Genomic DNA, 72,089 nt, shown 5'->3' with positions numbered 1-72,089 from the left:
AGAGCATATGTACGCCCTGTCGCTTTGACTATATGGTTGCTCCATGATAAAGTATTGTTAAATGTTATGCCTAGATTAACTGCATTCACTTATATATAATTTTTGGAGTGAAAGTGTTTAAAGTTGCTTTTTACCAATTACCAAGCACTTCGATTTTTTAGGATTTATACCCAAGCCATTTTCCTTTGCCCATTTTTCAATTAGCCACAACATTTTATTACTTATACGGACACAGTCATGTATTTCAGTTACGGGTCTACTAACATATATTTGGACATCATCAGCATATAAATGTACTTCACACTCAGACAGGATACTAGGGAGATCATTGACATATATAGAAAACAATAAAGAGCCTAGCACAGATCCCTGTGGCACTCCCCTGGATAAGTTCCGGAGAGAAGAAACTTGCGTTCCAGAGACGACTGCTCGAAACCTATTCGTTAAGTACGACCTAATAAGCTTCGTCGCATTAGTTGAGAAATTAAACATATTCCTAAGCTTGGTACAGAGAATGTTATGATTCACAGAATCAAAAACCTTGCTGTGGTCAAGGAGCGTCAAAAACGTTACGCAGTTACTGTCCAGTTCTTGTCTTATATCCTCTACAATATTAGTGATTGCAGTAATACAACTCCTTTTCTTACGGAATCCTGATTGTTTTTCGTCAAGTAGAGAATAATTAGCTAAGTATAGTTGAATCTGTGAGGACATAAGGTTTTCAAAGACTTTTGATACAAAAGATAATATTGAAATAGGTCTATAGTCATGGTTTGGCTTAGGAATTGGGAAAATTTTGGCGTTTTTCCATATTAACGGAAATGAAGACGTTGTAATAGCCGTGTTAAAAATATATGTAACATGGGGCAACATTAAGGGGAGCAAAAGCTTAACAAATTTTGGACTCATATTATCGAGACCAACAGCATCAGACTTGACATGCAGAATACTAGCTAGGACATCACTTTGGTTTATACATATAAAGCTAAAACTATTATCACAGAGGGGTTGAGTATTCAGGTAACGATTGCATGTTGCTTCAGATACATCTATTTCCAAAAACTTTTTGGTTATTAATTTGACATCCACCTCAGACTCTGTCTGTTGCTTACACTTTCCAATACCTAACCGTTTTAGTTTGTTCCATCTGTTTTTTGAGTTAACACAGTTATTAAATTGTATGTTATAATGCTCTTTCTTTGCTGATTTTATCTTTTTGTTTACTTTTACCCTAGCCTCTTTGTGTTGTTTTCGAAATTCATCAGTTTTGTATCGCTTCCACCGGAGGTAAGCTACATCTCGCTGACGGGTTAGGTTTTTAATTACACTACTGAACCATGGATTTTGCATTGGCTTAATCACCTTGGTCCTTAGGGGCACAAACTTGTTGAACAAATACTGGACATTGTTGGTTAAAACCTCTAATTGATAATCTACATGTTTAAGTTTTATACTTATGTGTACTGGTATTTTCAAAGATCTTTAACTTTATTGTAAAATTGAGTTGCGCTCCTAATTGTTTTGTATTGGTGCGGTAGATTGTTCCATAGCCGGATACCATTTATGAAAAATTGCCTTCTCGAACACAGTGTTTGTATTCGAGGGCATATGTAATTTTTGGTTCTTACAGATGTGGCTGGGGTAAGTTTATTGAAAAGATATTTTGGTTCTCCACTCGTCACTATTTTGTGAAAGAAGATTAAAATTCTGAGATCGATCCAGGAGGTCAAGTTAAGGTCAAGTATTTTATATGTCAGTTCTGACACAAAACGTCTTAAGTTAAACACATAACGGACAACTGAATTAAAAGCTACAGTTAATGTACGCAAGTCCCGCGCATCACAATTTCCAAAAATTTCTATGCCGTAAAAGAGAGTGGGCAGGAGGATAACTTTGGCGATTAATAGTCTAACTTCCTCAGTTAAGAACGATTTGGAGAATGAAAATTTTCTCAGCAGAGCATATGTACGCCCTGTCGCTTTGACTATATGGTTGCTCCATGATAAAGTATTGTTAAATGTTATGCCTAGATTAACTGCATTCACTTCATAGCTTATCGGCGTATGGTTTATATATAATTTTTGGAGTGAAAGTGTTTAAAGTTGCTTTTTACCAATTACCAAGCACTTCGATTTTTTAGGATTTATACCCAAGCCATTTTCCTTTGCCCATTTTTCAATTAGCCACAACATTTTATTACTTATACGGACACAGTCATGTATTTCAGTTACGGGTCTACTAACATATATTTGGACATCATCAGCATATAAATGTACTTCACACTCAGACAGGATACTAGGGAGATCATTGACATATATAGAAAACAATAAAGAGCCTAGCACAGATCCCTGTGGCACTCCCCTGGATAAGTTCCGGAGAGAAGAAACTTGCGTTCCAGAGACGACTGCTCGAAACCTATTCGTTAAGTACGACCTAATAAGCTTCGTCGCATTAGTTGAGAAATTAAACATATTCCTAAGCTTGGTACAGAGAATGTTATGATTCACAGAATCAAAAACCTTGCTGTGGTCAAGGAGCGTCAAAAACGTTACGCAGTTACTGTCCAGTTCTTGTCTTATATCCTCTACAATATTAGTGATTGCAGTAATACAACTCCTTTTCTTACGGAATCCTGATTGTTTTTCGTCAAGTAGAGAATTATTAGCTAAGTATAGTTGAATCTGTGAGGACATAAGGTTTTCAAAGACTTTTGATACAAAAGATAATATTGAAATAGGTCTATAGTCATGGTTTGGCTTAGGAATTGGGAAAATTTTGGCGTTTTTCCATATTAACGGAAATGAAGACGTTGTAATAGCCGTGTTAAAAATATATGTAACATGGGGCAACATTAAGGGGAGCAAAAGCTTAACAAATTTTGGACTCATATTATCGAGACCAACAGCATCAGACTTGACATGCAGAATACTAGCTAGGACATCACTTTGGTTTATACATATAAAGCTAAAACTATTATCACAGAGGGGTTGAGTATTCAGGTAACGATTGCATGTTGCTTCAGATACATCTATTTCCAAAAACTTTTTGGTTATTAATTTGACATCCACCTCAGACTCTGTCTGTTGCTTACACTTTCCAATACCTAACCGTTTTAGTTTGTTCCATCTGTTTTTTGAGTTAACACAGTTATTAAATTGTATGTTATAATGCTCTTTCTTTGCTGATTTTATCTTTTTGTTTACTTTTACCCTAGCCTCTTTGTGTTGTTTTCGAAATTCATCAGTTTTGTATCGCTTCCACCGGAGGTAAGCTACATCTCTCTGACGGGTTAGGTTTTTAATTACACTACTGAACCATGGATTTTGCATTGGCTTAATCACCTTGGTCCTTAGGGGCACAAACTTGTTGAACAAATACTGGACATTGTTGGTTAAAACCTCTAATTGATAATCTACATGACGAAGATGGAAAATACATGACCAGTCATAACACAAAAATTCCGTTTTTAATTCACTATAGTTTATATTTTTGTAATCTCTATTCGTAAAAGAATTGATTTTGCTGTCAAAGGTCAAGTCGTATGTTAAAAATATTAGGTCATGTCTGGAGAAGGCTGGTACAGAAACCTGGTCATAATGTATGATTTTGCTAGGGTCATTGATAAGAAATAAGTCAAGTAATGTATCACAGTGGCTGCTATAGTGCGTGGGAATCTTTTCGTTTACTAAAAACAAACCTAGGGATTTAAAGTTATCAACGAGATGGCTTTCTGACAATAGGTTGCTGTTAAAATCACCTGCCAATATGATGTCAGTGTACTCCAACGAAATGTCTGAAACAACATTAAGTAATGACCCGTAGTCAATTGTCCGATTCGGTCTATATATGCAACCTAGAAGGGTTCTTCCATGGGATTTATTGGGAAGTTCTAATAGAATGTATTCGATAGTACTGTCACTTGGCTGTTTAAGTACCACTTTACATTTCAGCTTCACATTCAGGTATATAGCAATACCTCCTGCATGACCAGTACAAATAATAGACTAATCACATAGATCATTTACAAACCACGTCTCAGACACACATATCACATCGACATAAGACTGAGTGAAAAGAAATCTAAACTCATCAATCTTCTTTAGCAAACTTTGTGCATTTAAGTGAACAATTTTTAGACAAATTTTATAACTACTTATAATTTTTATCATGGAACTAGCTATAAAACAAACTTCCTCATCTTGCATTGTTGTTATCAATGATTATTAGGGGCGCAATCTCAATATTCAATGCGTATCTTATACATTTCTTAAAGTAAACTAGTTTTAAACCTACCTTAATTAAAAGGATACGATTTATGCGCTTAAGAACGAAAGCTATCAGCTTCAGGTCCAGCCGAAGCCTTAGTGAGAGATGTAGAAAGTGGATCAGCGAAAGATTAATGGACGAAAGTTCCTCCATACTGTTAATGCAACAGACACCCTCTCTTCGAGTGCATCGTACGTGCACAAGGCCGCGTCGTGTAAAGACAGCCCTAAGGATTTGATGTTTTTTCATGCGCATAGCCTATTTAAAGATGAGATAATGCTCTTTTAACAATTGCTCATTAATAAAAATTAACGCTTCTGAATTGAAACCCAGAAACTGCAAGCTAAGTTGTTTCTTGTGCTCGCGCCTGTACATTCCGACTTGACCAAGCAGCTTGATCTTTTCGCGTGGGTTTAGCATTTTAATTATTATTACCGGATCCACATGTGTTTGTTGTGATTCCTTGCTCGGAAGATATCGTAGACTTTTGGTGGTGGAGTCAGCTGGAGATTAAAGCATAGCTTGTGATAGAACGCTCTGAGATCTTCACCTTCGACATAGGGAAGTGCATGAACCCTCAGATCACACGAGCTAGTCTCCCTGCATTGCGTTGCCAGCCTGGCCTCCAGTGCACCCAACCTCTGACCTGCTGCTTGTAGATTTTCTGCCTCCCGGTTCAGCGTCTCAACCCGCTCACCCATTCGGTCCCTCATGGAGCGAAGATCGGCAACCTCGCGCTCCAACGTCAGGACACGAGCATCCATTTGTTTTACTTCCCCAGCGATCCATAAGGCTTTTGAGCATTCGCTGTTCAGCTTCCCGAACGGCCGACTCAATTTTCTCGGTTTGTTCCTCGAAGCGAGTCTTTAGGAGCTCCAGAAGCTGATGCGAATTTACATCCGATATGCGTTCGCTGGCAGTTCCAGCATTGTTGCGGGTACGTTTAGTGGGTGGAACAGAAGAACCCATGACTTTTTTAAGTGTATTTATTGTTTGATTTGGTTAAGGTTAGGTCGGTTGTGTTTGTATTGTATCTTTCGGATTTAATCTTTAAGTTTAAGTTGTAGCTTAGCTTGCAACCACTCACTGCTTTACCGACAAACTGCCTTATCGACAATAGTGAATAGCTGCCTTATCGGCGATAGCGTAGCTGATAGGGCAACCTTTTTCTCTCTTGCACTCCGAAGATGCTGCCGCACCGATTGTCTCTCACTGAAGGTGCACGCACAACCGCACTTGTTGTTCAGCAAGAATTTATTTTCTGACTTATAGAGTCAACTTTGCACTAGCACTATGTTGTGTTGTTCGCGGATAGGGCTGGTGGTATATTAGGCGGTTATAGACTTTCTTCAATTTTATAAATGTTATTTTCCGTGGAATATCGTTTATTTTATAGAGCGTTCAAGAAAGCGACTGCACACGGGAGAGTTGGAGACTATTGATGTGTTATTAATGTGTGAAGTTTTCAACATATATTTTTTTATAACTATTGGCATAGTTGGATATTTCTATAAATACCCTGCGTTTATGTGCAATGGAAGGTGCATAAACCAAACGGGATATGCCAAAAAAACAGAGAAACAACGGATTAGCGGAACCGTTGTTGTTGTTGCTTTTATTTCACTTGCTTTCACTTGTTGTTATTTTTCACTTGCCTTTACTCATGTGAAGGAGTTAGAAATACCAGCAATTAACTTTGATAGATTAAATAAACCAGTGGTTTAAAAGTGATAGCGAAACGATTCCCAGGTAAGTATGTCGCAGACCAATAATTTTTTAAACAACAACAATTTCTTAAAAATATTTTTCAAAAATATTAATTTTTGACGTGAAAAACAACAAATGGTGCATATAAATAAACAAATGAATGAATCTGTGAAAGAATTAAAATTCTTATTGAGCGCAAAGTTCCTGGGGACCAAAAATAAGAGATGTTTGTTCTTAAAACTTCTGTTTGTGGTTAGAGTTCGTTAAAAATGAATATTAATAACATTCAGACACAATTTTTACTTTTGTGTACGTAAGCAAACATGTCTATTTTTAATAAAGTCTAAATTTTTTTAATTTTTTAATTCAAAGGCCAAAGACAACATTTCTTTTATTAAAAATAAAACTTACATATAACGATTACTTTCAGTCACTCGTTTTTATTCTCGTCTCGTTATATTTTTATACCCGTTACTCGTAGAGTAAAAGGGTATACTAAAATCGTCGGAAAGTATGTAACAGGAAGAAGGAAGCGTTACTGACCTCATAAAGTATATATATTTTTTTGATCAGGATCACAAGCCGAGTCGATCTAGCCATTCCCGTCTATCCGTCTGTCTGTCCGTCCGGATGAAAGCTGAGATCTCGGAAACTATAAGAGCTGGGATATACCTATCGATTGATATGGCCCACTCTATCGCCCATAACGCTTAAATCTGTCTACCGCCCACAAAACCAGATATTGTGATCAGGGGTAGGTGGCGCATTTCAGTCTCGCTTTGCTACTTGCATATCTCCATTTCCCTTTTCTGCCTTTAGCTGAGTAACTGGTATCTGATAGTCGAGGTACTCGACTATAGCGTTCTTCCTTGTTAAAACAAATATTTCTTCTAATACTAGATGCAATCGCTCTGGTGGAGCCCTCGGAGCCTCCCGAAAAGGCGCTGCAGAAGGCAATGCGGTGCGTGAAGAATTTGAGCTGCACCAAAAAAAGGCAACGACGACCCCTGAAAGCTGGCGAGGAGGTGCCAACGACTTTGTTAGGACCGCGAACTTCCAAGCCAATATTTTAAAACAAAGACCTTAGAAAAAAACAAGGAAGAACGCTATAGTCGAGTACCTCGACTATCAGATACCCGTTACTTAAAGGGAAATGGAGATATGCAAGCAGCAAAGCGAGATTAAAATGCGCCACCTACCGGCGGTAGACAGATTTAAGCGTTAAGGGCGTTAGAGTGGGCGTGGAAAATTTATTTTTGGATCAATCGATAGGTATTGACGACACCAATACATTTTTTATCTAGCATGCAAATTGTGGGCGTCACAGGTTTTCGCGGTTTGTGGGCGTTTAAGTGGGCGTGGCAAACTTTTTTTTAGGTCAATCGATAGGTATTGATGAGAACAATACATTTCAGTTAAAATCTTATATCTAGCGTCAAAACTGTAGGAGTTACAGTTTTGGGCGGTTTGTGGGCGTTAGAGTGGGCGTGGCAGTCTACTGAAACAAACTTGCGCTGCGTAAGAAGCTCAGGAATCTGTACGCCAAGTCTCAATAGCCTAGCTCTCATAGTTTCCGAGATCTCAGCGTTCATCCGGACAGACAGACGGACAGACGGACAGACGGTCAGACGGACAGACGGACAGACGGACATGGCTAGATCGACTCGGCTAGTAATCCTGATCAAGAATATATATACTTTATGGGGTCGGAAACGCTTCCTTCTGCCTGTTACATACTTTCCGACGAATCTAGTATACCCTTTTACTCTACGAGTAACGGGTATAAAAATATTGAAATTAAATAAAACTGAAAATATATTTGCTCCTTCGTGATGAAAAGGTGCTTAGCATATGCTTTTTTTGGTGCCCAAAAAAAACGCTAAAAAAAAGGGTGCTCAAAAAAGTCAAAATCTGACGTTATGCATAACAACTTGCTCAAAATTCTTACGTTCCCCAACACCGAAAATTTAAAATAATGTTTAACGGCCGCTGCTCCCGAATACTGAACTTAGGTATATACGATCAAAAATCGATTTACCAACGGATTGTCATGATCAATGGCTCATATTCTCCTGTAACGTTCAGCCTTCAAAAAAACAACATATAACTAATTTCGGTTTTTAGGCGTGTATTTTTAAAGAAGCCATTTATTACAGCGTTTCGCATTTTTTCCAACTTTGACGAAGTTTAGTTTCGAAACTAATGAATGGAACTCAATATATATAATAATATATAATGCTGTATTAAATGGCAGTCTATTACCTGTAAAATGAGTTCGGTTTATCTCGAGTTAGAAAATAAACAAGGCTGAACGGTATAGTCGAGTACCTCGACTATCCGATACGCGTTACTAAGGAGACCAAAGGGAAATGGAGATATGCAAGCAGTAAAGGGAGATTGAAATGCGCCACCTACCTGCGATTTCAATATATGGTTATGTTGGTGGTAGACAGATATAGGCGTTATGGACGTTAGAGTGGGCGTGGCAACCTTTTTTGGGGTCAATCGATAGGTATTGACGAGACTATTACATTTCAGTTAACATTTTTTTCTAGCATGATAATTGTGGGCGCCACAGGCTTAGGCGGTCTATGAGCGTTAGAGTGGGCGTGACCAACTTTTTTTTTGGATCAATCGATAGGTATTGATAAGACCAATACATTTCAGTTAAAATTTTTTATCTAGAAAACAAATTGTGGGCGCCACAGGCTTGGGCGGTTTGTGGGCGTATATTTCAATTAAAGTTTTTATTTTAGCATTAAAACTGCAGGAGCCACAGTTTTGGGCGGTTTGCGTTAGAACATTATAGTGGGCGTGGCACATTGCTGAAACAAACTTGCGCTGCATAAGAAGCTCAGGAATCTGCATTCTAAATCTCAATAGCTTACCTCTTACATTTTCCGAGATCTCAGCGTTCATCCGGACGGACGGACAGACGGAGATGGCAAGATCGACTCAGCTAGTGATCCTGATTAAGAATATATCTGCCTGTTACATACTTTCCGACAAATCTTGTATACCCTTGTACTCTACGAGTAATAGGTATAAAAAGTGCGAAAAACGTTTTTTACACTTTAAAAAAAATGGTACCATAGAAAAAATTTTAAGCGCCCTTTTCTTAATTAGGAAGATGTACCTTACCGGAAAACCAAGGTCGCCTTCAAGGCGTATTTCGTCGATTTTTTTTTGTAAATTGGTGTTATTATCACTGTATGAAAAAAGTCATACAAAACTGAAATTGGGAAAGTATTTTATAATATTACCTGGCATATAAAGTTAAAAAGTAAAACAATAAGCCTATCCCGACTTTAAACACCAAAACTGTTGTGTGTAGCCACACCTAAATGATCCATTAAATCCTTTTTAAAAATATGTCTGTGACATGTACTCACCCACAATTAATTTCTTATAAAGAAGGTCCCTTTTTGGAACCGTACACCCAAAGTCATTACTGTTACCAACTATACAAATAGTGAGATTACGAAAGGTTGTCAAAAGAGAAGGTGCAAAAGTAAATATAAGCGAAAAAATCCTTTGAAGTTTATCCCTGAATGAAAAAAATCCATTAAACATATAAATAGAGTAAAACACTCAAAACTAATAAATAGGGTTAATTTTAATTGATAAAATGTTTTCTTGCTAAAATTATATATCAACCGTATAAAGGAACTAAAACGAAAAGTCAATCGTTTTCAATAAGTCATTGCATTCGCAAACAATACTTCAACGAGCCAACCCATATATGTATATATATATTGTATGCAGAGAGTTCTTCATTTTTTATTTATTGGAATTTTTCAGAAAATGATTCGTAATATATTCTGTTATATTTAATTTTTGGATCTCTCTGTGAAGTAGAAGTTACTCATATTTAATAATGATGGCTGGCGACCCCTCCCCTCCACCACAACAAAGATGGGTTTCTGTATTTCATGTTTAAGATACTTTCATTCTTTTCTAACCAATATCCTTTCTCCATCATGAAAACTGTTTTAAAATTTTAGCCCACCACTGTAACAGATTTGACTTTTCAAATAGTTGCCTCAGCTACCTGTAATGTACAATCAATATAATTTTCTCTTTTCTCTTCTAGGTAATGTACACAATTTTAAAACTGGGTTTGACCTTTCTCTTTATTGGCTTCCTCTAATTTATTTGCGATATATTTCGGATATCTTCTTAACAGTATTTTTATATTTTTGTTCTTTTATTTTCAATGATTATGTATTTTTATTTATCACGAACCTATTCTACTTTAATGTCTGCAAATTTCAAATTCAATAGTTATCTAAAAATTACTCCTTCAGTTTTTAAAATTGAGGCTTTCACATTGAATCAATAAAATATATAACATTTTTAAAGATAGTGTTTCATTTAGATTTCTGTTCGGATCAAATTTACTTTTAATCACTCAGATTCTGGGGCACGGCTTTGTTTACATGTATTGTTTTTTGTTTTTAATTCTTGTTGATACTTACTAATACATTCATCTGAAATATTAATTAAATTTAATTTACAACGATAACAATAATCATTTAATGGGATTATTGATCACCCAACCCCAGTCACTTATCCATGTTGATACTTACTAATACATTCTTCAGAAATATTAACTTTATTTATTTTACAACGATAAGGTTGGTAAAATTAAATAAGGTTAATAAACTTGTATCATTTAATGGGACTATTGATCACCCAAACCCCAGTCAGTTACCCATGACGTGTAGCTAGCAGAATATAATCGAAGGTATCAGACACTAAAAAACAATGTTTACCTACAATTTAGTTTCTCACATGCAATCCAAGGAAAACCAATTAATATTTGCAGTTTAACAGATTTAACAAATGTATCAATTTTTAGCAGCCATTCAGACAAATTTTCTCAAATTTGTCCAACATTTAAAACGGGATTACTACTTCAATACCACAATACATTTCCTTCTTATCAATGTTAACAATTACACGATCTTGTTCTGGTTATAAAATTATCCTTTATAAATACGAGGGAGGTCCGATAAGTACTTAGCCTCACCGCCCGATGGCGTCACTATCGCAAGAGAAACTTACTATCGTGTAGTACATTCTCGTAGACGTCTACTATCGAAATTTCAGCCAAATCGGATTCGCAGATTTGTTTTGACTGCGTTTGGAATCGGACGAGTCCGCGGATTTTAGAAAAATGGAGAAAGATCAATATCGGTCTGTGATTCGATTCTTGTTTTTGGAAGAGAAATCGCTCAGCAAAATCAAAGAGCGCTTGGATGCTGTGTACGGTGACTCATATCCTGCATGAAATTTTGGGCATGAGAAAGCTGTCGTCGCGATGGGTGCCGCGTTTGCTCACTCCGGACAACAAACGCAACCGTGAGACCACTTCAGAGCAGTGTTTGACGCTGTTTAAGCGCAATCCGAAGGAGTTTCTGCGTCGTTTCGTGACCGTCGACGAAACATGGAACCACTGGTACACACCAGAGACCAAGGAACAGTCGAAACAGTGGACTTCACCCGGCGAACCTGCTCCGAAGAAGGCGAAGACTGTCCCATCGGCCGGAAAGGTGATGGCCACTGTTTTTTGCGATTCACAAGGTGTGATCTACATCGACTACCTGGAGAAGGGCAAAACGGTCACAGGGCTGTACTACGGCCCCGTTTGGCGAAGAAAAAAGTGCTCTTCCATCATGACAACGCACCGGTACACACTTCCGCCCTCGCCAAGACCAAATTGGTCGAATTGTTCAACGAACTGCTACCCCATCCACCATATTCTCCAGATTTGGTCCCGTGTGACTTCTTTTTGTTTCCAAACTTGATAAAGTCACTTGCTGGACAGAAATTTGCGTCGAATGAGGTCGTTGCCGCCACTGAGGCCTATTTTGCAGACCTCGATAAAACGTATTTTTCAAACGGGTTACAAAAGTTGGAGCATCGCTGGGTCAAGTGTATCGAGCTAAAAGGAGATTATGTTGAGAAATAAATCGCCACTTTTCCAAAATTTTCGTTTTTCTTTTGAAGGCTAAGTACTTATCGGACCACCGTCGTATATGAGGAAAAATCATTGAGACCAGAAAGAAATACATTAATACTAAGATTTAAATAATTAAAAAACTAATATTTGTTACCTGCGCCAGAGACAAGGTTAGGTTAGGTTAGGTAGGAGTGGTTATTTGCTTTCGCGAAGTATTTTGTTCTTCTTAGGAAACATAAGAGCTTTTGGATGCTTACGCCCTGAATGGCCGCAAGGTTCGGAAGTGTGTAGCTACCTAGGGTTTGAAAGCGCTTTAGGATATGCTTTGGGCAGAAGCATAGGAGGTGTTCGATGCTCTTCTCTGCCTTTATCTGTTTGCAGAAGTCGTGGTAACTGAGTCCCAGCCTGTGCGCATGAGTCCTTGAAAGACAGTGGCTCGCGAGGGCATTTAGGAGAGTGGAGATGTCCTCCTTGCTACATTGTAGGAGAGTTGTTGTTCTTTTTGAGTTGTAGTTTGGCCACGTAAGTCTAGAATTGTGGTATGTTGAGATTGAGTTCCAACGGTTGTTGAAAAGTGTGTGCAGTCTCTGCCTGAGATGGAGCTTGCAGGTAGCCATGGGCATACCCACAGTGTCCTTACCGCGAAGGATATCGGCGGTGTCACCTAGGTACTTTGCTTGGTTGCTAAGGGTTAGGCGCATTTGGTGTAGTTTGGGGAGAATTCGATTTGGTATCTTATACTTCCTTGTAAAGAGAACTAGTTCGGTCTTTTCTTGGTTAACTCCCAGTCCACAGACAGCCGTCCACCTGGAGAGAGTTGATAAGGCTGTCTCCATTAGATTGCAAAGAGTTTGCGGGAATTTGCCCTGCAGTAGGATAACAACGTCGTCCGCGTAGGCTACCACTTTAGTGCCCGCCTCTTCTAGAAGTGATAGCAGTTTGTTGACCCCTATAACCCATAGAAGAGGTGAGAGTATGCCCCCTTGTGGGGTTCCTCTGCTGACATTCCTGGTCGAGTGGGCTGATCCCATAGTGGAGTACACTACTCTGCTGGTTAGCATGGTGTGTATGAGTCCCACTATGGGCCGCTCAATGCCCAGTTCTGTCAGAGCACCATTAATCGCCGTTGGGGTGACGTTGTTAAAGGCGCCTTCTATGTCTAGAAACGCTGCAAGAGAGTATTCCTTATTGCGGAAACCTCTCTCTATACTGTACACTCGAGAGTGGAGGGCGGTATCTGTTGATCTACCCTTACGGTACGCATGCTGTGCGTCAGAGAGTAGGCTATGGTCGATGGTTGGTCTGATATGGGTGTCAATTAGCCTTTCCAGGGTGTTCAACAAGAAGGAAGAGAGACTAATCGCGCGGAAGTCCTTTGGGTTGGTGTGGGAGGGCTTGCCGGCTTTCGGTATAAAAATTACCTTAACTTCCAGCCACCTTCTTGGAATATGGTTTAGAGCAGGGCAGCCGTGGAAGATGGCTGTCAGCCAGGGTAGGGACATATCTAGTGTCCGTTGTAGCTGGGCCGGGAAGAACCCATCTGGGCCGGGTGATTTGAAGGGCTTAAAAGAGTTGACAGCCCACTGACTGCTTTATGTGGAGGTCCTCCACTACAAGGGTGTTCTTAGGGAAGTGGGTGTCTAACAGTAGTTCAAGGGTTTCCTGTCTGTTTTCCGTCCAACTGTCAGCATTGGTTTTTAGATAGCCAATGGTTGCTGGAACTTTTGCTAGAATTCTTCTGAGTCTGGATGCCTCCGCAGTAGATTCTATGCTACTGCAGAAGTTAGCCCAAGCTCTTCGTTTTGATATTCTAATTTCCTTTTTGTATAGGCTTAGTTTTGTATGGTATAAATTCCAGGAGAATTCGCTATTGTTGTATTTAGCTCTATTGAAGTAAGTTCTACACTCTCTTTTAAGGTTCGCCAGGGTTGCGTTCCACCAAGGGGGTTTGTGCTTTGTTTTGACTGTTCTGCTTGGGCGAGCCCTTTTTAAGGCCTCACCGCAGATATCAGTAAAAGTGTTAACTAGGTTATCTAATTCTTGACGGTTGCGTATGTGTGTCGGTGGAGCGTGTAGGTTCCTGTTGAGGAGATTTTTGTAATATCCCCAGTTGGTTAATCTTAGATTAGTGATGTTCTCGGCGGGAGGACAGTCTAGACTTATTGTAAATTCTATGTATCGGTGGTCTGACAATGAGTGTTCGATCCCCACCTTTTACGCTTCTAGCTGGTTAAGTAGGGGGATATTAGTGTAATGTCTAGTACTCCCCTCCTATTTCTAGTGATGAAAGTTGGGTCATTACCCTTGTTGCAGATGAATAGATTTGATTGAAGGAGATAGTCGTAGAGTAACTCACCACTTTCGTTGGTGTTTGTACTTCCCCATTGTGTGTGGTGTGAGTTAGCGTCCCCACCTAGGATGAGTTCCTTAGATGAGTGAGTGCGTATGAGTTGTTGTGTAGTGGTTTTTGGTAGAGGCCCTTCGTAGTCGTGAGCCAGATAGAATGATGCTATGGTGTGATGAGTGTGTTCGTTTAGCTCCAGTCTGACCGTGGTGAGGTCGCCTTCGCTAAACTGTGGAATAAGAAATGTATTAAAGTGTGTCTTTGTAAGAATGCAGGTTCTGGTTTTACCCTTATCCTTGGTGTAAAATAGCTTGTATAGGGGGGTTGATAAGCCACAGATGTTGTTACCAACAATCCATGGCTCTTGAATGAGGACTACGTCTATGTTGCCTGTTGCCAGGCCGGTGAGGAAGGCAGCGGATGCTGCCTTGCTGTGGTGCAGGTTAATTTGCAGAAACTGCACCATCTTTGGGACTGAGGTCGGGCTGGGTACCCTCCGCTTCCTCCACTATGTCCTGGAGAATAGAGCGCCCTGGTCGGGTTGTGTCCTGGGTGCACAGCTGCTTCAGGCTCTCTGTCAGCTCCGAGTCGGTTGACACGTAGCCGGTGAGGGTGGCCTCTTCATGTTCTAATTCGTCGTCGCTCGGCGGTTCGTACGACGCACAGGCAGCCAGGTTGTCTGCCGCTAACTTATCCGTGTTCACCCGGTATTGTTGGGCTGCGAGGGGTTCCAAGCAAACCTGGTTCAGGAGGATAACCACGTTCATGGTGATGCGCTAGGTTTTCTCCACCTTGACCACCTTCCAACCGTCTGTTGGAAGTTTCGGGTTGAACATGATCAGCAGGCTGAGTATAGCCTCTGGTTCCGATGGTTCCGACGGCAGCCACACCCTCGCTCTCGGTCGAGACGGGATGTCTGCAGCCTCGCAAACTGCCAGCTTGGCCCCGGGGTAGACCTCGCCGAGCTTGTTAATTGCAGCCTTGAAGAGTGCTGCCGATCTCTCGTCTTCGCAGGCGATCAACTTAACATTGCCCTGGTACCACCCTGCATCTGTGCAATCGGGTGGCGGGCCTGGGTTTTCGTCCAGCACTTTCAAGGCGACTGACGCAAGGGCCCGTCTAACCAGACCCCTTTGGTTTCTTGGGATCCTACCGCCTTCATCGCTCTGGTCGATGACACCAATGATCTTCCGATCCTTTACCACTTCCGCAAAGGATCTCGACCATGTGCCGCGGTTGGTTACTTTAGCCTTCTTGCTCGCTGGTTGAGCTGTCTCCATCGACCTCTCTCGCTTGTTGCTGTTGCTGGTAGTCATTGCGATGTCGAAGTCTGGGACTACTGCCTTTGCCCAGGCTATGTCCTCTTGGATCCTCACGTATCGGATTGGTGGCCAGCCGTTTGAGGATCCTAAAAGCTTTCTTTCGTTCAAGAGGTCCTGCCTGGTTAGGTGGTATAGTCTTAAACTCCTTTGCCCTGGTACTCACCACGAGACCGGCTTTAGCGCTCCCCTCAGGTTGGAGTTGCTGGTTAGCCACACCTACGCTAGTGGGAGGCGTGGGCTTGTCGCTATGGCGAGTTGGGCTTAGCCGGCTGCATTGTTCGCTGGCCTTGGCAGGGGTAGACGTCACATGGACTAGGGTAGTCGGAGCCGTGATCTTGCTCTTCCTATCGTCGTTGGTTACGACTTCCGACTTTTTAAGAGTGTCGGGCTCTTGTTTGGTGCAGTCTTTTTTTTTGTTTTTATAAGTTAAGTTCTCCATGTTAAATCCCACGAGCTGCGGAGAAGGGACAGGTCCACCCGGGCAGAGATCCGCCGTACCCGGGTAACAGGCGGTTGCCAAATGCCTGAGCTCACCGTTTGAGACTGAGTTATTTGATGACTCGGGCTCCCAGTCAGATTGACTCTCGGCGCGGTACGAGTGACACCTTAGTCCAGCCCGGGGTGAGATGAGTTGTGTGGGTAGGGAAGATGTAGGTTCAAAGAGTGTGGGAAGGCCGAAGGTGAAAAAACACCAAAGATATAATTTTTTAAAATTTTTTTCCGATTATTCCTATGGGAGCTATAAGATATAGTTGTCCGATCGGGCTGGTTCCGACTTATATACTACCTGCAAAAGATATAAGACCTTGGGAAAGTTTCAGCCCGATTGCTTTAAAACTGAGAGACTAGTTTGCGTAGAAACGGACGGACAGACGGACCGACGGACATGGCTAGATCGACTCGTCTAGTGATGCCGATCAAGAATATATATACTTTATGGGGTCGGAAACGTCTCCTTCACTGCGTTGTAAACTTCTGACTGAAATCATTATACCCTCTGCAAGGGTATAACAACACCGAAGCCATAATTTGTTTCATATTATTTTCTCACCAATTTTCCGATCGTTCCTATAGCAGCTATATGATGTAGTCGTCCGATTTTGATAAAATTAAATTCGAAATTCAGAACTAATTAAAAATTTTATTTCCAAGCGTAGGAGGTTATATGTTAAAAAACACCGAAGCTATAATTTCTTTCATATTATTTTCCCACCAATTTTACGATCGTTCCTATGCCAGCTATATGATATAGTCGTCCGATTTTGATAAAATTTAATTCGAAATTCAGAATGAATTAAAAAATGTTATGTCCAAGCGTAGGAGGTTATATGTTAAAAAACACCGAAGCTATAATTTGTTTCATATTATTTTCCCACCGATTTTACGATCGTTCCTATGGCAGCTATATGATCTAGTCGTCCGATTTTGATAACGTTTATTTTGAAATTCAGAACTAATTACAAACTGTTATTTCCAATCGTAGGAGGTTATATGTTAAGGAACACCGAAGCTATAATTTGTTTCATATTATTTTCCTACCAATTTTACGATCGTTCCTATGGCAGCTATATGATATAGTCTTCCATCCATCTCGAAGCAACCACCGATCTATGCTCCGAAGCTTTTATTGTTGCCTTTGTCGGCTTTCTAGCGTGACGGTGCTGCCCATGTCAAGTCCATTCCGATAATAATAAAAAACTTTGTCGGGGCAGCTAGAGACTTGAACTCCGATTTGCTGTAAAACCACAACGAGATTAATTGTTGGTACATACCAGCATTAAAATCTTAAGTGGCGCCCTACCGGTGCGCCCCACATGTGTGGGCTGCGGGCTCATTTTTGCAAAGCCATGGCTACGTCTAAGTAAAGGTTTGAAGAATTCGCGACGCAACTTAAAAAAGTTAGCAATGTTGAATTCCAGGCCAATTGCACTAATGTCTGAAGACCCAACGGATCAGCTGGCGCTGATACCTGGCCATTTTCTCATTGGAGCACCGATACTCTCTGTCGCTGAGCCGGAGATTGAGGGAGGTGCTGCCTTAATCCTCAATCGCATCAAGGCTCTGAGGCATCTATTTTTTGTCAGATGGAAATGAGAGTATTTGAGTGAATTGCATATGCGAAACAAGTGGCGTTTTCCGTCTAAGAATGTTGAGGAGCGCGATCTTGTCGTCGTAAGAGAAGACAACCTTTCCCCAAAAGAATGGCGATTGGCCCGAGTCCAGCGATTCTACTTGGGAAACGATGGCAAAGCCCAAGTGGTCGATCTAACCACGTCGCGTTGAGTCATTATAAGACCGATCGCTTAAACCATTTGGCTTCCAATGGAATCCCAAGTCCTGTCCTCCTACCCGTCAATCATTTCCAGTCAATAACCAATCATCAACTAATTCATCATTCATTTCACTCATTCATTTCATTCATTCCATTATTTATTTCATTATTCAAACCATCTACATACATCCATCCGGTTCCGTCCTCAGACCACCATGACCACGCCAAGTCTACCTGAAGATTGATCCGCATCTCAACCATCGCACGCCAACTACTCCAATTAATACGCGGATTCGTGGGAAGTTCAAACACCTAACTCTGGCGGATGAGCTGTTTGGTCGCCCATCCACGGTGGCTATCATTTTAGGAGCTGACGTTTATACGGACGTTATACGCGCAGGAGTCTTGCCGAGCACGGATGGTCTGCCAGTCGCTCAAAGCACCGTCTTCGGTTGGACGCTTTCACGAGCATGTCGATGCTAAGCATATGAGGCGCCAACGGATGCATTGTTGAAACATATTGCAAGGCCGGCGGGATGCTTATGTGTGTGAACATCGCATTTATACCAATTCCGGGGTTCCAAGCCTTTTATTTGAAACCTACTATGTATTTTTTCGTTGTTACCATGGCTTGCGGCCGACATTTTTATATATATAACAACGAAAAGAGTGAAGTCAAGTGGCCGGTTTTTTTCTCCATACGAAATAGGGAATATCTATGGCAAAATAGCAGGCCCCAACCAAGTTGTTTTGACAAAATTGGTATATAGTTGTTGCCGAGAACACCAAAGAGGTTTTTCCAGCACGTCTTTACTCTTCGAAGTCTAGACTGATACTGATCCTCGTAAATAATTAGTGACGATGATAATAGTTTAACAACCTTAATTAGTTTTAACCAACCTGATTGTGGTTGAATAAATATATATATTTTAGATGGATGTAACAGTAAGTTTAAACATGAATTTAAAAACAAAAAACAGTAAACTTCTTTATTGTTTCAACGATATTTTAAAATAGAGGGCGTTCACAATTCTCGTCTGGCAAACTTACAAAGTTTACACTTTTGCAACGCAATTGAATACCCTAAATATAAATAGAAGAAGAGCATGACAAATTACGCAACAAATCCATTGAAAAAAAAAAATGAAATGAAATGAAAAATTCATATTAAATATACATTACAGGTAGCTGACTAGCGATTCTAAAAAGTCAAATCTTTTACAGTGATGGGTGTGGCTAGGGGTCGAAGCAAGCAATACAATTCTAAGCCAAATTACATGATGGAAATAGGATGTTAGGTTAAGAAGGATGAAAATATCCCAAATATGGATTACAGGTTTACAGGGCGGCACTGTGGTTGAGCTTGTATGGGGCCGCGGCCATAAATACTTCTGGTATCGTAATGAAATAATCTTCAAAAATCTATTAAATATATTAAATGTAAAAAAAACAAGAAAGGAAGGCAAGCCGAAGTTTGTATACCCTTGCAGTTATAGTTATTAAATTTAATTCGAAATTCTTAAAAATACAAAAAAAATATTTCCAATAGTACAGGGTGGCCCACGAAAGACTTGCGTTTTAAAACCGCTATAAAAAAAACAACGCGTTTATATTTTTCAAAATTTTTTTTTTATTGGATAGCCTCAACACTGCGGTTTATGTATGAAACACCACTGCTTTACAGTAGCCCATTCGGTGTTGATGCTATCCAATAAAAAAAATTTTTTGAAAAATATAAGATCGTTTTTTATAACGCAAGTCTTTAAAACGCAAATCTTTCGTGGGCCAACATGTAAAAGATAATATGTCAAAAAACACCGAAGCTATAATTTGTTTCATATTATTTTCCAACCAATTTTCCGATCGATTCTGTGGCAGCTATATGATAAAGTCGTCCGATTTTGATAAAATTAAATTCAAAATTCAGATATGTTAAACAAGGGAGAACGCTATAGTCGAGTACCTCGACTATCAAATACCTGTTACTCAGCTAAAGGGACCAAAGGGAAATGGAGATATGCAAGCAGTAAACCGAGAATTAAATGCGCCACCTACCCGCGGTCACAATATATGGTTATGTGGGCGGTAGACACATACAGGCGTTATGGACGTTAAAGTGGGCGTGGCAAACTTTTTTTGGGGTCAATCGATAGGTATTGAAGACACTTATACATTTCAGTTAACACTTTTTTCTAGCATGAAAATTGTGGGCGCCACAGGCTTAGGCGGTGTATGGGCGTTAGAGTGGGCGTGCCAAAATTTTTTTGGTTCAATCGATAAGTATTGATAAGAGCAATACATTTCAGTTAAAATTTTTTATGCAGAATAAAAATTGTGGTCGCCATAGGCTTGGGCGGTTTGTTGGCGTTAGGGTGGGCGTGGCATATTCGCGTAAACAACTTGCGCTGCGTACAAGGCTACGGAATCTAAGTCTAAAATCCCGATTCTCTATCTTCTATAGTTTCTGAGATATCCGCGTTCATATTTACAAATTTTTGAAGTTTGTGGGCGTTAAAGTGGGCGTGGCAAATTGCTGAAATTTTTTGGGTTAATCGATAGGTATTGACAGGAACAATACATTTCAGTTAAAATTTGTATTCTAGCACCAAAACTGTAGGAGCCACAATTTTAGCCGGTTTGTGGGCCTTAGAGCGGGCGTGGCACATTGCTGAATCAAACTTGCGCTGCCTAAGAAGCTCAAGAATCTGCGTGTCAGCAGAGCCTAGCTCTTACAGTTTCCGAGATATCAGCGTTCATCCGGACAGACGGACATGGCTAGATCGATCGGCTAGTGATCCTGATCAACAATATATATACTTAATGGGGTCGGAAACCCTTTCACTCTACGAGTAACGGGTATAAAAATAAAGGTAATTCTGTAATTTAAAACCCCACCCATTAGGGTTGGGTAAATAATGCTCAATTTAGTGAACTTGTTCACTTGATCTTTTTTTCTTAATGAGTCAACTCTCTCATTTCGCTAACTTGTTCAGTTGATTTCTGTTGTACAGCTGAACTGTACTGTTCACTTGTTGTACAGCTTATTGTTGTCTTGCAATACTTACACTTGGCCTGCTGATCTCCTAAGTTAACAAAATGGCTAAAAACTTCGCTCCACCTTTTAAATCACATCACAGTGAGAATTTGAAACCAAATACACGGAAAGATGAGCTCGCTTGTGCGCTTTGAGATAACAGTGAACATAGCTGATTGGATATATGACCGTAAGCAGTAATTGAAAAACTGAACAAAAAAGAGCAAAACTAAGCAAGTAAAGAAAACTGCGAAAGTTTACGAAAAGGAGTAACAAGAGAATCAAACTGAGCAAGTGATCAAAAAGGAGCAAGAGAGCAAAAATGAGAAAGTTAACAGAAGAGAACAAATAACAACAACTCTTTTTTGTTTACTCACTAATTAGCAACCCATCACTAGTAGGCAAGTTAACCAACCTATGATTATGGCCTCCTAGCCCAATTTATAAACAACTTCAGGTTGCAATCTTCTTAGTCAGCATCCTCAATTTAATTGGATATCTTTAGCGACGTTTCTCACGCTCTTCTTAACTTCAAGCTGCAGATATTAATTTCAAGCTTCTGCAAAACACAAACAAATAGCAGCCCATAATCAATTTATTGGTGGCCCGTCTCCTGCAGCTTATAAACAAGCTCAGCCCATTTAAAGTAAACATAAACATCCGGCGAGCGCATTTCCGCAGCGAGCCCAGTTTTACAGAATAAAAACTATATTGAATTTCGCATCCAATTGAGAACTGGATCGCTCATTTTCTGACTCTCTTTCGAATCTTAAAATCTCTTTCACACAGGAAAGAGGTGATATGAATTGATTACTTTATAAATAAGATTTTAAAACCAAAATATTTATCATCGCTGAAACTTCCGTAAGTGGTCGCGATGCAGAGGAAGAGGTGCTAGGAGCAGCATCGGTCACTTCGATATGTAGGAAAGTTTAATGCGGTGGAGTACGATCGGCGTCAGCGGTTTCAGAAACGTTAGCAGTAGTTTTAAGAGCTGTATCTGGGTCATCGTTGTTTGAGGCGTTAGGTAATACTGCTTCAGATGTATTGCTAGTGATCGGCGAAGCAGAAATGTTCAACGGCGTACGGGGTTCAGAGGGCGGTGCATTATCGGCACTGGGGATGCGCTTAGAGGCTTGTGGCCCAGAAATGTAGTTACGACGGAACCAAATATGTCAGTGAGGACATTAAATTGAGACCGAATCTTTTGGAACCCAGATCTTGTTTGCCTCATAAAAGTTCTCATTTTTGAGGTAATGTTTTGGCATGAAGAACAAGCCCAGTAGAATTAACTGCGTTTTCCAACAATATCACCGATTTTACCGTTATGACCGCCAACACCACATTTAATATGTGAGCAGTTCCCACACAGTCAGTCATGAAATTACCCCTTACATGGTGCCGCTAAATTCGCATTTCTTGGCGCAGCAAGGGAGAGATATTTCAGTAACAGTTGAAAAGTAATTGATATTTGACAAGGGAGCAAGCGGTGATATCGGATTAGAGAGCAGAAGAGCGATAAGTTCCGCGGCGATCTGTCCAAATATGAGAAGTGCAAAGAGGAGTCAGCGAGAGATCGTGATATGCTGGCGATGTTCTGAGAGCGAATTCGTAACGAAAAGCTGCAACGCTGAGCGGCCATATGAGAGAGCGTTGTAGGTGGGACGATATAGCCAAAACAACAACAACACTATTTAGATTGTCAGTTTGCTGAGGCTCTTTATGATTTTGTTTAAATATAAAAAATTTAAATTTGGCATTTCACTTAGAAGTGGCGTATCGAAAGTGATAAGAAAATCCAGGTGGGAATGTATAGGTTACTGATTTCAACGATAGGCGAAACGTTTTCGGGAGCGATTTAAGTGCACGTCTGTCTTCAGTGAAAGTACAAATTTGTTGTAATTAAACCCACATTATCCTATAAATTAAATCCATTAAAAACAGAAATCGTCAATTTAAGATCACAGTTAAACCCAAACGTAGACGAAGTCATTGATTACACAGGTATAGACCCAAAATTTTCCACGAACCATTTCCAGTTTTCCATGAAAATTGGAGCCTCCTGAGTAAAAGTCCCATACGAACTTGTTTCCATCACCTACAGGTTTCGCGTTATAGCTGAGAATACAAAAAACGATGTTTGTCGACATATTGAATTAGGTGACCTACGTCATTGGACTTATCTTAAATATTTGATGCTAAAAAACACTCTCACTACATGAAGGCAATGCAAAAAAATAGTGCCTATCTTGAACCTGCAAGGAACTGATTTTGTATGTCTGCTCGCTACGAGATTCGTGCGGCTAGCTCAGTAGATTGTGTGTGTTCGACCCACCAAATTTATGCGATGATGATTTCTCGCCTCGTTGACTCATTGCTTCGGTCCTGTAGCTCCCTGAGGATCCTTAAAGCTCTCTGAAAATGCTTGACTCACGAGGGGATCAGCCGTGCGGGCATAGGGAAACGTCACCGTCCTCAGACTAAAGTGAACAGATGCTGCGCTCTCCAGTATTACTCCTTTCGACACACAACCGCCTGACCCTTGCTCTGTCTCAGATGGTCCCACTAAGGTTCTACTCAGTTCGCGCTGACAGTCCAAGTTACGCAAGGAAGCTGCCTAGTGTAAACGGTCGTCCCACCCTAGCCTCACCCTTTGGCTTATTTTCCGTGACGTTTCCAAGTAGCTCGATCAGTCTTACGTAGCTGTCGTGTTGTGGTGGCTGGCTTGCTGCTGACGATGTCTTGCGAACTGCTCCTGGATGTGCTTGCTGCGCGGCTGGACGTAGCGTGGCTCCTGGCACTCGGGGTTTATTATTTGAGACAGGACTAAGCAGATCGCCTTAACCTAGCCATGTGATGCCTTCTGGACCTCCGCTACCTGTGTCTCAATTCGGAAATTCCTGTTGTCCCAATCCCGAATGTCTCGACGTAGCGATCTTGCTCCTTGTAGACTCCCACGGTGCTGCTTCCGACGACTTGACTTGTTCTGGTTCACTTGTAGTTTACTTGGTTGACTGACTTATTCACTTTGATTGCTTGATTGATATTGATCGACTCCTCGTGATTGACTAATGATCTAGCTGCCAGCGCCCTGCGGCTTTATATAGCGCCTCCGGGATCCGTGATTTCCCTTTTGCGCACGGCTCGCTGAATCTCTCAACTCCGGGTCCAAAGTCCGTGGTTCCTGCTTGACCCACTGCACAGCTTCAAACTGGAGTTCTGCCTATTGCTGCCGTCCAGATGACTCCCATGATGCATGTGGCACTTTCTCTCCTTGTCCAAAGTCCACGGCAGAGTCCAAAGTTCAGTGGAGTTCCGTTATTTCCATTTTCACACGGCTCTCGTTCTGCTCGCAAAGTCTCCACTCTCTCATTCTCCACCCTTGGTCTCCAAACTCTCTTCGCCACGTATATGATAAGCGGCCGGCCATCCGTTGTCACGGCTTTTGGAATTTGTGGGGAGTTATTGAACTCCTCACATTCCCCCTTTACTTCGGGAATCATTTAAAGCCCGTTCCTTCTCTCCGGCGTTTCCTTGATTATCCTAGCCTATGAGTCTTTGCGATGCTTCTGCTGATTCCCTCGGCACTCTCTCGACGCTTCCTCGTCGCTTTTAACTCCATTAAATTCCTACAGCACTGATCATCCTCCTTGTAGGAAGTTCAAATCTTCCGCGACGATCCTCCATCTGATCCCCGCTCTTCTGCCACTTCTGGTGGCGGGGTCCAGGGTTCGGGTGCGTATCTCGGGTTGGGTGGGTACCCCGGAGTCTCCCATAGCTGCTGCTCCTCCTCCTCGGCCCTCCGTAACTGGGCCTGCCACACCGGAGTCTCCTCCATCTCCTTAAGGCACTGCTCCTCACATCGCCGCGATACTCCAGCGTAGCCGCTACCACGGACTCGGCATGGTTACCGGGAGCCTGTTGGTCCTGGGGCGGCTTTTCATTCGACCTCCGCGCCAGTCGGGATGCAGCTGTTGGCCTGGTTGACGGCCTTTCGAAGCCGCCATCGCCGCTGCTCCACCCGCGGGTCTTCCACGAACTCGACGTCGCTGTCGGAGCTGATGACCAGCTCGGTCACGCCCTGCCCGGAGATCCGCTGCGAGGTTCGGGTAGGCCGGGCTGTCGAACATCCTTGCCTCGGACCATCCATCATCCCGCGCGCTTCACTCCTCGTAACACGTGTACTCATGATGATCGTCGATTTTGAATGTCCATTTGAAGCCTGGGCTCCTCGGCACCTCGGTTCCGAGCCTTCCTCTTTGCTCGGTCCCGAAATTTTCTCCGGTCTCTCCTTCTTTCTATCCAGACACAACGGTACAGTTCTCTGATCTGTGCCGTCTTCGCCCTTCCTTCGGCCGACTGCCGATGCGTGTTTTCTGATCAGTCCCAATCGAGTCTGTGAACTCTTTGGTTTGGTTCGGACAGTTCTTGACGTTCTCTTGTTGTCCTTGACGTGTTTCCATGAACCTTTGTAGTAACCTTGTAGCATCCATGGAGATTCCTTGGAGTTACCTTGTAGTATCCTTGGAGTCATTTCGTAGTATCCTTGAAGTCATCTGTAGTATTCTTGCAGTTATTTCATAGTATCCTTAGAGAATTCTTGGAGTTATCCTACGAGTCATTTCGTAGTATTCTTGGAAAACTCTTTGAGTTATCCTTGCAGTTGTTTAGTAGAATCCTTCGAGTTATCTTGTGTCCTTGGATAATCCCTGGAGTCATCTTTAGGTGTCCTTGGATATTCTCTGCAGTCATCTTGTAGTGTCCTTGGATAATCGTAAGAGTTTTCCTGTTGTTTTCTTGTAGCATCCTTGGAGTTACCCTGTAGTGTCTTTGAAGAATCCTCGGAGTTATCTTCTAGTGTCCTTGATTAATCCCTGGAGTTACCCTGTAGTGTCCTTGGAGGATCCTTGGAGTAATTTTTGGAGCGTCATGGGAGTGTCCATCGAGGATCCGTGGAGTGTCCTTGGAATGACCTCGAAGTGTCCTGGGAGGATACTTGAAGAATCTTCGGAGAATCCGTGGGGCTTCAATGTTGTTTTGCGACTGTTGTGTCTGCATGTTGAAGCTGCTCGCTTGTGTTTACGTTATGGACCGCTCCTTCTTTGCGTTCACGAGCCGTATCTTGCAGATTACTGGTGACGAAAAATCCATGATTTGGTAAGGCCCGTCGTATCTTGGGGCCATTTTTGCTGCCATTTTGGCTGCGAGGGCCATTTGGCCGCTGTTGATAGATGGTGTTCCTTGGCCTACAGACGTCACCCACCGCTGGCGTCCATTGCCTCTCTCGAGATTTCTCCTTACAATCTCAAAGACTTTTCTGAGTTTGTTGGCCTTCTCCTCCGGGGTCTCAGTTGATCGTCCGGTCCCTAAAATCTCTCTGTCGTATAGGGCGCTCGGTAATCATGGCTCTCTGCCTTTAGAAATGAACGATGGTGTGTAGCCAGTAGATTCCGAAACGCTTGAGTTTACTGCGAGCATGATTTCAGGCCATTTTTTGTGCCAGTTTCTTTGGTCCCCCCTGCGAACTGCGCTATCATTGTTTTCACCGTCCCATTTGCTCACTCCGTCGGGTTCTCTTGCGGTGTATGGAGCTGTGAACTGTTGCTTGGTTCCCATCTCGGTCACCTGCGTCAGCATTTTGCCAGCCGCCTGCTTTTGATTCGGCTTGAACCTCATGCATGTCTCGCAACCTTTTACGTGGACTTGGGCGTCTCTGTGCATACCTGGCCAGTAGTATCGGGCTGCCAGTCGTGCTATTGTCCATCGGCTTCCTACGTGGCCAGGTGCCGGAGAGTCGTGGTTTGCCTTCGTCACCGTTTCCCGTATAGCTTTCGGGACGCACATCTTCCACGTTGCGACATCCTCGCTGCCCGCCCTAAGTTCGTAGCATCACGTAGTCCGGGTACTTTTGCGGCTGGGCTCTTATCTTTCTGCGCATTTGCTGAAATCAGCTGCATGCTGCAGAAGCTTCCGCCGCCGATGTTTCCTTGATACCTCGAAGCGTCTCTGGTAGTGGCTGCCTTGACAAAGCATCTGCCACCATGTTGAGCTGTCCTTTCCTGTAAGCTCGAAGTCGTACTGCTGCAACTCCAGCTCCCATCTGGCGATCCTTCCTGAAGTGCTTTCTATGCTGTTGAGCCACTTCAGTGCCATATGGTCGGTTATTACTTTAAAGTGGTAACCTTCCAAATATGGCTTGAGCTTTCGGATCGCCCAGACGATTGCCACGCACTCCTTCTCGGTCGTTGAGTAGTTCTTCTCAGCGCAGTTGAGCGTTCGTCTTGAGTAGAAGACTACCTTTTCGCCTCTCTCAGTTTCCTGAGTCAATATTATTCCGATGCCGTAGTCGCTCGCGTCCGTACGCCAATACGGTGTCTGCACCGAGTCTTGCCTTTACTTCTTCAAATGCCGCCTGATGTTCCTTGTTGCCCTTGCGTAGGAAATCGTTGAGTGGCTTGACTATTATTGCGAAATCAGGTACAAATCGGCGGTACCATGATGCTACGCCCAGGTACTGTCGGAAATCTCTTACTGTGGATGGTGGTTCGTGTGTGCATAAACACCGTTTCTTGAATTCGACAACACACGAAAGTTGCCTATGTATTCAACCTCAAAGCCTGAAATGGTGGCAATTAAACTCAGGTTACTCTATATAATTATCAATATAAATACATAAATACTCCTTGCATTTAACAAATTATTTTTATTTATATATTTTTGTATAATATTATATATATATTCAGTGCCAATTAAAACTTGTTTTCATCTCTTATTTTAATGGCAGAAACAATGTTATACTGGCTTGCACACATTTTATCTTTAATACTTATCGGCTTAATAATCGCTCACGCTTTTTCCCAATGGTTCAACATCTCTGTCAGCTGAGATTGATAAAATGCATGAATTCACCCATGTCACATACACAGGAATAAATTTGATTCCACGCTTTTAAGAAATCATGAAACCCTTAGTATTAACATAGATATATTTAATAATGATGGTTGCCAACCCCGCCCCTCCACCACAAGAAAGATGGGTCTCTGTATATCATATTTAAGATACTTTCATTCTTTTCTAATTAATATCCTTTAACCATCATGCGAACTGTTTTAAAATTGTACTGCATGCTTCGACCCCACACCCGCCACTGTAACAGACTTGACTTTTTAAATAACTGCCCCAGCTACATTACATGAGTGAACATTACCATTCAATATGATTTTCTCTTTTTTCTCTTCTAGGCAATGTACACAATTTTAATACTGGTTTTGACCTTTCTCTTTATTGGCTTCCTCTAATTTATTTTCGATATATTTCTGATCTCGTTTTAAAAGTATTTTTTTAATTTTATTCTTTTCTTTTAAGGATTATATATCTTAAATCTTTATCTTTAAATTCTTGTTGATACTTACTAACGCATTCATATGATATATTAATTTGATATACAACAATAAGGTGGTCACTAATCTTTTACCGTTTAATGGGATTATTGATCACCCAAATCCACACTGACTCATGAAGTGTAGCTAGCAGAATATAATCGAAGGCACTAAAAACCCAAGGGAATCCTTTTAATATTTTCTGTTTAATTTTCTAATATATTAATTTTACAGATTCCCACCGGTGAATTTAAATTTTTAACAAGGATGGCTCCACTCACTCATTCTGACACGTTTTCTCCTACATTCAAAACTAGTTTGCAACGTCATAGAACTGACTTTCAAGGTATCTGTAATGCAGAATACATTTCAATCACTTTCCTTCTAATCAATGTTAACAAATTTCAAAAACTGGTTTTGGGATTAATTGTATCCTTTATAAGCAAACTAGAAAAAAGCATTAAGCTAACCGAGAGAAGTGTATATCATTTAGTTTTGTTTACCTTTTAGATCATATCGCAGTGAGAATTATACAGCAAATAACCGGAAGGATGAGCTCGCTTGTGCGCTTTAAGATAACACTGAACAGTGGATGTATGACCGTATACAGAAATGGAAAAACTGAACAAATAAGAGCAAAACTATGCAAGTGAACAAAACTGAGAAAGTTAACAGAAAGGAGTAAGTGACCAAAAGACAACAAAGTTAACAAAAGAGAACCAGTAAAAAAAACTCTTTTTTGTTTACACACTAATGAGCAACCCATCACTAGTATGCAAGTTAACCAACCTGGCCTCCTAGTCCAATTTATAAACAACTTCAGGCTGCTTCTCTAACTTTCTTTAGAATCTTAAAATCCCTTTCACACAGGAAAAAGGTGTTATGAATTGATTAGTTTATAAATAAGATTTTAAAACAAAAATATTTATCATCGCTGAAACTTCCGTAAGTGGTCGCGATGCAGAGGAAGAGCTGCTAGGAGCAGCATCGGTCACTTCGGTATGTAGGGAAGTTTAATGCAGTGGAGTACGATCGGCGTCAGCGGTTAGTTTTAAGAGCTGTATCTGGGTCATCATGGTTTGAGGCGTTAGGTAACACTGCTCCAGATGTATTGCTAGTGATCAGCGAAGCCGAAATGTTCAACGGCGTACGGGGTTCGGAGAGCGCTGCATTGTAGGCAATGAAATCAACGTTGAGTTGATTATAGCTAATTTTCCGTCTGGGGGCGCAGAAGAGTAGATTCGACGGAACCAAATATGTCAATGAGGTCATTAAATTGAGACCGAATCTTTTGGAACCCAGATCTCGTTTGCCTCATAAAAGTTATAATTTTTGAGGTAATGTTTTGGCATGAAGAACAAGCCCGATTTTCTGAGAGCGAATTCGTTTTTGATAAATGCTAGCTTTGTAAAGGAAAGCTGCAGCGCTGAGCGGCCGTATGAGAGAGCGTTGTAGGTGGGACGATATAGCCAAAACAACAACAACACTATTTAGATTGTCAGCTTGCTGAGGCACTTTATGATTTTGTTTAAATAAAACAATAAAGTCTATATCTTCTTAAAAGTTGGCATTTCACTTAGAAGTGGCGTATCGAAAGTGATAAGAAAATCCAGGTGGGAATGTATAGATGACTGACTTCAACGATAGGCGCAACGTTTTCGGGAGCGATTGAAAGGCACGACCGCCTTCAGTGAAAGTGCAAATTTGTTGTAATTAAACAAACAATATCCTATAAATTTAAACCATTAAAAACAGAAATCGTCTATTTAAGATCACAGTTAAACAAAAACGTACACAAAGTCATTAATTACACAGGTACAGAGCCAAAATTTTCCACGAACCATTTCCAGTTTTCAATGAAAATTTGATCCCCCTTAGTAAAAGTCCCATGCGAACTTGTGTTCCATCACCTACAGGCTCCGCGGTATAGCTAAGAATACGAAAATCGATGTTTGTCGATATATTGAGTTATGTGGCCTACGCCGTTGGACATATCTTAAATGTTTTGGCTAAAAAACACTCTCACTACATAACGGCATTACAAAAAAATAGTGCCTATCTTGAACCTGTAACGAACTGATTTTGTATGTCTGCTTACTACGAGATTCCTGCGGCTAGCTCAGTAGATTGTGTGTGTTCGTCCCACCAAATTTGTGCGATGATGATTTCTCGCCTCGTTGACTCATTGCTTCGGTCCTGTAGCTTCCTGAAGATCCTTAAAACTCCCTGAAAATGCTTGACTCGCGATGGGATCAGCCGTGCGGGCATAGGGAAACGTCACCGTCCTCAGACTAAAATGAACAGGTGCTGCGCTCTCCAGGATTACTCCTTTCAACACACAACCTCCTGACCATTGCTCTGTCTCAGATGGTCCCACTAAGGTTCTACTCAGTTTGCGCTGACAGTCCAAGTTACGCAAGGAGGCTGCCTATTGCTTCACTTCGCTTCTACGCCTAGTGAAAACGATCGTCCCACCAACGATGACGTTTCCAAGTAGCTCGATCAGTCTTGCGTAGCTGTCGTGTTGTGGTGGCTGGCTTGCTGCTGACGATATCCTGTGAACTGCTCCTGAATGTGCTTGCTGCGCCGCTGGACGTAGCGTGGCTTCTAGCACTCGGGGTTTCGGTCATTCGCCGATCCAAGACTTCACGAAGTAGACCTTACACGACCGACCGCTCTCCCTTTCTGGTTGATCGCGCCAGGACCTGCTCAGTTTGCAGTTGATGTACTGGGCTTACGCCGGGACACGCCAAAGTAGTGCTTGTGGCGAGGTACACTGAGTTTAGACAGGCTTCTCCCAGAGCTCACAATTTCTTGTCGCAGGCCTTCACTGCTCATTCTCTGACTGACTCTCCAGGCGTAATGCGAGGACTTATTTGAGACAGAACTAAGCAGATCGCATTAACCTAGCCGTGTGATGCCCTCTGGACCTCCGCTACCTGTGTCTCAATTCAGAAATTCCTGTTGTCACAATCCCGAATGTCTCGTCGTAGCGATCTTGCTCCTTGTAGACTCCCACGGTGCTGCTTCCGACGACTCGACTTGTTGTGGTTCACTTGTAGTTTACTTGGTTGACTGACTTGTTCACTTTGATTGCTTGACTGATATTGTTCGACTTCTCGTGGTCGACTGATGATCCAGCTGCCATCGCCCTGCGGCTTTATATAGCGCCTCCGGGATCCATGATTTCCCTTTTGCGCACGGCCCGCTGAATCTCTCCACTCCGGATCCAAAGTCCGTGGTTCCTCCTTGACCCACTTGTCCTTTTCGCACAGCTTCAAACTGGAGTTCTGCCTATTGCGGTAGTATGGAAACGCAGATTCTGGGGAACAATTAGCATATTAATGAACCCACCGCCCCCTCCCCCACTCATTAATATATGCGGGTTCTGGGACAATTAGCATAATCCAATATTGATCATGTATACTTCCCTTCATTATGTGAAATTAGTAGTCAGGTGAAAAACGTGCAAGTTATGGTTGACTGACTTGTTCACTTTGATTGCTTGACTGATATTGTTCGACTTCTCGTGGTCGACTGATGATCCAGCTGCCATCGCCCTGCGGCTTTATATAGCGCCTCCGGGATCCATGATTTCCCTTTTGCGCACGGCCCGCTGAATCTCTCCACTCCGGATCCAAAGTCCGTGGTTCCTCCTTGACCCACTTGTCCTTTTCGCACAGCTTCAAACTGGAGTTCTGCCTATTGCGGTAGTATGGAAACGCGGATTCTGGGGAACAATTAGCATATTAATGAACCCACCGCCCCCCTCCCCCACTCATTAATATATGCGGGTTCTGGGACAATTAGCATAATCCAATATTGATCATGTATACTTCCCTTCATTATGTGCAATTAGTAGTCAGGTGAAAAACGTGCAAGTTATCCAGCTCATGATCCCAGCCTCTTTACCCAATTTATAAACAAACTCTTCATATACAATTCTTAGCTGAGAACGCTTTCCAGCTCGAGCGCCCATCCGCCTTACCCAAGTCACCTTACTCAGCGTTCCCACAGAATCTCAATTAGCTCCCCCACTTCAATCGAAGTTCATTGTTAAGATTCAATTGCGCCGCAGTCCTCCTAACATAAACTAAGCTGGGTCCAGCTAATGTAAACACAAGCATCCGGTCAACACCCGGCGAACCCCAAAACTGCAGCGTAATCCGTTTGGCAATTGAACAGAGAATTAGATCATCCGATTTCCCGACTCTCTTGAGTCCAGCCCTTGTCCAACTCTTAATGAGTTCCCCAATTCTCTTAAACCGAGGTTTGATTATCAGATAAGCGGCCCTTGGCCAGGCAGTCCGTTTTTGCATCCGAGAAGATCGGTTGTATAAGAAGTTAATTGTGAACCGCCAAGAATAAAAGTCGATACGAAAGAAATGTTGTGAAATTTAAACTTAGTAAATAAAAAATAAAAATACATTTTTTTAAATAATTCACGAGTGAAGTTATTAATTTGCACGTGAGAAAGGTCGCACACCCAAAGTAACCAAAGATGGTTATCTTAGAGGAACATGTCCGATCATGTTGGGGAATAATGTTTTTTATGATTGCAAAACTAATTTAGAAATCCAAGAAACCCCAATTAAATAAATCCTACAAGGTAATGATTCTCATATGTGGAATATTTTCAAACACATTTTTGGGTGTTTCCGCCCCAGGACGTTTAACTGGTAAATTGTGCAAGGTCTAGCAAAAGCTACCCGAACATGTGCACCTGTCCATTACCTGACAGCAATAAAAGGGACACATGCACAAGCCTGAAGGCGCACGCTCATTGACAAGCGCAATAAAAGGAAAACGAGCATGGGTCTCACGCCAACGACCTCACGGCTGACTGCTGGCGCAACAACTCGAAAGTAGCCGACATAAATCAGTCAAGGAACTATTTTTCATTCTCCGTACCTGTAATTTTAACTCGAAATAAAAAGTCAGAAGTTTATTTTGTAGCATAATAATACATTTGTTCATTTATTTTGGAATTGCGAACATGTTTTATTATATTATTTAATCTTTTGGATTATTTTTTTTAGATTATAGTATATATTATTGAGTGCTTCTTTGTTGTAATCCGAAATTCGATGACATACACATGTATCAACTCCCTCGGTGGCTGCACCATTGCTCCACACGCAGGTGTCCAAATGATTTCCATGAATAGATGTTTTCATATTAGCTCCATAACATTCAAAGAGTTTTGATTGTATGAACTGGAGCCCTATATAGAGTGCATTGAACAGAATTCCGTCAAATACGTTCAGAAAATTACTTATTTTAACTGAATACATGATATCTATCTAAGTCCACAATCTCGTCTTTCACTTTTAAATATGCTTACACAATGTATAAGGAAATTTTATAAAGGCTTTCATCTTCTTCTTTTACCCCAAGATGTGCATTCTCGAAATTCAACAAATGAAAATCTTTGATTTTTCGCAAAGTCAAAATGATTTTTACCAAACTGTCCCCTATTCGCTACCTGAGTATGATTGTGTGTATAAATTGACAACATCTTTCCTTTCCCACCTGCAGCAAAGTATGTGCGACCTCTTCTAACCAACACTCCTTTATTCTTTGACTTGTGTCTCCTTTATCGATGGTGTCCTATTGGTTACACTTGCATCAAATATTTTTCAAAATCAATACTTATCATCTCTTCTAACCAATGAAAAGTCGATGTAACCTACTAGAATTACCTATATTGTTTTTATTTTTATTCAAACACTATAAATGATCGAGGACAATAGTTAGTCTACCAAAAATAGTATTGAAGTGGGATACTCTGTTACGTCAAACACAAATTAAGTAAAAGTGAAAAAGTGATCGTGAAAAAATGAATTTAAGCAAAAAGAATAAAATAAAATTAATAACCAAAATTAGTTTTGTCAATCCTGCAAGTGTTTCTTGCAAACGACTAAGTGAACAAACCATGTCCGTTCGGCATAAGCGAAATGCACTTCAACCCCTTGACGGAAGAGTCAAAAAAATTATAGAGGGATTCAAGGGAAAAAGAAGATCTTACCTGCGAGTTTCTTGAGAGAAGCCGGATTGTCACTGCTACCTCATCTCAGCATTCTATTAGAAAGTTATACTTCAGCAAAAGTAAACTTTGAACTGTGTGCAGAGTATACTCTTTTTAAAGATGAATCTGAAAAAATTACAATGAATAGTTTTCAAAGTAAAACAAGGAAGAGCGCTATTGTCGAGTACCTCGACTATCAGATACCCGTTACTCAGCAAAATGGAGATATGCAAGCAGCAAAGCGAGATTAAAATGCACCACCTACCGGCTGTAGACAGATTTAAGCGTTATAGGCGTTAGAGTTGGCGTGGCAAATTTATTTTTGGATCAATCGATAGGTATTGACGAGACCAATTCATTTCAGTTAAAATTTTTTATCTAGCACGAAAATTTTGGGCGTCACAGGCTTGGGCGGTTTGTGGGCGTTAAAATGGGCGGGGCAAACTTTTTTTTTAAGTCAATCGATAGGTATTGATGAGAACAATACATTTCAGTTAAAATTTGTATGCTAGCAAAAAAAATGTAGGTGCCACAGTTTTGGGCAGTTTGTGGGCGTGGCACTCTGCTGAAACAAACTTGCGCTGCGTAAGAAGCTCAGGAATCTCAATAGGCTAGGTCTTACAGTTTCCGAGATCTCAGCGTTCATCCGGACAGACAGACGGACAGGGCTAGATCGACTCGGCTAGTGATCCTGATCAAGAATATATATACTTTATGGGGTCGGAAACGCTTCCTTTTGCCTGTTACATACTTTCCGACGTATCTAGTTTACCCTTTTACTCTACGAGTAACGGGTATAGTGACGGTCATTTATAAAGATTCTGATTTAGAATGTATCTTTCATGAACATGCCATGGAAACAATTTCTAAAACTCAAGAATTTCAAGAGAGAGAGTGGATGGTATCTTATAAAATTGATTCGCTTGGAAATGAATGTGAATCATTAGGTATACACCGATGGCTGGTATACCCGTTACTCGTAGAGTAAAAGGGTATACTAGATTCGTCGGAAAGTATGTAACAGGCAGAAGGAAGCGTTTCCGACCCCATAAAGTATATATATTCTTGATCAGGGTCACTAGCCGAGTCGATCTAGCCATGTCCGTCTGTCCGTCTGTCTGTCTGTCTGGATGAACGCTGAGATGTCGGAAACTATAAAAGCTAGGCTATTGAGATTTGCCATGCAGATTCCTGAGCTTCTTACGCAGCGCAAGATTATTTCAGGAATGTGCCACGCCCACTCTAACGCCCACAAGCCGCCCAAACCTGTGACGCCCACAATTTTCATGCTAGATAAAAAATGTTTGCTGAAATGTATTGGTCTCGTCAATACCTATCGATTGACCCTAACATTTTCCACGCCCACTCTAACGCTCATAACGCTTAAATCGGTTTACCGCCGGTAGGTGGCGCATTTTAATCTCGCTTTGCTGCTTGCATATCTCCATTTCCCTTTGGTCCCTTCAGCTGAGTAACGGGTATCTGGTAGTCGAGGTACTCGACTATAGCGTTTTTCCTTGTTTAGTAATGATATATAATTTCAACAAATGCGTAAGAAGGGTATATTTCCCTATGAATATTTAGATTCCGATAGTAGACTAGAGGAAATTTCCCTCCCACCAAGGGAAGCATTCTATAGTAATTTAACGGAAAGAGAATGCTCTCAGGATGATTATGATCACGCTCTTAAAGTTTGGTCCCATTTCTCATGTTCCACTCTTAAAGATTATTTAAATTTATATTTGAAAACTGATGTATTCCTTTAAACTGAAATTTTCGAAAACTTCCGAAAAATTTGTATGAAAATTTATTTACTTGACCCAGCTCAGTATTTTACGACACCAGGTCTATCTTGGCAGGCAATGTTGAAAAGTACAAATATTCAACTAGAATTGCTGACAGATATAGATATGTATAGATATACTCAAAGTTGCATTCGAGGTGGTTTAAATATTTGTCAGATTATGATTCCTCGAAGAAGTCTTCATTTTTAATGTATGTGGAGCAAAAATGGTTGGGCAATGTCACAACCTTTACCATATAAGAACTTTAAGTGGATGTCTACCACAGACACAGACAATTTTGATATTCATAATATTCCATTTAATAGCAAATATGGTAATTTTTTGGAAGTGGACTTAATATATCTGTACCGTTTACGTGATCTTCATAATGATCTTCCATTTTGTCCGTCAAATTGTCTGGCCTCAAAAAAAGAAAAGGTACAAAAATTAATTGCTGACCTAGGAAATATGAAAAATTATGTAATACAATATCGGAATTTGCAACAATGTATACAGAATGGGTTAGTACTGAAAAGAACCATAGTTCAGTTCTTACAAAAATCTTGGTTAATAAATTACATTGATCTAAATACTTAACATACGCAAATTGCAAAAAAATAAATTTGAAAAAAAAATTTTTTAATTAATGAATAATTCTGTATACCGAAAAACAATGGAAGCTTCCGAGTGCAGGGTCGATATTAAGCTTGTTAGTACATGGGAAGCTCCGGATAGCACCAAGAGTGGACGAGAAGCACATTGTGCCAAAACTTTAATTTGAAAATCCCATTTTCATATTGCAACTAAAATTAATGATAATTTCTATGCAACTCAAATGAAATGATTGTTCGTTCTATTTAATAAGACTTATCAGACTTATTGAAATGGAAAATGATTATCACTATCAATATAAGAAACCAAAGTTTCTGAAAAAGTTACTCTTAAATTAGATGGATACTGATTAATTTATCTATACAATAAAAACTGAAGATTTCTTAGGATATTCTTAATGATCTTGAAGCAGAATGTAATACATCGGACTATCAAATGAAAGATCTAATCTGTATAACTTGAAAGGAGTTAACAAAAAAGATTTATGGTTTTTCAAAAATGAGCTTGACGCTTAACTCTTGACAAATTTTGTAGGTCTGTGCTGAAAGGTTTATTGATATAGAATAGATCAAGTTGAATCTTCACATAATAAAGCAAATGGAGTGAGCCTACGAAATCTTACAATTGAGCACGGTAAAAACGTTTTACTATCTGGAACCCCTACGGTAGTAGAAAAGTGCTTAGATCAAGAGCACACAAAATAACTACAATTAAAGTAAATAAAAAAATTCTTTGTGGCGAATAACAAAAGAAAACCTAATGTTACGAAACACAATTTTTAAAGTTGAGTAATGAAGACCATGGTACGACATCAATAAAACATCAGAATGGCTAGAATCAAATTAATTTTGCTTAGGTGAGATGATACAAAATATTTATGTGAACGATGGAGAATCATTAGATAGTCTTAAATTTCAAAAGGAACATAGTAGTTGGGAAATACGGGTTCTGTGACAATTAGCATATTAATGGCCCCCGGCCACGTCATGTCTAGGACAATTAGCATAATTCAATAAATTAACTGATTTTAATGGGCTTTGAAGTCATAAAAATGTCACGATCCCAATTGCCCGCATCGCCCCCACATCTCCATGTGACAACATTGATCATGTATCCTTCCCCTCATTATGTGCAATTAGTAGTCAGGTGAAAAACGTGCAAGTTATCCAGCTTATGATCCCAGCCTCATTACCCAATTTATAAACAAACTCTTCATATACAATTCTTAGCTGAGAACGCTTTCCAGCTCGAGCGCCCATCCGCCTTACCCAAGTCGTAAACAATTTCTTATAAACAATTCTTAGCTGGGATCCCCTTACTCAGCGTTCCCACAGAATCTCAATTAGCTCCCCCACTTCAATCGAAGTTCATTATTAAGATTCAATTGCGCCGCAGTCCTCCTAACATAAACTAAGCTGGGTCCAGCTAATGTAAACACAAGCATCCGGTCAACACCCGGCGAACCCCAAAACTGCAGCGTAATCCGTTTGGCAATTGAACAGAGAATTGGATCATCCGATTTCCCGACTCTCTTGAGTCCAACCCTTGTCCAACTCTTAATGAGTTCCCCAATTCTCTTAAACCGAGGTTTGATTATCAGATAAGCGGCCCTTGGCCAGGCAGTCCGTTTTTGCATCCGAGAAGATCGGTTGTATAAGAAGTTAATTGTGAACCGCCAAGAATAAAAGTCGATACTAAGGAAATGTTGTGAAGTTTAAACTTAGTGAATAAAAAAAAAAAATAAATTTTTTTAAATAATTCACGAGTGAAGCTATTAATTTGCACGTGAGAAAGGTCGCACAACCATAGTATCCAAAGGTTGTTATCTTAGAGGAACATATCCGATCATTTTGGGGAATAATGTTTCCTATTATTGTAAAACTAATTTAGAAATTAAAAGAACCCCAATAAAATAAATTTCACAAGTTAATGATTCTCAGATGTGGAATATTTTCAAATACACACTTTTGTTTCCGGCCCAGAACGATTAACTGGTAAATTGTATAAGATTCTCTCCTTTCCACAAGTGGGTCAAAAACATGTCTTAAAAGGAATTCAAGCAAGAGCTACCCGTACATGCGCACCTGTCAATTATCTAACCGCAATAAAAGGGACACATGCACAACCCAGAAGGCGCACGCATATTGACAAGATCATGGGCCTCACGCCAAAGACCTCACGGCTTACTGCTAGCTCTAATACGTTCCCATAATAGGGGTTGATATCACGAACGCGCAACAACTCGCAAGTAGCCGACATATCTCAGTCAAGGGAATATTTTCCATTCTCCGTACCTGTAATTTTAACTCGAAATAAAAAGTCAAAAGTTTGTTTTGTAGCATAATAATACATCTATTCATTTATTTTGGTATTGCGAACATGTTTTATTATGATATTTAATCATTTTCATTCTTTTTTCAAGATTATAGTATACATTCATAGTGTTGAGTGCTTCCTTTTTGTAATCCGAAATTCGATGGCATACACAAGTATCAACTCCCTCAGTGGCTGCATCATTGCTCCACATGCAGGTGTCCATTGGTTTCTATGAATATATGTTTTCATATTACCTCGTTCACATTCAAAGAGTTTTGATTGTATGAACTGGAGCCGTACATAGTGTGCATTGAACAGAATTCCGTCAAATACATTCAAAAAAGTTATTTATTTTAACTGAATGCATGTTGTCTACCTAAGTCAACAATCTCGTCTTACCCTTTTAAATATGCTTACACAATTTAAAAGGAAATTTTATACAGGTTTTCATCTTCTTCTTTTACATAAAAATATGCATTCTCGAAATTCAACAAATGAAAATCTTTGATTTTTCCTCTTCTTTTACGCAAAAATGTGCATTCTCGAAATTCAACAAATGAAAATCTTGGATTTTTCCCAAAATCGAAATGATTTTTTCCAAACTGTCTCCTATTGGTTACCTGAGTATGGTGTGTATAAAACATGACCTTTCCTTTCCCACCTGCAAGCAAAGTATGTGCGACCTCTTCTAACCAACACTCTCCTTTATTCTATGATTTGATTCTCCTACCTGCAAGCAAAGTATGTGCGACCTCTTCTAACCAACACTCTCCTTTATTCTATGATTTGATTCTCCTTTATCGATTTAATGGTGTCCTATTGGTTACACTTGTATCAAATATTTTTCAAAATAAATATTTCTCATCTCTTCTAACAAATGAATAGTCGATGTAACCTACCAGAATTGCCTATATTGTTTTCAAATTTACAAAAAACTTAAGTATGCACCTCTCATCTTCAATATTATCGTACCCGCCCACTTCAAACACTATAAATGATCGAGGACAATAGTTAATCTACCAAAAATAGTCTTGAAGTGGGATACTCTGTTACGTCAAACACAAATTAAGTAAAAGTGAAAAAGTGATCGTGAAAAAATGAATTTAAGCAAAAAGAATAAAATAAAATGAATAACCAAAATCAGTTTTGTCAATCCTGCAAGTGTTTCTTGCAAACGACTAAGTGAACAAACCATGTCCGTTCGGCATAAGCGAAATGCAATTCAACCCCTTGACGGAAGAGTCAAAAAAATTATAGAGGGATTCAAGGGAAAAAGAAGATCTTAGCTGCGAGTTTCTTGAGAGAAGCCGGATTGTCACTGCTACCTCATCTCAGCATTCTATTAGAAAGTTATACTTCAGCAAAAGTAAACTTTGAACTGTGTGCAGAGTATACTCTTTTTAAAGATGAATCTGAAAAAATTACAATGAATAGTTTTCAAAGTAAAACAAGGAAGAGCGCTATTGTCGAGTACCTCGACTATCAGATACCCGTTACTCAGAAAAATGGAGATATGCAAGCAGCAAAGCGAGATTAAAATGCACCACCTACCGGCGGTAGACAGATTTAAGCGTTATAGGCGTTAGAGTTGGCGTGGCAAATTTTATTTTTGGATCAATCGATAGGTATTGACGAGACCAATTCATTTCAGTTAAAATTTTTTATCTAGCACGAAAATTTTGGGCGTCACAGGCTTGGGCGGTTTGTGGGCGTTAAAATGGGCGGGGCAAACTTTTTTTTTTAAGTTAATCGATAGGTATTGATGAGAACAATACATTTCAGTTAAAATTTGTATGCTAGCAAACAAACTGTAGGTGCCACAGTTTTGGGCAGTTTGTGGGCGTGGCACTCTGCTGAAACAAACTTGCGCTGCGTAAGAAGCTCAGGAATCTCAATAGGCTAGGTCTTACAGTTTCCGAGATCTCAGCGTTCATCCGGACAGACAGACGGACAGGGCTAGATCGACTCGGCTAGTGATCCTGATCAAGAATATATATACTTTATGGGGTCGGAAACGCTTCCTTTTGCCTGTTACATACTTTCCGACGTATCTAGTTTACCCTTTTACTCTACGAGTAACGGGTATAGTGACGGTCATTTATAAAGATTCTGATTTAGAATGTATCTTTCATGAACATGCCATGGAAACAATTTCTAAAACTCAAGAATTTCAAGAGAGAGAGTGGATGGTATCTTATAAAATTGATTCGCTTGGAAATGAATGTGAATCATTAGGTATACACCGATGGCTGGTATACCCGTTACTCGTAGAGTAAAAGGGTGTACTAGATTCGTCGAAAAGTATGTAACAGGCAGAAGGAAGCGTTTCCGACCCCATAAAGTGTATATATTCTTGATCAGGGTCACTAGCCGAGTCGATCTAGCCATGTCCGTCTGTCTGTCTGTCTGGATGAACGCTGAGATGTCGGAAACTATAAGAGCTAGGCTATTGAGATTTGCCATGCAGATTCCTGAGCTTCTTACGCAGCGCAAGATTGTTTCAGGAATGTGCCACGCCCACTCTAACGCCCACAAGCCGTCCAAACCTGTGACGCCCACAATTTTCATGCTAGATAAAAAATGTTTGCTGAAATGTATTGGTCTCGTCAATACCCATCGATTGACCCTAACATTTTTCACGCCCACTCTAACGCTCATAACGCTTAAATCGGTTTACCGCCGGTAGGTGGCGCATTTTAATCTCGCTTTGCTGCTTGCATATCTCCATTTCCCTTTGGTGCCTTCAGCTGAGTAACGGGTATCTGGTAGTCGAGGTACTCGACTATAGCATTTTTCCTTGTTTAGTAATGATATATAATTTCAACAAATGCGTAAGAAGGGTATATTTCCCTATGAATATTTAGATTCCGATAGTAGACTAGAGGCAACTTCCCTACCACCAAGGGAAGCATTCTATAGTAATTTAACGGAAAGGGAATGCTCTCGGGAAGATTATGATCAAGCTCTTAAAGTTTGATCGCATTTCTCATGTTCCACTTTTAAAGATTATTTAGAATTGTATTTAAAAACTGATGTATTTCTTTTAACCAACATTTTTGAAAACTTCCGAAAAATTTGTATGCATTTGTATTTTACGACACTAGGGAGGCAATGTTGAAAACTACAAATATTCAACTTGAATTGCTGACAGATATAGGTATGTATAGATTTATTTAAAGTAGCATTCGAGGTGGTTTAGTTCAATGTTGTCATAGATATACAAAAGCAAATAACAAATATTTGTTAGATTATGATTCCTCGAAGGAGTCTGCGTTTTTATGTATGGTTGGGCAATGTCACAACCTTTACCATATAAAGATTGTAAGTGGATGTTAATTTTTGGAAGTGGACTTAATATATCCATACCGTTTACATGATCTTTATAATGATCTTCCATTTTGTCCGTCAAATTGTCTGTCCTCAAAAGAAGATAAGGTACAAAAAATAATTTCTGACCTGGGAAATAAGAAAAATTATGTAATACATTATCGGAATTTGCAACAATGTATACAGCATGGGTTGGTATTGAAAAAGATCCATAGAGGTGTTCAGTTTTTACAAAAGCCTTGGTTAAAGAATTAAATTGATCTAAATACTTTACATGGCAACATGCAAAAAATAAATTTGGAAAAGATTTTTTTAAATAAATGAATAATTCTGTTTACGTAAAAACAATGGAAGATCCCGAGCGCACAATGGAAGCTCCGGATAGCTTGAAGACTGGACGAAAAACACATTGTGACAAAACTTTAATTTCAAAATCCAATTTTCATATGTGCAACTAAGCCACATTAATTCTTTAAGAGTTCTATTGAAACGTTCAACTATTGATGCTTTTAGAGTACTGAAGGTTGAATAATGATTTATCCTATAAGTTTTCATTAATACCTTAAATTTCGAATTAAAGAATTCAGTGCCATCATCAGTTTGCAGGTTTTTTGGTGTTCCATGACCCTATTTAAGTATTCTCTCCATGGCTTGGGAAACATCATTTGCATTTTTTGATTTTAATGCCTCACCCCAAGCATATTTTAAAAATGTGTCTATAAAAGTCAACAAGTATCGGTAACCGTCATACAATTTTGAAAAGGCTCCCATTTCAACCAAATCTGCTTGCCACAGATCGTTTATACCCCTTGTAATCACTCGCCTTAGTTGAAAGTTTTTTCGAGATGGTCCGTGCAACTCATTTACGATTTCTCGCTTAATCATACTCTTCTAATAGGCTGTGGTTTTTTTCGGTAATGATATCGGGTTTGTTTGTCTGCTCTCTTATTATTCAATTCAATTTTACTTTATAAGCTTGAACCTTTTGTGAGTCGACGATTAACATTTTGAGTTATAATTATATAACAAATTAAATTATATAATCTTCTCCCAACTTTCCGAGGATCTCATCAGTATATTGTTTCATTGCTAGATCATTGTTGCCTAAAGGCTTAGATCCGTTTTTGATACGTTTATTTTGAGCATTTAGATTACCGTCCTCATCGATGAATAATTCCTTAGAAGAACTAACACGTCTTTTCAAATTTTCTGATCGTTCCTTATAAACAGAAAAATGTCCAAACTTGTCGACAGACATAATGTTTATAAATGTAAAACATATTTGTCCTTCCTATTTATACCCATTAAAATATAATTCTTTCTTCACGCAATTCCTCCAATATTGAAAAAATTTCGTTATGGTTGCTGGTGTTACCCGCTCCTTTTGATGCTACTAAAATTTCCAATCGTTCGACTAACTCATTTACATTATTCCTATATACATAGTTTGGATTTGATTTCTGAAGAGTCATGTAACCAAAACCTGTTTTTGAGCGAAGTGGAGTTGACGTTGTAGGACTGAAATCTTTGTCTATCAACTTCCTAATAATATGGCTATATTTGTATGCTCGTGTACCCTTGATTCTGTTATTAGGTTTAAAGCCTACTCTATGTATATTCGTTTCTAAAATAATTTTTTTTATACATTTTCAAGTCTTGATCATCATAGTTGTAACGAACTGATTTTTGTGGTCTGCTCGCTACGAGATTCGTGCGACTAGCTTAGTATATTGTGTGTTCGTCCCACCAAATTTATATTAACGTGACCGCTCAGTGAGAAAGCACAGAATTCTCGGGTTCGTAGTGGGCTTATTGCGGGTATATTGTTACAAATGTCTTGGTAGCTTGATTGGCCTTGCCTCGTCGCTTGTGGCCTTCGGTACTTCCGACGGTCCTGATCGATTCGACGACCTCTCGCCATGACGACTCGGTGATCCAGTCCTGTAGCTCCCTGAAGATCCTCGCAGCTCCCTGAAGATGCTCACTCGCTGCTCGCTCCTCACGCGTGACTTGGTAACTGCTGGTAACGACTCGGACTCGCGAAGGGGATCAGCCGTACGGGCTTAGGGAAGCGTCACCGTTCTCAGACTAGGGTGAACAGAAGCTGTGCTCTCCAGGATCTCTCCTTTCGACACACCGCCGCCTGTCCCTTGCTCTGTGCCGGATGGTCCCACTGGGGTTTCTGCTCAGCCCGCGCGGACAGTCAAGGCGGAACGCCAGGAAGCTGCCTCGCGCTTTACTTCGCCTCCACGCCTAGTGTAAACGAACGTTCCACCCTAGCCTCACCCTTTGGCTTCTGGTCCGGAACGTTTCCGCGTGGCTTTTGGTGCTCGGGGTTCGGGCACGCCGCTCCGGGACCTCGCAAGTCGAATCCGTAGGGCTCTTCTGGACAATTCCACTCGAGACCGTACCGATCGACCGCTCTCCCTTCTGGCTTGTTATATTTGGGGTAGGGGCACGCCGCTCCGGGACCTCGCAAGTCGAATCCGTAGGGCTCTCCTGGACAATTCCACTCGAGACCGTACCGATCGACCGCTCTCCCTTCTGGCTTGTTATGCTCTCTCCAGGCATAACGCCAGGACTTTGTGGATAGGGTTAATCGACCGCCTTGACCTAGCCGTGTGATGCCCTCTGGACCTCAGCTATCTGCGTCTCAATTCGGAGATTCCTGGTATCCCAATCCCGAACGTCTCGTAGGCTTCCAACGCGCTGCTTCTCCGCCGACTCGACTTGCTGTTGCTCCCTTGTAGATTATCTGGTTGTTTGGTTGTTCGCTTTGGTATCTGATTGATCTTGACGGTTTGACTCCTTGTGATCGACTGATCCAGCTGCCAGCGCTCTGCGGCCTTATATAGGGCCTCCAGGAACCGTTATTTCCCTTTTGCGCATGGCCCGCTGGATCTCTCCACTCCGTGTCCAAAGTCCGTGCTTTCTGGTTGACCCACTTGTCCTTCACGTACCGCTTCCGATCGATGCTCCGCCCACTGCTACCGTCCCGCTGATTCCCGTGATGCTTGTGGCACGCCTGTGTGCCGCTCCACTGCCGAGATGTGACACTTCTTCTCCCGGTCCAAAGTTCACGGGAGAGTCCAAAGTCCGGTGGAGTCCCGTTATCCGCTTTTGCACACGGCACTCTTGGCTTGCCCGCGAAGTCTCCATTATCTCTCGATCTCCATCCTTGGTCTCCAAACTCTCTCGTTCTCCATCCTTGGTCTCCAGCTCTCTCGTTCTCTATCCTTGGTCTCCACACTCTCTCGCTCTCCATCCTTGGTCTCCAAACTCTCTCGTTCTCCATCCACGTCTCCAAACTCTCTTCGCCGCGCCGTTGCTACGCGAATTCGCTGCGTCTCTGGTAAGCGGCCGGCCATCTGTTATTTAACTCTTCACATAGTTTTCAGGCGTACTAAGAAAAATTAGAGAGTACAGACCAGGAGTCAGATCACAACTCATTCCATTAGAAAATGTTTTTTTATTATCTTTAATTTTTAATTCTTTATCTTCCAATGTTAATGAATTGTTTGCACTTTTTTTGGGTCCATAACCTTTATCCAACACATTTCCTCTGGTAAAATTACTGATATTTAAATCATAGATATAACCAGCGTTATTATCTTCTAACTCTGCATCCACACCCATATCGGTCTCTCCTGTGTACATTGGTTAAGGTGTTGTCCCTTCTTCTTCATTCTTTTCCGTCTCCTTTTTCTCATCTTCTATATCTTCCTCTATATTCGTCTGTGAAAAGAATTGATTATAGGAATCACTATCATCGAAAGACCTTGGTGGAGTTATGTTTCGATTAGACTGCAGATCTTTCTCATTAGTTGTAAAGTAGAAATCGACAAGATCTCTCTCATCATCATCGTGTTTTTTTAATTTGCTTCGTTTCACGCTTTACTTTTATACCATCTTTTACATTAGAAATCTTTTGTTTTTTATTTTCCTTAACAAGTTCATGTAAGTAGTAGTAAGTAGGTTTAAAAGTTTCCTCCAATTGTAAATTCGTATGATTTTTGACTTGTGACTTGTGATTTGAGATCATCGAATTTTCCCTTCAAAGCAAATCTAGCTTTGGTTAACTGTGACAAAATGTTCATTGTAGTATATTTTTTAAACTTTATACGTGAAAGACTTAAAATTTCCGAAAATCATGTAGTCACTCCTCAGTTACTAAACAAATACTGTTTAGGGAACGCCAAAATCTGTAATATTTATATACCAATAAATAAAGATTCGATACATTTTCTTCATTATATTTAAAAAAGTGTATTTATTGTTATATTCTTAAAATCTCAATCTTTTTAATGATTACTGACTTATTTCTAAATACAAATTGTCATTACTTTTAAAAAAAATTATTTATTACGTTGAGGTTTTTGGACTTGGTACAGTTGTTCCACGTTGTATTTAGCTGTATTTTAATGTTTACTACCTGTTTAGTAGTTGTTCAGTACTTGTTTCGTAGTTGCTTACTACTTGTTTTAGCTGGTTAATAGCTGTTATTAGAGGGATGTTATCTGTTTAGTAGCTGTTAACTAGTTGTTTGCTAGTTGTTATAAGCTGGTCACCAGCTGTTTTGAGCTGTTGTGAGCAGTTATAGTTTTTTTTGTTAAGAATGATCCAAAGTTCTTGTCCTCTAGATTACGTTCGATGTGAAGTAAAAACTTAGACTGTGAATTTGAACGCGTGCAAGTCCACTTTTATACATTGATTTTTTCCGATTAAATAGCAAGGATAACGAAATGGATAACGGAAGATACAGAAAACGATTTGATCAATTTATTATGATTTAAGGAGTAATTTCAATATAAAGCTTGGTTAGATACTTACAATCCCACAGTTTATCAAAAGATTTCAATATGTCTGGATCACTTGCATTATCCTTGAATGGAAATAGTTCCATCATAAATACTTATTTTTTTCCACCTATCCAATTGAATGGTCGATATGAGTGCGCTCTTATCGATTTTAATATGTATAATTCGATTCCAAATATTGATGTAAAAATAACCTCTTCCACATCGGTGACAAGGTTATTACAATTCCAACTGGATCATATGAATTGAATCATATCACCGATTTCATTTACAGTAAACTAAAAGACTATAACCTTGAAAATACATTTAAAATTCAAAGTAATATTAATACATTTCAAGTTGAAATAACTACCATGCGAGAGTCAGTTTACTTTAATAAGAAAAGATCGGTTGGACAACTGTTTGGTTTCCATCAAAAAGTACTAGAACCACATCCTACAAAAACCTATCGATCAGATCAGACCGTGAACATATTAAAAATGAATACAATTCGTTTGGAATGTAACATAATCAGCGGTTCATACTTTACATGAGTTTGGCATTAATGTTCCCCCTGGGTATAAAATGACAGTGACACCACGTAACCTAATTTATTTACCAATCAACTGTGACGAAATAAGCACACTATCTATACACATAGTTGATCAAAACGGTGATTTGGTGAATCGACGTGGTGAAAACGTATAGATTCGCACTCACATTCATTAACAAAAGACCTAACTTAAGTCCTCAGTCAGACATACTAATTGTAAAGCTACAGAATGAGGATAAACAGAAAAAAGAAGCTCACTTACTTTGAAAAATAAACTATTTTTAAAGTCGTCAGGCTTGAAGCTTCGAGTATAATATAAAAGGTGGAAAGGAAAACAATGAACGAAATTTTAAATGTTCGAGAAAAGGTTTACTCAGTTGGGAGTATTTCGAAGAAAGAGCCAAACGATGAAATTCGAATTACTATTCAAAATCGAGACTTGTACGTGCTTCCTCACAAAAGTTACCTTAATTTTCAAGGATTTATAAGAAAAAATTCACCGAATGGACATAAAACTGAAAATGTTACCATTTTTAAAAAAAAAATTGTATGGCTTACTTTTTGGATGAAATTAAGTACGAAATAAATGGATGTGAGATTGATAAAACACGATTTGTCGGTATGACTACAACCCTAAAAAATAATATATCTCTGGATAATCTTCAAAGTCAAAATCTATTAAATTCCGGATGGAGCAGTGGGGACGAAATTTCTACGGGACCCCACTTTAACTTTTCTGTACCGTTAAAAAATGAATTGGGATTTGCTGAGGATTATAAACAAGTTTTGTTAAATTGTAAACACGAACTAGTGTTGATGCTAACTAAGAATCTTGGTGATGTGTTTGAACAAACCAGAAATGAACAAACGTTTAAGTTGGAAATGACGAATATAACCTGGAAAATTGCCCATGTAACTCCGAGCGATTTTGCAAAAATTAAGATGTACGATTTTATTAAAAGTGGTGTAAACCTACCAATCGCATTTCGGAGTTGAGATTCATATGTTAACCCCAAATTGGGGTATGGAAGTCAACACAGCTGGAATGTGAAATTGTCGGCTAACCGCGAAAAACCAAGATTTGCCATAATTGGATTTACACTAAATGGAGAACTTATCACAAATTCTGAGTCACATCCATATGATAATCTGAATGTTGATTTTAGTAAGAATCAGTATGCTCACCTATATGAAATGTATACAAGATTTCAATCTAGTTACTATAATCGTGAATCACAACCATTTTAGACCCCAAATGAATTTAAATTTAAGGCCCCTTTTATTGTGGTTGATCTTTCAAAACGAATCAGTGAAAACTGGTCCTATTGATGTGAGAATTTCAATAGGACTGAAGATAACAAGTCATGAAAATACCCAAGCTTACTGTCTCCTCCTTTATAATATAATTGTATAAAATTAAAACTTGTTTAGCTAAATTCAGTTTCTTTTTAACAACGAGGCGCCTAAATAAGTCAACAATAATTAATTATTCGTATAAAAGCGTTTGTAAATTTCCATAATTGAGCATATTCATATGTATAAATTTTAGACATCCATCGTTAGTTCACAACAGTAATACTAGTGGGCTCCTCAAGTGAAGCCGGATATGATTCGTTTAAGTACCTTTGACAAAGAAAAATTAACCTATAAGGCTTAAGACTAAGTGCATCGTGGGAAAAGCGTATTACATACTCGGATATAATAATAAGCTGATGACACCAACTTGTCCAACTAACACAAGAGTGTTGGGCAGATCACATTCACAAGAACCTACAACATAAAAAGCGAAATTCATAGAAGCAGTGTGTTTCCAGAGCGAAGTGTTAGACATTGATACGGAAATCGGAGTGATCCCCGCTGCTGCTGCGGCGACGTCTGCCGGACATTGTTGAGCCTCATCTTCAGCGGCAAAAAGTCAAATTTCTTGAGGCGTGGCAACGAGGAAAACTTCTTAATGGCGCCTCCCGCGGGCTGCAGCTCGTTGGTTGTGGCCACGGACTGCATCATGGGCTTCGGTGGGGTTTCTACTGTCCTGGGTTTGCTCGGCGAATGACCGATTTTGGCCAGCGTGGCGTACTTCTGCAGGAGACGAGTGGCCTGCTCCGCCGCCTGAAAGTGATCCTCGCACTTCTTCTCCATCTTAGACTGGGCAGCCACCGTCGCTTTTGCCTGTCCAGAATCGTCGGCCACTTGTCCGTCGTCGAACTTGAAGTCGATGTTCTTCAGCATGGTGAGGTGCAGGAGCTCATCATCCACGCCTTCAATATTATTATTGTTGTTGTTTTGGTGGGTGTGGTTACTATTTGTGCTATTTGGGCGTTTCACTGGATTGGTGACGGCATAAACGCTTTCTGAGATTTTGTAGGCAAGAGTCCACCGTTTAGTTGAATATAACCCATTAAACGGACTAGTACAACGAGTTGTTTAACATTAGAAAAATGTTGAAAGATACTGTTTCGATTGATGTTCAAGGTTTCTTTGATAATAATAATAATTTTATTCTAAAGGAAATTGGAATTGTATTCCAAAAAGATCCATCCTTGAATAAAAGTTTTTTAAAAGAACCACCATATGATTTTACTTTGCTAAATACAAAATCTCGAAAGACTGCAATTTGGTTAACCAATACACAGCACCTAATTTTTTGGAACGACGCACACTGGGCCAGCCGATCCGATTTTTGGCCAAAAATACGTTTTTTTTTTTAAGAAAATGACAAGACCGAGTATGGAGTCCTTTTTATTATACATTAAACTAATTTATGCCAAAGTTTCAAAGAATTCGGGCAAGTAGTTTTTTTTACCGTATTTTTAAAGTTAAAAATTCATCAAATATTGATGGAAATGAAAAAAAATCTAGAAGTCAAAGATGCTGATGTAGCTGTTCGACTTCTTCACAGAACTTTTAGAAGTCATTATTTTCAACAAGTAAAAAATTATAAATAGCTCTTCTGACTTACTTGTTTCCTAAAAGAAACTTTTTCGTTGATTTTTACTGCTTTTTTTAGCAAATGAGTACTTTGCTTTTCGAGTGCTTTTGAGTGCCATCCCCGAATGAAGTCATTACATCAAAAATAAATTCTTTAATTAATTTACTAAAATCGCTCATCGCCGACTCGATGCGGTTTTGCCTTAGTTTTCAGTAATTTTAGTTTTAGTTGATGGCTTAATTTGAAGTCGAACCATTTTGAGGACTTATGTATGCCCAAAGGTATGCTGCATTTCTTGTACTTTCTTCGGAGAAGAACTAAAATATATTATAAAAATATAAATGTAGCTTACATAAATACGTAGTCGAAGGCCTCGTAGCTAGCACTACCCCCTATGTTAGTATTAGTTTTTTAAACTTTACTATGATCTCAAATTAATAAATAAATAAATAAATAGCATACTTTTGTGATGACTTCAGAAAATGTCAAATTAACATTAAACGAATTAAAAAACAATATTTTTCAAACAATTTTTTTCTAATAATTTGATTATAAGAATCTAAACAGATAGCAAGAAGAAAAAAATAGAAAATTTTGTTAGGTCGATTATTAAATAAACGTTCAAGTGGGAGCCTCCGAAAGTAGCAATTTTTAACGGTTCATAAATCTCAAACGACATCATATTTTATAGTGGTGTTAATTTTTTTTAATTTGTTTTCTCTCATACTTAATCGTGTATGAAAATGGATTGAGTGCGTCTTCTAGTTATTTTTTAAAAAATAAAAAACCGAAAAGTATGTAAAATTTTCCGATTTTGGTTTGGATTATCTAAACCATATAAAATTCCAATAAATTTTATTCCAATAATTTTTTCGTTGAAAAGTTCAATCTTTTAAGAGATAAATGCAAAAAACTGCATCCTTCTAACTATCCCAGGAAAGAAATTACAGATTTTTGGCCAAAAAATGAACTTTCTGGCCCACAGTGCGACGGAGAAAACAGTTTTCCACAAACTTCAAAGTATCTTAGGACAGTTACAAGCGGAAAAAAAATTATTTGTAAAGGTGTGGAAAAGAAACGATTTCTACAGAAGATTTTTGGGAGTCGTCAGCTCATTAATATCGAGGAAATGGGCTGCCCGTCATTAAACAGGTTTAAAAGAAACCGGTTTCCCTATTGTGAAACACACCTTAAGGGCGCGGTTTGTGCTCTAAACAATGCATACATAGTTTTGACATTTTTTAAAAGTAGATCCAAAACAATAAAATAATTGTTATACATAATTTTAAAGTTGAGCCTAGATGTGTAAGGACCTACAAGAAAATAAAATTAACAAAATGAAATTTCATGAGGAAATTTACCAATTTATTGAAAAATTTAAGGGACAGATAATTGGTCAGCATTATCAATACCTTCTTAACACAAAAATTATGTTCATAAATAGAGGTCGACATGATCTCAAAACTACGAATTATGGTGAACACTTTACAATTTGTAATCCAGAAATGATGTCGGAAACGTGCGCCGGCTTCTTCTATGAAAATCGCCGGAATCAAAGCAGAAAACTAATTTCTATATATAATAAAAATGTTCGCAATACCAAAATAAATGAATAAATGTATTATTATGCTACAAAATAAACTTCTGACTTTTTATTTCGAGTTAAAATTACAGGTACGGAGAATGAAAATTATTTCCTTGACTGAGATATGTTGGCTTCTTGCGAGTTGTTGCGCGGTCGTGATTTCAACCCCTATTGTGGGAACGTACTAGAGCTAGCATGATCTTGTCAATGAGCGTGAGCCTTCTGGGTTGTACATGTGTCCCTTTTTATTGCGGTCAGGTAATTGACAGGTGCGCACGTTCGGGTAGCTCTTGCTTGAATCCCTTTCATGACATGTGTATGACCCATTTGTGGAAAGGAGAGAATCTTATACAATTTACAAGTTAATCGTTCTGGGGCGGAAACAAAAAGGTGTATTTGAAAATATTCCACATATGAGAATCATTAACTTGTAAGATTTATTTTATTGGGGTTCTTTTGATTTCTAAATTAGTTTTCCAATCATAGGAAACATTATTCCCCAACATGATCGGACATGTTCCTCTAAGATAACCATCTTTGAATACTTTGGGTGTGCGACCTTTCACACGTCCACAGCAACACCTGTGATGATGAGGCAAAAGGGTACGTGATCACACCTTTCCCCAACATGATCGGATATGTTCCTCTAAGATAACAACGTTTGGATACTATGGTAGTGCGACCTTTCTCCCGTGCACCTTTCTCACCTGATTATTAATTGCACATAATGAGGAGAAGGATACATGATCAATATTGTCACATGGGGATGTGGGGGCGATGGGGTCAATAGAGTATACTTCTTATGGACATGATCTTGACATTTTTATGACTTAAAAGCCCATAAAAATTAGTTAACTTATTGAATTATGCTAATTGTCCCAGAGCCCCCATATGTTAATGAGGTGGGGAGGGGGGGGGGCGGGGCCATTAATATGCTAATTGTCCCAGAAAACGTCTTTCCCAACTACTGAACATATTGAAAAACTAGTTATACCCGTTACTCGTAGAGTACACTAGATTCGTCGCAAAGTATGTATCAGGCAGAAGGGAGCGTTTCCGAACCCATAAAGTGTATATGTTCTTGATCAGGGATACTAGCCGAGTCGATCTAGCCATGTCCGTCTGTCCATCTGTCCGGATGAACGCTGAGATCTCGAGAACTATAAGAGCTAGGCTATTGAGACTTGGCATGCGGATTCCTGAGCTTCTTACGCAGCGCAAGTTCGTTTCAGCAGAATGCCACGCCCACAAACCGCCCATAACTGTGGCTTCTACCATTTTGATGCTAGAATAAAAATTTTTTCCTGAAATGTATTGTTCCCGTCAATAACTATCGATTGACCCAAAAAAAATGTTTGCGACGGCCACTTTAACGCCCACAAATCGCCCAAACCTGTGACGCCCACAATTTTCATGCTAGATACAAAATTTTAACTAAAATGAATTGGTCTTGTCAATACCTATCGATTGATTAAAAAAAAATTTCCCACGCCCTCTCTAACGCCCATAACGCTTAAATCTGTCTACTTGTTCACTTGAATCTCGCTTTGCTGCTTGCATGTCTCCATTTTCCTTTGGTCCCTTTAGCTGAGTTACGGGTATCTGATAGTAGAGGTACTCGACTATAGCGTTCTTCCTTGTTATACCCGTTACTCGTAGAGTAAAAGGGTATAATAGATTCGTCGAAAAGTATGTAACAGACAGAAGGAAGCGTTTCCAACCCCATAAAGTATATATATTTTTGATCGGGATCACTAGCCGACTCGATCCAGCCATGTCTGTCTGTCCGTCTGTCCGTCCATCCGGATGATCGCTAAGATCTCGGAAACTATAAGAGCTAGGCTATTGGGATTTGGCATGCAGATTCCTGAGTTTCTTACGCAGCGCAAGTCCACAAACCGCCTAAAACTGTGGCTCCTACAGTTAAAGTTTGCTAAGCCCACCTTAACGCCCACAAACCGCCCACAAACTTCAAAAAATCGTATATATGAACGCGAATATTCCGATTTTGATTCCGTAGCCTTGTACGCAGTGCAAGTTTGTTACGCAAAGATGCCAAGCCCACTTTAACGCCCACAAACCGACCAAATCTGTGGTGCCCATAATTTTTATGCTATATACAAAATTGTAACTAAAATGTATTAGTCTTGTTAATACCTATCGATTGATCCAAAAAAAGTTTGCCACACCCACTCTAACGCCCACAAACCGCCTAAGCCTGTGTCGCCCACAATTTTCATGCTAGAAAAAAATGTTAATTGAAATGTATTAGTCTCGTCAATACCTATTGATTGACCCCACTACGCCCACTCTAACGACCATAACGCCTAAATCTGTCTACCGCCCACATAACCACATGTTGAAGTCGCGGGTAGGTGGCGCATTTCAATCTCGCTTTACTGCTTGCGTATCTCCATTTTCCTTTGGTCCCTTCAGCTGAGTAACGGGTATCTGGTAGTCGAGGTACTCGACTATAGCGTTTTTCCTTGTTTAGTAATGATATATAATTTCAACAAATGCGTAAGAAGGGTATATTTCCCTATGAATATTTAGATTCCGATAGTAGACTAGAGGAAATTTCCCTCCCACCAAGGGAAGCATTCTATAGTAATTTAACGGAAAGAGAATGCTCTCAGGATGATTATGATCACGCTCTTAAAGTTTGGTCCCATTTCTCATGTTCCACTCTTAAAGATTATTTAGAATTATATTTGAAAACTGATGTATTCCCTTTAACTGACATTTTCGAAAACTTCCGAAAAATTTGTATGCAAATTTATTCACTTGACCCAGCTCAGTGTTGACACCAGGTCTATCTTGGGAGGCAATGTTGAAAACTACAAATATTCAACTTGAATTGCTGACAGATATAGATATGTATAGATATACTCAAAGTAGCATTCGAGGTAATTTAGTTCAATGTTGTCATAGATATACAAAAGCAAATATCAAATATTTGCCAGATTATGATTCCTCGAAGGAGTCTTCATTTTTAATGTATGTGGATGCGAATAACTTGTATGGTTGGGCAATGTCACAACTTTTACCATATAACAACTTTAAGTGGATGTCTACCACAGACATAGACAATTTTTATATTCATAATACTCCATTTGATTTTTTTTTTTTTTTTTTTAGTATAACAAATTTATTTATTTAACGTTGATCAGCCAACTTAATGGCTATAAAACATTGTCTACGAAGAGGAAAAATTAACATGGAAACCTAACAGAAAAGGAGATTAACAATATTTACAATAATTGAACAAATTCATTGCTTTAGGACTCGAGAGACCTGACGTCCTCTTGTCCAGAGATCACCGGGGTGCCTTCGCTTTAGTCTTCTTCTCGTTGAGATTCGGTTTGCCAGGGATGCTGCTAGGTGGTTCGTGTGGGCTTGTAGACGGTCGTTGTAACGGCTTGAGTGCATGTTAATCTGCTCTCGCACCGAGGGGATGTGAAGGTAGCAAGCCAGGACATCGTTCCTTACGTACCAAGGCGCATCCGAAATAGTACGTAGCGCCCGGTTTTGAATTCTTTGGACCCTCTTGACATTTGAGTCTGAAGCGGTACCCCATATTTTTATGCAATACGTGAATGAAGGAACCACTATTGACCTGTACAGCAACATCTTGTTGCTAAGGCTGAGCTCACTTTTACCTTTAAGCATCCAATTTAGTTTCCGCAGTTTGGAGCGACATGTTGCTGTAATTTTGGTTATGTGCTGCCTCCACGTAAGACGTTTGACCAAAATCAAGCCCAAGTACTGAGCCTGGGCTGATTGCGGTATGAGTGTGTCATGTAATTTCACTCTGGGGAGAATTTTACTTCTAAGAGAGAAGTTGCAGTGCTGAGACTTATTTCCGTTTATCGAGATGTTCCATCGATTCGTCCATTCGACGTACAAATCCAAAAAGTTTTGTGTGATTTGGGTTGCTTCAATTCGACACGTGGAGTTGGCAATAAAGGCTGTGTCAACAGCATATGTAGCCAAGAGGGTACCCAGTTCCCTAGGGTATGGCAGGTCAGCGGTATACAGAGTGTATAGTACCGGACCAAGAACGCTACCCTGAGGTACGCCAGCTCGAATGCATCTGATGGACGATCTTTCGCCTCTCACATCTACCATAAAATTTCGTTCTAAGAGATACGATTTTAGGAGAAGATATTGGGCAGTAGGCAGGAGAGTTTTCAACTTATACAGCAAGCCATCGTGCCAAACGCGGTCAAAAGCTTCTTTGACGTCAAGAAAGACTGCTGAGCTGTACTGCTTGTTCTCGAACGCTCCAAGGATGTGCTGCGTTACCCGATGTGCTTGCTCTGGGGTTCCATGGTGACTTCTAAAGCCGAACTGGTCTGGAATGGCGTCCTGCACACTTCTTACTGCCATCATTCTTCTAAGGAATATTCTTTCGAATATTTTAGAGAAGGTGGGCAGTAGACTTATTGGTCGGTAGGGTGCAACAAGGTTTTCCGGTTTTCCTGGCTTGGGTATCATCGATATCACAGCACACTTCCACTGTGTGGGAAAATGGTGGATACGTAGCATGGAGTTGAAAAGAAGAACTAGGAAAAGTATACCCTTCCTAGGTAAAGCCTTGGCAATTCTGCTGTCGATCCCGTCGAAACCGGGAGCCTTACTGCGTTGCAGCTTGCGAATTTGAAGGCAAACCTCTTCCGGACTCACGTGTGGGATAGGTTCAATCGCCGAGGAGGGGGCATTTAGGAATGCTAGGGTATTATCCACGTCTTCAGGCTTAGCAAGATTGAATGGCTGAAAGCGCCCTTCCAATTCCTCAGCAAAGGCCATCAAAATTTCGCTGTCTGATCTGCACCACGTGTTGTCGGCACGCTTTATTGGAATTCGGGGAGGGGGCTGTCGCTTAATATTCCTTGTTGCCTCCAGAGATTGAAACCATACGGCTTTGTGGGATCAGCATTGCGGAGCATATCAGCAAAGTATTCACTCTTCGTTCTCAGCAAAAGTTTCTTAAGATCGTCCTCAGCACGACGATACTCTCTTTTGTCAGCAGGGTCTCGAGAACGCATAAATCTGCGGCGCAACGTCCTTTTAAGCCTCACCAAATCCAGGACCTCAGGTTTTAAAAGGGCATGAGGTGGATCAGATGGGCTGTTTGGTCTTTGGCCGCAGGTTGATGATTCGGCAGCGATGTGAATATTTCGCACAAACACTTCAGTTGCATCGTCAATGTCATCAGGAGTGTTCAGCTGCATGTTAATGTTCACTAAGCCGTTAATCGCTTCCTGAAACTGTGGAATATTTGCATTCAGGGGCAGGACGAACGTCTTGCGGGAAAGCTTACAAGCGGAAACTCTGTAGTGTATTATTAGTGGGATGTGATCCGAACTTAGCTCAACAATGATGAGATGAGATGCTTAGTAAATCAGAACGAATTCCTTTGTAAATGGCAAAGTCTATGGCTGATGGCATGCGTTGGCTGTACGGGTAATGTGTAGGCCCTCCGGTAGCAAGAACCTGCATATGAGATGCAAGTACAGTATCCGCTAGAGTTCTGCCCCGAATTGTGGAGTGATCCCCAGAGACGATGATGCGCATTCCAGTCCCCTGCAATTATAAAATTTTGCCCAAGCTCACTAAGAAGCTCTTCGTAGTGGTTAGCTGTAAGAGGCGAACTCGGAGGACAATATATAGATGCAATGACGATTTCCCCTTGGTCAGTCCTGACTTTGATCGCAACGCACTGAGCCGTTTGGTGTTTTATACATAAAAATTGGTAGTATTTAAGGCACGATTTGATGATAATTGCGGATCCTCCGCGATGGCGATCAGCAGGATGGTTTGAAGGATGTACGTCATATCCCCTTAGCTGGTAGTATGATCTAGAGCAGAAATGAGTTTCGCTGACCAACATAACGTCGATATGATGTTGTTTTACAAAAAGCTCCATCTCGAGTGACTTGTTGGCCAAGCCGTCGGCGTTCCACACACCGATTTTGAGTCCAATTTGACTCATGGTCGGGCTGTAAAGGCAGAGTGAAGACCAGCGGCTGCTTGAGCAGATCCTGGCGCTATTTGTGGTAAAAGGTTGGTGATAAGGGCCATCATTGACATCATCATCTGAAGCATTTTGTCAAACCGAGCAACAAGGTCAGAAAGTTGTTCTTCAGATCGTAGATACATTTTTTCTTGTCGTTTCCATTGCTGATCGTTTTGGAATTGCTCGTGATTTCGTTGATGTTGTTGCTGGAAGGACTGCTGCTGCTGATGGCGGGTCTCTGGGTATTGTTGTTGGTCTGTCGTCTGTATGGTTTGTGTCCGTAACCGAGGGAGGTCATTTGGTTTATGTTGCTGGTTAGGTCTCCTATTGCTGGTTCCCAGTGGAGGAAATTGGTTCTGGTGCAGGTTCGCAGGCTGCTGCAACTTGGATCGGCCACCCTGTTGGTTTTGGTGACGAGAATGACCATTGGTGACATTTGCGTACGACAGAGCTCCCACGACATCCGATCGAACAGTAGTCCTTTTGGTAGAGGTTTTTTGGGAAAGAGCGTTACCCTGGGATGAAAGATTTTTTCGGCGTCTTACTGTCTGCTGGTAGGCAACACAGCCCTTGTAGTTTGCTGTGTGATTTTCACCACAATTAACACATTTAACAGGATGAATATCACGTTCGCAGGCCTCTATGGAATGTTTCTGACCACATCTCACACAGTTATGATCCAGAAAGCAGTTGTTTTTTGTATGGTGGAAGTCCTGGCAACGATGGCATTGTGCGACATTATCCTTTTTGTACGGTAATTCCACTTGAACACGCTGGCGACATAGAGTCTTAACTTCGTGGATTTCTTTGTTGGTTGGAGATGGCTCTAGTTCAACAAACACTAGGTTGACGAACTTTGATTTGTCGAAACGACTTTTTGGTCCATTGATGAAGCGAACATTATGGCCAAGCAAAGTAAGGCTTTCTTTGATGTGTTCGTCCGGAGTGGAGTGATGAACACCTCGAATAACCACGCGATAAGATCTGTCCTCCCTTTTTGCAATCAAATATTTACTGATTGCTCTATACGCGTCTGAATCTGCAGAAAGGATCGAAACAGAATTGTTGGAATGACATTTTACTGAGTATTTAGACGGGTGTACGATTTTATCTATGGATCGAATAAGCCCGTTCAGATTCTCGCAATTATTGATTACAATCGGCGGTGGCTTGTGATTGGGTGGGTGTTTGTTAGTAGCATTGTCGATATTGTTGTTGTTGGATTGACTTCTGTTGCGTTCGACGTTGTTGTTGTTACCGGAGCTGCCGTGGCTTACGCCTGTGCTGGTACTGGCCTGATCAGGGTTGTTAACCAACTGGCTGACTGTTTGGTAAGCTTGTAAATATTCTTCGGTTCTGTCCATGTCCGAAAGCTCAGCAAATCGGTTGGCGGACTCAGTGGTTTTGGGACTAGTGGAATTTCTCTGCACTTTATTAGCAGAATTGGGAGACCTGGACTCTGGACGGCGTTTGTTGTTCCTTGGGGTCCACCAGTCTTCATCGTCGCCAGCTATGGCTTCTAGCTCGGGTTCAATGTCATTAGATGATAAAGGCTGGACGTTGATGGAACTGGCTTTATAAATGCTGCAAAATTTTTGTATCGAGGAATTAAGAGCATTAGTCATAGTCTGTTGCACCTTAACCACCTTTGAATGGATGTCGAGATCGGATTCGGAGTCCGACATTGTAGGCATATTGGAAGCTGTGCACTGCTTTGTACTGCTTTACCGACTTCCAGTAGACAAACCCACTTAGAGTAGGTTCCACGAAAGCAGTCGTAGCCTAGGGGGCAAGGTGAGCACCTTGCAGCCGGGAAGCACCGGGTTCAGTACGGGGAGCGGATGCCTGTATTTTTTAAATTTTAGTTTATTGAGTTTATGAATAATTTGAATTCGAATTTGAATTCGAAGTAGCGGTGATTTGCCAGATCAACAAATTGCAACTGTTGCCTTAAGGTCTCTGTTTCACTTGTTTTCGCGATTCACCAGAGCTAACGGAGAGTCTGAGCACTGTCACTGCAGCTTTAGCTGCCTGATTTACAAAAACAAATTGATTTGCCACGAAGGTGGACTTGTCCATAGAATCCTCACAAAGAACTTCGCAGCAATGCAAAAACGCGTCTGCACTCCACGAAAGCATGATCGAGACTGACTCCATTTGATAGCAAATATGGTTATTCTTTGGAAGTGGACTTAATATATCTGTACCGTTTACGTGATCTTCATAATGATCTTCCATTTTGTCCGTCAAATTGTCTGGTCTCAAAAGAGGACAAGGTATACAAATTAATTGCTGACCTGGGAAATATGAAAAATTATGTAATACAATATCGGAATTTGCAACAATGTATACAGAATGGGGTAGTACTGAAAAGAACCATAGTTCAGTTCTTACAAAAATCTTGGTTAATAAATTACATTGATCTAAATAATTAACATAGGCAAATTGCAAAAAAATAAATTTGAAAAAGATTTTTTTAAACTAATGAATAGTTCTGTATACCGAAAAACAATGGAAGATCCCGAGCGCAGGGTCAATATTAAGCTTGTTAGTACATGGGAAGCTCTGGATAGCACCAAGGCTGGACGAGAAGCACATTGTGCCAAAACTTTAATTTCAAAATCCAATTTTCATATTGCAACTAAAATTAATGATAATTTCTATGCAACTCAAATGAAATGATTGTTCGTTCTATTTAATAAGCCAATGTATTTAAGATTTACAGTATTAGACTTATTGAAATGGAAAATGTATGATTTTCACTATCAATATAAGAAACCAAAGTTTCTGAAAAACTTACTCTTAAATTAGATGGATACTGATTAATTTATCTATACAATAAAAACTGAAGATTTTTATTAGGATATTTGTAATGATCTTGAAGCAAAATTTAATACATCGGACTATCAGATGAAAGATCTAATCTGTATAACTTTAAAAGAGTTAACAAAAAAGATTTATGGTTTTTCAAAAATGAGATTCACGCTTAACGCTTAACTCATGACAAAAAAATGTTTGCCACGCCCACTTTAACGCCCACAAATCGCCCAAACCTGTGACGCCCACAATTTTCATGCTAGATACAAAATTTTAACTAAAATGAATTGGTCTTGTCAATACCTATCGATTGATAACAAAAAAATTCCACACGCCCATAACACCTAAATCTGTCTACCGCCGGTAGGTTGCGCATTTGAATCTCGCTTTGCTGCTTGCATATCTCCATTTCCCTTTAGCTGAGTAACGGGTATCTGATAGTCGAGGTAATCGACTATAGCGTTTTTCCTTGTATAATGTGCTTTAATTCACGCTTTACATTTAACATATCTTCTACATTAGAAATCGTTTGTTTTTTATTTTCCTTAACAAGTTCATGTAAGAGTTCAATAATGGGTTTAAAAGTTTCCTTCAATTGTAAATTCGTATGATTTTTGACTTGATTGAGATCATAGAATTTTAGCTTTAAAGCAAATCTAGCTTTGGTTAACTGAGACAAAATATTCATTGTAGTATATTTTACAAACTTTATAGGTGAAAGATTTAAAACTTCCTAAATTCATGTAGTCACTCCTCAGTTACTATTTAACTCTATCGTAAATGTATTGTATTCTATTCCCCAAGTATTTCACAACCTCTCTCGGTAACTGTAGATTTCCAAAACTATTAAAATAATGTATATTATTTTTATTTTTATTACATGTGTGTTAAGGCCCATTGTCCTGCGAATCTGGACCCCAGCACCGCTTTCTAAGTGCACTACTCTCTCGCTCTCCCGGTCTGTTCCCATCTCCCCACCATGAAGTCACCACTGCGCACTGGAGCGCTTAACTTACGTAGGCTTAAGTCAGTACAAATTTGTTACTTAAGTGGAATTAATCGCGGTCGTTTCCCCGACTCATGTTTACGAGATCTAATTTTCGTGTGTGTAGCTTCTTTCTTTTCTCGGAATATTTCGCGTTTCGAGTAATTTCTTCCACACAGCCCGCCAGCGCAACTCAATGCAACTGTCCTCTAGCGTCACCCCAGCGACCGCAAGTCACTCCCCGCAGCCCCCCTGCGTACATTTTGATCCATTCGAAACCATCTTAAACCAAGATAAGTAAAGCTTTTCATCGTATTAATTGCCGATCTGCAGTCAGCCACTCGAAAATATAATTCGCTTGACTTTCTGTACGATTTGTCCAAAATCCAAGTCAGATTAAAGCGGACAACGACAGTTATTAAAATACTTCGCCACTTTTTCTTCGTTTTTCCTTTGCTAAGTGCGGCCATATTGCCGATTTTTTGCAACTCTTTTTTTTTGCTTAGGTGTAAAAATGCAGAAAACGTCATAGGTCTTTATGCAGAAAATATACGAAAAAATACTATAAAGAATTCAACAACACAATTTAAGATGACTATTTTAAAAACACAATAAGATGAGATCGGGAAGTTTATTCCTAATATGTGTTTAAAATCTTACGTTATTTCAAAAGAACTCGGAATACAACTTTAAGAAGTTCAGAACCCAAATTCAAGATGACCATCTCAGACAAAAACAAACTAAAAACAAGGAAGAACGCTATAGTCGAGTACCTCGACTATCAGATACCCGTTACTCAGCTAAATGGAGATATGCAAGCAGCAAAGCGAGATTAAAATGCGCCACCTACCGGCGGTATACAGATTTAAGCGTTATGGGCGTTAGAGTGGGCGTGGAAAATTTTTTTTTGGATCAATCGATAGGTATCGACGAGACCAATACATTTCAGTTAAAATTTTTTATCTAGCATGAAAATTGTGGGCGTCACAGGTTTTTGCGGTTTGTGGGCGTTAAAGTGGGCGTGGCAAACATTTTTTGGGTCAATCGATAGGTATTGATGAGAGCAATACATTTCAGTTAAAATCTTATATCTAGCATCAAAACTGTAGGAGTTACAGTTTTGGGCAGCTTGTGGGCGTTAGAGTGGGCGTGGCAGTCTACTGAAACAAACTTGCGCTGCGTAAGAAGCTCAGGAATCTGCACGCCAAATCTCAATAGCCTAGCTCCCATAGTTTCCGAGATCTCAGCGTTCATCCGGACAGACGGACAGACGGACAGACGGACAGACGCACAGACGGACAGACGGACATGGCTAGATCGACTCGGCTAGTGATCCTGATCAAGAATATATATACTTTGTGGGGTCGGAAACGCTTCCTTCTGCCTGTTACATACTTTCCGACGAATCTAGTATACCCTTTTACTCTATGAGTAACGGGTATAATTATAATTCAATTATCCGACAAACAAACTATGAGCAATATAAGTTTTGAATCAACAAACAATCTTAAGGAAAGTATACTAAGCTATATAGCAGAGAAACATTCAAAAGTAAAGCATTTAGTAATTCTATCTAATTTGGGAAAGACAAGATACTTTTCAACAATAGATTTAGAATCAGGATTTCAGCAGATACTAATGAAAGAATCTAAGATCGAAAAAACATCATTCCCCATAAATATTGAGAGATTCGAACTTTTAAGGATGCCATTTGGACTAACTCTTGCACCAAGAATTTTGCAATTGGCAATCAATGACATTCTAAGAGAACAATTCGTCTACATTGACGACATAATATATTCTCAAGTTTGATCGAGCGACATTATATTGATTTGAGCAGAATATTAAATATTTAATAAGGGCAAACCTGAAACGAGAAACAAGACAAATTTTCTTGGATATATTGTATCTTTTAATGTAATAACAGTTCAATTTCGGCAGTCGATACGAACGGTTGTGCCATTCTTGTGTTCTCTCAAGTAATAAACCTTCAATCTTTCGAATCGAACCACCCCCGGCGACCCCGCGCCTACCTATTGATTTCTTATCAGCAATTCAAATCAGCAACTACTGTCTTTGTCGCCAAAAACCGTCGCGTAGTCAACTGAAGACGAAAAAATGCTTCACCCCCCTGGAAACGACCCCCCGCACCTGACGGGAAGTACCTAATTATCGCTCGATCCGACAACAACAACGACGGTTCCCTAGCAAATGTCTCGCCGTTTACACTTAAGAAAATCATTGACGTAATCGTTGGAGGAGTAGTCGAAGAATGCAAGAAACTTAGAGATGGAAATATTTTGAACAAAACCAAATACCAGACCCAAACGGACAAACTCTTAATTCTATAAATGATCCCCGGCGACATCCCTGTAACAGTCTCAGAACATCGATCGGTAAACACCTGCAAAGGAGTCATATACTGCCCAGACTTAAATGGAATCGATACCGAGGAAATCCTGGATAACTTAAAATCTCAAAAAGAATTCGAAATAAGAAAAATTACCAAGCTTATACAACGCAAGCCAACTGACACAGGATTATTAATAATAACTTTTTCGCTACAAAATATCCCGGAGTTTATTTACGTCGGTTACGAACGTGTTAAAGTACGCACTTACATTCCACCGGTAGTGCGTTGCTTTAACTGCCTGCGAATCGGACACCCATCCAAGTACTGCAAAAACGCCGAACTATGCCTTTCTTGCAGTCAACCAGCCCACGTCAATCTCGAACTGGGAGAGTCATGCACCAACAACTTAAGTTGCATCAACTGCACAGACAGAAAATACCCCAACAACAATCACCATGCCAGAGATAAGGTCTGTCCTGTCCTTATCACCTACAAGGAAATCCAAGCAATCAAGGCCATTCAGATAAGGTCTGTCCTGTCCTTATCACCTACAAGGAAATCCAAGCAATCAAGGCCATTCAAAAAGTAAACAACCGCGAAGCTTGGACCATTTATAAGACAAGACACCAACACGACGGATCCCTCTACTCTACAGTAGCTAGTCCTAACCATGGCAAGCCGCAACAACAAGCCGCAAAAACCTCCACAACAGACTTCACACCACCGCCGGCAACAACAACCAAACAACAAGATACAACGGACAATAAGAAGAACGGAGCAGATCAACCCTCCTGCAGTAATATTCGACCTGTGAGGAGTTGAATAACTCCCCACAAATAGAAGCAGCAGCAGATGGCCGGCCGCTTACCAGATACGCGGCGAATTCGCGTAGTAACGGCGCGGCGAGGAGAACGAGAGAGTTTGGAGACCAAGGGTGGAGATCGAGAGAGTTTGGAGACCAACGAAGGAGAGCGAGAGAGTTTGGAGACCAATGAAGGAGAGCGAGAGAGATTGGAGACCAAGGATGGAGATCGAGAGAGAATGGAGACTTCGCGGGCAGAGCAAGAGTGCCGTATGCAAAAGGGGATAACGGAACTCCACCGGACTTTGGACTCTTCCGTGAACTTTGGACCGGGAGAGGAAGTGCCACATCTCGGCAGGGGAGCGGCACACAGGCGTGCCACAAGCGGCCCGGGAATCAGCGGGACTGCAGCAGTGGGCGGAGCATCGATTGAAAGCGGTACGTGAAGGAGAAGTGGGTCATCCAGGAGGCACGGACTTTGGACCCAGAGTGGAGAGATCCAGCGGGCCGTGCGCAAAAGGGAAATAACGGTGCTTGTAGGCCCTATATAAGGCCGCAGAGCGCTGGCAGCTGGATCAGTCGATCACGAGGAGTCAAGCCTTCAAGATCAGTCAAAGTACCAAGTGAGCAATCAGTCAAGCAAGTAATCTACGAGGGAGCTACAACCAAGCGAGTCGTCGGAAGCAGCGCCGTGGGAAGCATACAAGGAGCAAGATCGCCACGTCGAGACGTTCGGGATTAGGACATCAGGAATCTCCGAATTGAGACACAGGTGGCTGAGTTCTGAAAGGCATCACGCGGCTAAGTCAAGGCGTTTGTTTTCTAACTTTGGCACGACCACACCCTGGCGAGTCGCCCGGCGGGTCTGTCAGAGACAAGCAAAAGAGTCCTACGACGAAGAGCCGTCAGCTTGGGGAGGAAAGTTGTCTGCGACCCAGCGTACCTTGCCCGACCAAGCAGGACCTGGCGTGACGGACGAGCGGTAGATCGATTTGCGGGTTCAAGAGGCGGCAGCCTGGAGAGCCCTGCGATTACCGGCGAAGTTCCCGAGCAGCGACCGCCCAGCTCCCCGAGCGCCAGAACAACGAGATACTGGTCAGAAGACAGCGCAGATGACATCGACAGCGACGCCAGCAGACATTTCCGGCAGCCACGTTACCATCGCCGCGCGGAGCTCATTGGGGAGCGCAGGAGCGTCGCGGACGTCACGCATTAGGGTGAAGCCGGGTGGAACGTTCGTCTGCGCTAGGCGTAAAGCGAAGTGAACCGCTAGACAGCCTCCGGGCGGCAGCCTTGACTGTCAGCGCGAACTGAGCAAGAACCTAGCGGGACCGTCCGGGACAGAGCAAGGGACAGGTATTGCCTCGAAAGGCGTCAGCCTGGAGAGCAAGGCTTGTTCACCCTAGTCTGAGAACGGTGACGCTTCCCTAAGCCCACAAGGCCGAACTCTCTGCGAGTCTAAGGCGCAACAAGCGACCCCGAGGCAGCGCGTCGGCGAGTGAACAGAGGCGGCCACTACGAGCGTCCCGAGACCCAGGATCCAAGCGGAAGCCGAGTCAACGCGTCGACAAGCCAGAAGGAGGAGCACCAGCAGCCGGCGGAACCAGAACAAGGAGATACAGAAGCCAGCATAGCGACACACCCGCTGTACCAATACCACGAGAATAAATCCCACTGTTGCCATTTGAACCCATTGTTTTCTCACTGATCTACGGGGCAGTCACGTCATATAAATTTGGTGGGACGAACACACAATCTTCTGAGCTAGCCGCACGAATCTCGTAGCGAGCAGACACACAAAATCAGTTCGTTACATCTGGCGCCCAACGTGATTGTCCCAACAGTGAGAACAGCACAGTAAAAATGGGAAAGAAGTGGATTTACCGCCTCAAGAAGGAAGACTTCGCCCATGTCGCACAGAGGCTCAATGTCGCCCTGGAGGGCAGGCTAGACGACATGAGGAAGGCACTATCGGAATACTACTCCGAAACAGAGAATGATCCACAACTCGTCGACATCTGGGCCGAGCTGGAGGCAACATACTACGACAGAGCCGGCCCAAGCATTACGCTAACGAACGCTGAAGGGGACAACCTGGTGGCAAGCCTGAGCGTTGACAACATACAGAAAGAGGCCCACAGGAGAGAATCAAGCCAAGAAAAGAAAGCAGCAGCGCTGATCCCGAGACCAAGCCAGTCGGACTATGCAAAGGTCGCTAAGCAGGTCCGCGAATGGTCGTTCAGGTTCGACGGGGCGGAAAAACCATTCGAGTTCCTGGAGCAGGTAGAATGGTCCGCCAACACGTACGGTTTGGAGCTTGATATGATCCCTCGAGCGATGCCGGAGTTGCTAAAAGGAAGGGCCTTGAAATGGTTCATCGCCAACAATAAGCAATGGAGAACATGGGCAGAATTCATTGAAAGCTTCCACACATATTTCCTGCCAAGAGACTTCTTCACCAGGCTGGCGGACCAGGTCCGGCAAAGGAAGCAAGGCTTCAGCGAGTCGTTCAAGGATTACATGATCGACATGCAGACGATGTTGAGGCCACTTAACTATTCTACGAAAGAGACGTTAAGGGTCATTAAAGAGAACTGCACCCCAAGCCAACGAATGTTCTTAAGAGCATACAAAGTGTCGGACCTGGACAAGCTAATGATCCTAGCCGATGAGTACGAAGAACTTGAAAAGGAACGGGAAGTCTTCGCACAGGAGAACAAGTTCTCAAAGACAAAGTCGGCGTCACCAACACAGGTGACATGCAGGAGATGTGAGGAGGAAGATAACCAGGACACACGAGGAAACGACAAATGGTCACCACCACACCAAGCCAGACGACAGCAGGCAACAGACGCACCACGCGGAGGCCATTGGGCACCACCCCCACAGCAACAGAGACAGCCAAACAATACCTTGTGGAGGCCGCCAAGCAACACACAGAGGCCACAAGATGCCACCCATATCACAGACCCGCAGGAGGCCTGTCGGAAATGCGGTGGGAACGGACACTGGGCTAGAGGATGTCGTAACCAGCGGCTGCTGTTTTGCTGGATATGCGGCAAGGTGGGTGTTAGGAGCGTCGATTGCTGCCAACGATCGGGAAATGGCCAGCGATCTCAGCCGCAGAGAGGCGAGCGGGGATCGCACAATGCCACCTCTCCAAACTAACGGGCGAGCTAATCGAGGAGGAGCAGCAGTTGTCCGCAGCTGTGATGATTGGTGGGAAAAGCTACAAAGCCACAATCGACACCGGAGCAACGGCAAGCTTCGTTAGCGAAGAATTGGCGGACAATATCGCTGCTCTAGGAAAGATTACAAAGACGAGACGGCAAGTTAGGTTGGCAGATGGAAGGTGCGGCGGAATTAATGCGCAGCTCGAGGTGGAGGTCAAATTCGGCAACAAACAAGTGACCATGAGCCTGTTGATTTTACCCGGGGTAGTGGATCCATTAGTGTTGGGATGGAACTTCCTGAAACAAGTCGGAACCGAGATAAGGTGTGCTGGACACGAAATAATAATACCAGCCAGGAACCGACACAATGGATGGCTCGAGGAGAAGCTATCAGTAGCAGTCGTTCAACAAGGAAACGAGTTGGACGATACTACAGCGTTCCTTGAAACACAGCTGGCAGACTTCAGCACAATGTCGGGAACATCGAGTATGGCAGAACACCAGATCAAAATGAAGGACGACAAGCCAATCCAAAAATTCAAGGGGAAATCAACGCAAAGGTGGACGGGCTTCTCCAAATGGGGTTCATAGAGCATTCAAAGAGCCCATACAGCTCCCCCATCGTGATGGTGAAAAAGAAGACAGGCAAGTGGAGACTGTGTGTCGACTTCAGGCAGATCAACGCGAAGTCAGTGAAGGATGCCTACCCAATGCCCCGCATAAACTACATCCTAGATCAACTAAGAGAAGCGCGGTACATCAGCAGTTTGGACCTGAAGGATAGATACTGGCAGATCCCACTAGAAGAAAGTAGCAGGCAATATACAGCATTTACGGTACCAGGCAAAGGTCTGTTTCAGTGGAGGGTAATGCCGTTCGGACTTCACTCGGCGTCGGCAACGTTTCAGCGAGTCTTGGACCAAGTAATTGGCCCCGAGATGTCACCTCACGCATTTGCTTACCAGGATGACATAATAGTGATCGGTCGCACGCTGGAAGAACACAAAAGAAACCTGAAGGAAGTGTTCCGGCGTCTAAAGGAGGCAAATCTGAGGCTGAATCCAGAAAAATGCCAATTCTTCAAAAAGGAGCTGCTGTACCTGGGTCACCGAGTGACTAGCGAGGGAATAGGAACAGATCCAGAAAAAGTAGCCGCCATCGCCGAACTAAAACCGCCATCGACTGTCAAAGAGCTCCGACAATACCTAGGAGTAGCGTCGTGGTACCGCCGGTTTGTACCAGATTTCTCCAGAATCGTCAAACCCCTGAACGACCTGCTGCGCAAAGGCAGTAAGTGGGAGTGGACACCAGAGCACCAGATGGCGTTTGAGGAGGTTAAGGCAAGACTCGTGGCAGATCCAGTGCTAGCATGCCCGGACTTCAGTAGAACTTTCATCCTGCAAACAGACGCCAGCGACTACGGCATCGGAGCGATACTGACCCAGGACACCGAAAAGGGCGAAAGAGTAATCTCCTACTCGAGCCGAACACTGAACGGCGCGGAAAAGAACTACTCGACAACGGAGAAGGAGTGCTTGGCGATCGTCTGGGCGATCCGGAAGCTCAGGCCATATCTGGAAGGTTACCACTTTAAGGTAGTAACCGACCACATGGCCCTGAAGTGGCTCAACAGCATCGAAAGCCCTTCAGGAAGGATCGCCAGATGGGCCCTGGAGCTACAACAGTACGACTTTGAGATAGCGTACAGAAAGGGTCAGCTAAACGTGGTGGCCGACGCATTATCAAGACAACCACTACCGAAAACACTACGAGGTTTAAAGGAGGCATCGGCAACTACAGCTTCAGGAGGGTGCAGCTGGATCAAGGACATGGGCGAAAAGATAAGGACCCAACCGCAGAAGTACCCGGACTATGTTATGGATGGTGAGACACTGTACAGAAACATACCTCACCGAGCAGGCAGTGAAGACGTCGCGTCATTGAAGATGTGCGTCCCGAAGTCGCTACGAGAAACAGTGTTGAGGGAAAACCACGACGCACCGTCCGCGGGACACGTAGGAAGCCGAAGGACAATTGCACGGTTGGCAGCCCGATACTACTGGCCAGGCATGCATAGAGACGCCCGAGCCCACGTACGAAAATGCGAGATTTGCATGCGGTTTAAGCCCAATCAGATGCCGGCGGCTGGGAAGATGTTGACCCAAGTGCCGGAGGAACCATGGGCCACGGTATGAGCAGACTTCGTTGTACCCCTACCAAGATCTAAGCACGGGAACAAAATGCTGCTGGTCATGATAGACAGGTTTTCGAAATGGACGGAACTGGTGCCCCTACGCAGTGCGACAGCAGAGTCGCTCAAGAAGGCGTTTAGGGAGCGCATAATCGCAAGGTACGGGGTCCCGAAGGTGGTCATAACGGACAACGGAGTGCAGTTTACAAGCCGTATCTTCAAGAGTTTTCTGGCCGAGATGGGTATAAGACAACAGTTCACTGCACCATACACACCACAAGAAAATCCGACCGAACGAGCGAACAGAACGGTCAAGACCATGATTGAGCAGTTCGCAGGGCAGGACCAGAGAAACTGGGACGAGAAGTGGCCGGAGATTATGCTAGCAGTGAACACGAGCACATCGGAATCCACTGGCCATACACCGGCGTTTCTTACCCAGGGAAGGGAACCACGTCTACCCAGCAGCCTATATGATAAGGAAACCCTAGGCACTGGACGAGCTACGGAGACCCCTGAGGAAAATGCCAACAAACTAAGAGAGGTATTCGAGATCGTGCGGCGAAATATGGAAAAGGCGTCCCAGGACCAAGCCAGACACTGCAATCTGAGAAGGAGACAATGGTCACCAGCGGTGGGCGATATAGTGTGGGCCAAGGAACATCACCTGTCCAAAGCGGCTGAAGGATTCGCTGCAAAACTAGCCCCGAGGTACGATGGCCCTTACCAGGTGGTAGATTTCGTCTCTCCAGTGATCTGCAAAATTCGCCACACACAGTCGAAGAAAGAAAGGACAGTTCACGTTGGCGAGCTCAAGCAACAACAAAACGAGCAGACAGCAGAAACGTCAGGTACGAGGCGGCAGGATTAGGCGTCAGGCCGAAGCGAGAGTCATCCATACGCCACACGGAAAGGACAATCAGGGTAGAACAAGGACATGGATAAGGATCACACGTTGATCCAGACTGCGAGGCCACAGGATTAGGCGTCAGGCCGAAGCGAGAGTCATCCACACGCCACGCAGAAAGGTCAACCATAAGGGTAGGGCACAAGGACGTGGATAGGAATGGATGGTGATCCCGACCGCAAGGCAACAGGATTCAGCGTCGGGCAGTTGCCAGAGTCATCCGCGATAACGCCAGGCGGAAGGGACACTTACAAAACGGCACAAGGATACGGGTAACGTAGAAGAGAGTATGCGCGAAAGGAGACAAGCAACACAAGACGCGCAGTCCAGACATACACCGCAGCATCCGGAGATTCTATACGGAATGCGACGGACGAGCTCGTCTAGTTGTTACCCGAGGAAAAGGGGAGGACGGTGCAGAATCAGATCTACACCGTAGCCAGCTGGTCACAAAAAAAAAAAAAAACAGAAACACGCACCACACCAACAGTTGACTAAAAACAAGAAAAGGAACGGGGCATGCATGGGCCGCACCAGGAACCTGAAATTTAAAGGGGTTTAATGCAGGAAGCAGAAAGACATCATAAATACTTACCGGCTGTCCTGGTTGCGAAGCGAATGCG

The 72,089-nt window shown here is 41.5% G+C and overlaps 1 long non-coding RNA gene across 3 annotated transcripts; it reads left to right on the top strand.

Annotated features, from left to right (window-relative positions):
- The first annotated feature begins 18,093 nt into the window (after nt 1–18,093).
- LOC136117561 (uncharacterized) lies at nt 18,094–62,278 on the top strand. Of its 3 annotated transcripts, XR_010655107.2 has the most exons (4): nt 18,100–18,821; nt 28,524–28,635; nt 28,800–28,970; nt 61,948–62,278. It is a non-coding gene; the product is annotated as an uncharacterized lncRNA (long non-coding RNA). The 3 variants fall into 3 exon arrangements; XR_011604426.1 differs by lacking the exon at nt 61,948–62,278 and having other exon boundaries at nt 18,094–18,638; nt 28,800–29,190; XR_011604425.1 differs by lacking the exon at nt 61,948–62,278 and having other exon boundaries at nt 18,104–18,821; nt 28,800–29,190.
- The last annotated feature ends 9,811 nt before the right edge of the window (nt 62,279–72,089 follow it).

This window comes from Drosophila suzukii, chromosome 3 (assembly GCF_043229965.1).
Source record: "Drosophila suzukii chromosome 3, CBGP_Dsuzu_IsoJpt1.0, whole genome shotgun sequence".
In the NCBI taxonomy this organism is placed as follows: domain Eukaryota; kingdom Metazoa; phylum Arthropoda; class Insecta; order Diptera; family Drosophilidae; genus Drosophila; species Drosophila suzukii.
Note: the sequence above shows the minus strand (reverse complement) of the source record. Positions and strands in the feature narration are given on the sequence as shown.